Genomic DNA, 71,716 nt, shown 5'->3' with positions numbered 1-71,716 from the left:
AAATCGTAACGATGTCTCGGATTATGCACATTTCTTTTCAGTTGTTGATGAAGTGCCGTTGTTTGCTGTCGAAATTCAGAAGTGCACTCGAACTGACAGAGTATTGTCGAAAGTGCTGTGCAGACAATAAACATGCTTTGAGAGCGGGCTGTGCACTACTCTTTCTCTTAACCGCACCAAATTGGAGGTGAAAGCAATCAGCTGTGTATTATCAATATCTAATTCTTTAATTGAGTCCTTCAAAATCAATATAATCTTCGCCATCTTCTAGTTACAGCAGCTGCTGTTGTTGTTGTTGTTGTTGTCCTCTAGATAATGGCGCGTACCCACTGCGGGGGATTGGCCAAGACACAGGCGGCAACTGATAGGAGCACAAAATGTTAAACAAGAAAATAATGGTTGGGAAAAATAAAATAATTATGATAATAATAGCAATTAGGAAATAAATGAAAGGATCTCAGATGTGTAATTGAAATAGGCTAAACAAATGCTGTGAGATCGGTGACTGAAATAGAGAACGGGGCTAAATATTCCACGTTTCAGAAAGCTTTCGTTCCAGAGGAATATTGATCATGAGAAAGAGCAGAGCTTAAGACGGCAGCCGTTTAGTGTCTGTAAGGAAGTTTTGCATGGCGGAGAGCACATTCCAGTTGCTGTGCCCAAGGGAGGAAGCCCCAAGAGACAGAGCAACCCCGGGAGACAGACTTAGACCAAGCTGTCGTAACGGAAGCTCCAGCAGGCGGCTCCGTAAAGAGGAGAAACGGCGGCAGGTCAACGAGAAATGATCTATCGTTTCGGGTTCTCCGCAGAACGGGCACAATGGGGAGACCGCCAGAAAGGTAGAAGTTTAAGTGAGGCACGCGACAACGTAGACGCGTGAAGGAAACCTCAAGCTTGCGTGATCGCCATCCTTTACTGCACCACGGGTAAAGGAGATGCCGGAATTCGGGAGAGGAGGTCAGAGCTGATGCTGCGAATTTTCAAGAGCAGATACCTGCGAAACCTGACCGCCGTAATATATGCGCTGGGTGGAAGCACAGATACGACTGGGCCTTGAAGAGATGACTCCGCCAGGGTATCGGCAACCTCATTCAAATGGATTCCTCTGTGCCCAGGCACCCAGACCAACCGTAATGAACACACGTGGGGTGGAACCAAGCATTTGAGTAACCGAAGTGCATGAGATGTTGTAGACGCGGTGAGAGAGGAACACAACGATAATGAATCTGTCATAATTATGACAGATGACAAGGAGCTGTTTAATTTGCGCAACGCTAAGACTACTGCTAGAAATTCGGACAAATAAATAGGGGTGTAATCGGGAAGGCGGAGTGAGAATGACCAGTCAAGAGAGATGGAGAAAATGCCAACACCGGCCTTTTCTTCACACTGTGAGGCGTCTGTCGCTATGAGCACATGAGATTTAAAGCACAGCAGGTAATCCTGCAATAAACCGCTGAGCAAATGGAAAGGCATTAACTTTGCATGTTTTGGAAAGATGTCATCAAAGACAATCTGAATAGATGAAGAGTTGGCGCATACCGGACGGATGTCCGAAATGAGGACGTTTGAGGGGTCAAGGAGGGATTGCACAAAACATATCTGAGGGGTACGGAAACGAGACCAGGATTCGTTGAAAAATGGCCGAGGCTGACGAAGGAAGATCAAATTGGAGGCATGAAGCGAAGAATCGCACATTCTTACGAACGTTTTCACCGTTAAGAGCCGAAATCTAGAAGTCAATGATGGAATACGTGCTTCCAGGTACAAAACGGAATTCGCCACAAATTTTGGAAGGCCCAAACAAAGGCGCAACGCCTCCCGCTCCAAGAGAATCAAGGGGCGAAGTTTATACGCTGTCGCGACTATCTTCTTCTTCGTCTACAACTTATTCCGATAATTCATCTTCCTGCTGTTCCATGCTCGCTCCGGTTATACGGATAACCTTCTTCCTAATTACGTGGCCATCATATAGAGAACGGCATGGGTGGTTGATTGTTATCCAAGCGAGAATAGGCAGCGAACATATACAACCTACTCTCCTACCTGCACAGTCATGCGTGCAGCCTACACTACGCGTGGCCGCGCACACAGCGTGCGCCTAAAAAGACATCGGTGAGCTTTATTAATGTGCTGATGAGCTGTGCAATGCGAATGCAAAATTGAATCGGTGAGAAATCAGTCATGCAAACCCACGATGCGTTTCAGCATCAAAAAGTGAACACTCAAAATAACGACCCGTAGCAAAAACACGTAAAATAGCAATTAATAAAGGAAAATAGATTGAAAAGGCAAAGTGAGGCTTAAATATTTGACGGGAACTCAGAAACGATCCTCCGTGAAACGACCCTATCTTATGCTGGAATTTGGTTAAAGAAGGTCGGTCATTAAGCTATTACATTTAAAGGGCAACGCACCACCTTTTGAGAATTCTGCACTATTAAGGGATTCAAATCTATATAGGCTGCAGGTAAAGCAAACCAAGTGTTTTTGCGCTAGCACTTAGAATAGTAACGGAATCGACGATTAAATGTCGAGGCATCTCCTCACACCCCGGGAGAGTGCGGAGAAGCACGGTGTGACGTCACTGGAGTTAAGGCTACAAACTTTTGCAGCAGCCAACCACGCCCTGCCGTGTAGGTGGATGCTATCAAACAACGCACGGAGGCCTTTGCCGTTGGTGCCGTTGTTTTTTTTTTCCATGAAAGAAAAAGTTTATGGGTTAGAAATGTATTGGTACCTTCGATAACGTCATGATGCCCCCCCCACCTCTACTTAGTGTTGTGCGCGGTGGAGAAGCTTGATGGTCGTCTCGATTTCAATCGGCGACTAAGTCACCAATTCAAATGATAGCCCGTAAGGACTTCACATACTTTACCTGCAGGTATCACACATTCGACCCCTTTTAGCTCATCGATTTCTAAAGCCTATGCAGTTGCCCTTTAAGCACGCGGCAACCAAATGACAGGGTATAGCTTCGAGCTTCAAGTATCCCCCCGAATTCCTCATAGAACAGAGTATCTCCTTCATAGCTTAAAGAGGAAACAAGCGAGAGAACAGCTTCAGTAGGCGCCGCGTTGACTCAGTGGTTATGGCTATCGGCTGCTGACCCGAAGGAAGCTGGTTCGATCCAGGCAGCGGCGGTCGAATTTTAATGAAGGTGAAATTCTAGATACGTGAGTACTGTGTGATGTTAGCGGACGTTAAAGAAACCCAGGCGGTCGAAATTTCCGGAGCCCTTCAGTATGGCGTCCCACATAGCCCGATTCGGTTTGGGACGCTAAACCTCCCATAAACCATAAACCAAACAGCTTGAGAGCACCGAATACATGATTATATGCGATAAGAAAATTCATACGAACACCTAATTATGTGTTGTCAATGCGATAACATTAGCAGCTGTTGACGTCTTTACTAGAGGTGACACCACGCCCGGTCAGGTAACGTCACTTTTCTCCAGCCAATGGGCGAATTTTATGACCTACACGAAATTTGGCCTCATTGGGCCTCTAATGCTGTAGAAATAAATGAATTGTCGATGGTCGATACACATGGAAAAAAAATTAATAATCACAGCCTTTATCTGCAGGGTATTCTCTATGGCGTGTTGTCCTTCTATTCCGGTGCAATTCACGGCGCATAATCTTACATTCCATGAACGTTGCCTGACAGGCTCACCGAAGAAGCCATGCAGAAGTGCACTAAGCATTCCTTGGTATGCTTAACCAACGACCGAGCGCAGCCTTCCTCAGCAACTGTCAGGAGACGAAGAAGGCATCTACCACCGCCCTCACTGGTGACGAATGTGTAAATGAGATAGCCAAACAAGCTGCTTGCGTGTGATGAAACCAGACTAGCAAGCGCTTTAAATTTTTTCTTTCTTTCCAATCCGTCAGCATTTTCTTTGAACACGAAGTAGTGCAGCGCTGGAAGAAAAAAAAAAGAAACGAAGATGAACGGGATGCATGCGCCAGTACCACCACGCACCACGAGCCAAACGAGCACCAAGAAAGCACCTATTCTTTTCTCTGGGCCATCGTCTCCAGCCTTCAGGAAAAAATCGACTTCCGCGGCAAGAATACTGCAGCCATCATCAAAGATCGGTGGATCAGAACAACGAAGCTTGCTCGAAGAAGGGTCCCAAGGTCAAGTACACGTCCCTCAAGAAGGCAATGTCTCAGAGCCACTCAGCGTCTCAAGCGTCCGTCTCGGGGGCTGCGGACAGCTGCTCGCCCTGCTCCGGCATGATGAGGTCTTTTTTCTCGAAGGAAGATCCAGGCCGGGTCGCTCGCAGCGAGGTCTCTATCGGCTCTCCACCCGTCATCGAAGACCCGGTCATCAAGCAGATCTTCGGAGACACGAATCTGGACAACAAGAGCGACTACGACATGATCGAGCGCATGCTGAAGGGCGAGAAGTTGATCAGTCCCGAAGCGCTCACGGCTCTGTCGCCAATCGACGTGCAGGCGATAACAAAGGATGCGGACCGGATTCTCAAGAACGTGCAAACCAGGCGCCGCTCGGAGGTGGGTATCACCACTGCGACCGGCCGCCGTGGCAGGAGCGGCTCCATGAGCTCGCCGTCGCCGGGCGGCTCCCGAAGTCGCCGCGGGTCGACTGCGGCCAAAGATTCCAGCGACCTGTTGTCCTCCGCGTCCATTCCTGCTAGGAGCCGGAGCTCTTCGGTGTCCATGCCTGCTAGGAGCCGGAGCTCTTCGGTGTCCATGCCTGCTAGGAGCCGGAGCTCTTCGGTGTCGAACATCACGATGCCTAGCGTCGTCAAAAAGGGCGCTGGCAAGGGCAAGAAGGGTAAAGAGAAATCCCTCGAGAAGAAGCACCGCAAAGTCGAGAACAAATGTGTCGGAACAGAAACGGCGCCGCCGAAGCCGCCGCCTTCACCGTCCGTGCAGCTATTGCCCGCGTGCAGCCTTTGCGAGCACAACGCACACGCAGGTAACACAGGTTTCGCACCTTATGCTGCTTACGGAGACTTTAAGGTCAACTATTGCCACAGTGATGTGTCTAAGGCCAAGAAGACGTCGTCGGCGCCTTGGAACGGTCAAGACGCCGGGCCTACGGGCGACTCGCCCTCGTCAAAGTCCCTGCCCACCAAGAACGTGGTTAAGAGGAGCTACCGCAAAAAGAGCGGAAAGGAGGGTGAGAAGCGACGCACTTCGGTGTGCGTCGAAGAAACAGCCACGTCGGAAGCGGTCGAGTTGCTGGGAGGCAATTCGTCCCGGCAGGCCGACACCGGGTTACATCCGTCGACGCCGGCCGCCATTGCGCCTACGGGTCCGCGGGCGTCGGTGCGTCAGTACCGGTAAACGGAGACCAGGATTCCTGTGCCGGCACCTCCGGGCCAGCAGCCGTGGCCACAGTTCTCGCCGCCCTTCTCTCCACACCCGCTCTGTCCCGTACATTCTCCTCAGCCGTATTATGGACAAGCACCTTTCTGGTTGTGAGTATTTGACTTTAATCGCGCACCGTTGTTTTCAGAATCGCGAACTGAGCTGAACTTGTGGCGAAGCGAGTTAGATGCAAACTGTGTGCTCCATTATATCTGGAATACTGCCGTCATCTGACAAGAAGTTTGAAGAAAGGTTGGTTGGTTTATGGGGTTTAACGTCCCAAAGCGACTAAGGCTATGAGAGACGCCGTAGGGGAGGGCTCCGGAAATTTCGACTTCCTGGTGTTCCTTAACGTGCACTGACAACGCACAGTACACGGGCCTCTAGAATTTCTCCTCCAAAGAAATTCAACCGCCGCGGCCGGGATCGAACCCGCGTCTTTCGGGTCAGCAGCCGAGCACTATAACCACAGGAGTTACAAGACAAATGTTTTAGTTTATAGGGGCTTAACGTCCTAAAGCAGCTCAGGCTATGAGGGACGCCGTAGTGAAGGGTTTCAGAAATTTCGACTTCCTGGGGTTCTGTAACGTGCAATGACATCGCACAGTACATGGGCCTCTGGAATTTCGCCTCCATTGGAATTCTAACGCCTTGGCTGAGATCGCACCCGCTTCGTTGGGTTGAGCAGCCGAGCGCCATAACCACTGAGGCACCGAAATGTAGTGTGCAAAAGCGCGATTTTCAATACAAAGACCCTCTAACAAGGAACAGAGATATAAAACCAGTTAGGTTTTCAACAGTCTACGGAAAAAGACATAAGCAGTGCCTTCGGGATCGTGAACATGTAAAAAAAATGCTCTGCAATGAATTCAATTTCGCTTGCGAGACTGGGTTTACCTAAGGCTGTAACTAACCACTCGAAGAGTTAAAGCACTTGCTGTGAGGAAAAGGTTTGCTTTCCCTGGCTTGGAGGCAGCGTTACAAAAGGCGTGCCATTGGCAGGATACTCACTTGACCTGCAGACAAACTGCATAAATAAAAAAGTGATATTTGTTACGCGCCGAAGGCATGGCAGAGTCACTAGTACGAGCTCTAATTGTTATTTGGGCCCCAATTGGAGGTCGTTCTCAGTTGCATTAACTTCACCCACACTTGTTGGTTGTGCATCCATATTTTATTCCACACGCTTGGTTCAGACCTCTTGTGTGAACTCTTGCTGTCTTTATTGCTCATTATATGCGTTGCCAGCAAGTACAATGGCATATCGAATTCAAGATCAACAGTCAACGTTAACACCCGCAAGAAGTGATAGAAGTGGAGGAGTTTTGCGGTAATTCAAAGAGGAAGCAATTCATCTTACATATCAGCTGCTCATGTTCTTCTCTTTCTAAAGTTAACCGTGCTGTGTGTCTACGCAGACCATACGGTTCGCCACCGGCAGCGACCCAGGACCCATACGACGCACCACCTCAGGCTTGGTGGCAAGGCACAGCGATGCCGAGCCAGCAGCAGTTTCCGTCCACAGGGAACGAGGGGCCCGGGGAACCAGTGCCGATGCCGCCACCTGAATCCTCTACCGACGTCCGGCCATTCGACCCTTGGGACAGCGGGGCGCAGGTTTGAGTCGTTTGCCATTCTCAGTGGGTGAACTGCGCGGAATCACGTGTGGAACACGCACGCGCATTCAGACATAGCTATTTTTGCCATGTAAGAGTAAGCTGCCTTCTCTCTCTTCGCGGGCATTAAACACAAGACACTGTTGGTCTCTTGATAAAAAAGTAACTTATTTCGTGTTTGCACCGCTACATGTCGCCTCCTTCTTACCGCTTATTCTCTTTTGAAGTGTTGTCTGTGCTTAGACAGTGGCACCGACTTCAACAATCGGCAACGGTTCCTGCACGCCATCTCTCGCGCTGACGCAGCAGCAGGCGTACGGCGGACCAGTGTCGGGGCAGTCGTCTTCGTGGAAAGCACCGCAATGGCAGCAGCAACCAGAGGGGGGCCCGTTTCCGCCAGTAGGCTCGCAGCAAAGCTTTCCCTCTGCAGGCGTCGCACCGCCCGCCGACTATTACGGCTACTGTGAGTAACTATTTAACCCTTTGAAGGTGTTTGCCGTATATGTACGGCGGCGGTTTTCTGTCCCGCAAGTTCTTTGCCGTACCGGTACGGTTTAGATCTTCCGTTTGAAATTTTGCGCCAAAAGAACAATGCGTACTCACTGGGGGGTGCTGCCACCTCTTAGGACTTACAAGAAGTGTTTGAATTTTGTGCTGCCATCTTACGGAGATAAGCACAACTTATGTCTAGCTTTAGCACGGCGGCACAGACTGCGGCAACACCCCTTTTGTAGTTTTGGTTTCGCCGCGCGATCGCAACGGTGTCGCGCGAAATTTGAGTTTTCTTTTTGTCAGCACTATCTTGCAGGGGCTGCCGAAGTTGATTTCTATATTTATTGGCGCTGCTCTTAGCTTGCTTATCCCCGTTGCTCGCGAGGTATTCTCGCCCTCTGTGGCAACGCGCCTACGCGGTTTCGATTCCACCGCGGTATCGCAACGGATTCGCGCGAAACGTGTTTTCTCTTTGTGGGCACTGTTTTGCAGAGGCGGTGAAAGTTGGTTTCTATCTTTATTGGTGCTGCCCTTAGCTTGCTTATCACCGTTGCTATTCTATTCTATTGAACATTTTCCAGTTGTGAGTGATGCTGTCACCAAAGTACTGTTCCTTATTTTTTTTTTATACTATTTATTCTCGATTATATACATTTTGTAGATTCAAGATCCGCAATCAAGTAATTTGACCACCTGGGAAAGTTTTATTCAAAATAATTCGACCCTCAAAGGGTTAAAGCTAATGCAATTTAGTCTGAACCCTTACAAAAACTTTCTTATAGACAACACATAGAACGTCGCAGTGAGGTTGTACATGTATTGTTCAAATTTTTGTAAAGGAGTAGTCACGCGTACACGTTATGATATGCACAGGTTCATTCAAGACTGGCTGTTTAACACTGCTGATCACGAAATTTTGGGGACACCACTGTCACGTACCTGAAAGCACGATCGAGGTGTCCACTGATCCAGCGATCCAGTTATGCGCGTCCTCAACTTTTTCATCGTTAATGCCAATTTATCGCATGTACGACGGCGGCCTATGCTCCAGTGCCGCGTTTCTGAGAAGTGTAGTCAACGCCAACGCGTACTGCGCTAGTGCCGTGTTTCTGCAACAATGTTATCCACGCCAGCGCATGCAGCGCACATCTTTCTGCCACTACCGCCACATAGCGCAAATCGTGAATGCTAGCTTGGGACTAGTATTAGTAGATGAAGAAGACTATGGTCTATGCACAGCGCGAGATTGTGATGCAGTTTAACACAATGTGTGGTCGGCTGCACACTTGAGGCAGTGGCGCTGCGAGGCCATGCTTAATAATTTTTGGATATTTTAATGCTGTTGTGCAGTGGCCAGCGGAGCTGATCTGTTCGCGCTGGTATGGGTTGGAATCCCAGTTGCGGCAGTAATTATTTTATTTATTTATTTATTTATTTATTTATTTATGATTTGCCCAAGGTCACCCTCAAGGTCATTGCATTATACCGGTGAGCCGGCTTGACTTCGCGAAGTAGTGATTACGCACTAAAACTTTACGGCTTCATGCAAGCCGCGCACTTCCACGCTCGCTGAATTATGGTCATGTTCTTCTGTAAGACATGTTTGCACCCAATTAAATATTTTCCTTATCACCCGAGGCCGTTTCCACAACACGAACACAGCTACACTGTGTTTTATTAAATAACTGCAACGCATGAGAAGAAAAGAATTAACACTAGACCACACTTCGAAGGCACGCCGTAGGACTTCGGGACGTCCGTCTAGTTCTGAATAAGTGATTGTTGTCCATATGCTTGAAAAGGCCATACCGTTCTGTCCAGCAGGGATTTCAAATATAACCGCCATCACTGACTCAAAACCACACTCTAGGCTTGGAGTAAAAATTTCAAAAGTCGCGTCCGTAATCGTCCAGACAACGTGGTGCAACGGGCTATATTAATTCGTGCATGACGAAAGGCGCATTGAACTGAGATAAGATGGTTTGCGGAGGCGGCGATTATCGTTAGCGCAGTGAAACATGCCAGTGACGCGCGACAGCTGCTGAAGGGTCGCGAAGCATGGAATTGAAGCTAACAACCCTGAAGTGCCTCGGTCCTTAGGGAGAAGCTTCTAAACACTTGAGCTTCAGTTCAGCGACATTTGAGTTCGGTACCTAAGCTACAGTTCAGGAGATGCTCTGTCTTGCATGTTCTGGGCTGCGTAGTGATTCAGGCTAGCTGATAAGGCTACGCTAAGGGAAGCTAGAAAGTAGCAAAAGGATCATGTGCTAGAAGTTGCAGTGCACAGACGAGACTGCGTGATTTGTTGTGACACTGCTGCTGCCACTGTGCGCTCCAGCGACCTCAGCGCTGGGCGCTGAAAAACTGAAGAGGGGTCGAATGGCTCGTGTTGATCTTAAAGAGTTGCTTTTTACGGGCATGTAATACGTACACGGTAAACACCACGGTGATACTGAATCACTGAACGAAATTACTCGACAGATAAATTTCTACGGGCATGTAATACATACACGGTAAACATCATGGTCATACTGAATCACAGAACGAAATTACTCGACAGATAAATTCGGGATAGTGCAGCTCGATTGCGACGATTGAATGTGAATAGCTCGTAGCCTGAGCACATCTTTTGATGGCCCTCAAATGTGGTGACGGTATTCTGGGATGGCTTGTTCATTTAGGTTTAGGACCTCTGAGGGTTCTTACAAAGCAGCGCGATGTACCTTCCGCAGGTCCTTTACCGACCGGAAAATGGCCCATGACGCAAGGAGAGTGGTTGCCCTACGCTCCCGAAGGTCCCACTCTTCAAACCATGCGAGACCGCAAACAAGAGGTTAGTGGGAACATGCACGTACTGGCATGAGAAATAGATAGGAGGATATTTCATCCGCACATGACAAAAGCAGCAAAAGGAATGCGACACAACAAATTAGAAAAGCATATATGTCAACGCAGAACTTATAGCGCTTGTCCTTTTAAGCGTTCTCATAAACTGCTTGATTGCTTCTCTCTCTCTCTCTCCACCCTTCTTGTTAGTTGGCTATGTGTACTAACAAATTGATTTTCTTACGCAACAAGGTTGGGAAGCCGTTTCGGAGATAGATATTAAACAAAAACTACCAGAAAAATTGTGCGCTTCATTTCTACCTGGGTCGTAATTATCAACTAAACGCTAATGAAGTGTCCTCCTTCATATTCCTCAGATTTGGACTTGACTTTTTTCTTATGGTTTAGACATTTTTCGCACTTTTTTTGATCTCGCTACACAGCGACGCCGTTCCAGACGTGTGTGACTTGCGAGCACGACAATCGACAATCTGCATTAATGTAGGCTGTGCTGCGATTGTTCAACTTTCCCCCACAGAGCTGAGGGAAATAAGCGCCTGGGTAGCGTCGTAAATGAGACATTTAAGTTCTCTAAGTGCACAGGCACAGCGCACTCTATAAAGACAACGCTCTACGAAAAGAGACTCGCGCCTTATTTAGGTCGTTCGTTAACATAGTACGTTCAGAGCAGTCCAGATTGTAAATCACGGTTATGTATGTAGTATGTGGTTCAGGCACACCTTCGGACACTCGTGCTTTTAGGTTGTTGTGCACTGAAGGGTTAAGAACTTAGGTAAGGGTTAAGGACCTAGTATATTCGTTGCGTTGCGACTGTATGCTAATGAGCAGTGTCATTAGAAAGGAAGAGAAAAATAAAAAAGGAATAAAGATAAAAACAACGCTTTCGCATTTATCGCTAAGTTGTCATAACTGCCCTCCGTAATTTTGCGAAGATCATAAGAGCGATTATGTTGCGCTGGAGCTTCCGCGCCGACATCATCGCTATCATTCGACTGCGTCGCTGCGAGCGCCATGGGCTAAAACTACGTCATTCGTACTCCCCAGTTCTTTCCAGCTGCACGTTGCTTGCAGCTCGCCGTAAATGAGTGTGTGCTAGTGGCTCAGCGGCTGCTCATAGCTCCTTTTTAATACGTCATTATTAGGAGAGCCGTGAAGGCGATAAATGTTCGGCGGCACCAGTGAAAGCCTCCACTAACTAGGTGGTGTTGAGGGTGACTTGCCTCTTTCTACCTGCCACCTGTCAATCGTCCTCTCCCCTCCGTCTCTGCATTTGTAAGGGAGAGGAGGAATAAGACGGATGAACAATGACTCAACAAAAAGAAAATGACTAAGAAGAAAATGACTCATACAACCGCAGGCCTGCGTGCTTAGTGTACAGCCTCTCGAATAAATATTTCCAAAAAAGAGGCTAGAAGCACTCGTTCGTTCTCGCATTTCTCGCGCATAGCAACTTGGCTCTTGCATGCCCCACCGGTAGCTGTGTTTGAAACAGCCCACTTGCCAGTGGAGTGGCGCTTCGCTTAACCTCTTGTAGTGGTATGAGGACTCGCCGCGATCTAACAATGTGACACGTTTTGCATAGTTGAGTAGTCGGAATTGGAACAGCATCAGGAATGGAATAAATCGAGGAAAGGTCAAAGTACTCAGAATTGGAATAAAATCAGAACTGGATAAAACTGGCGAGTGAAAGAAGAATATCGCATTTCCGCCGTATCAGTCCGATTGATCGCCCATAATTATTCGTTGTCATCGTGGCGAGCCAGGAGTCAGTCAAAATTTAACGAGTCTGGAATTTCACACTGCACGGTAACAGGAAAATGTACGCAATTAGCGTCTTTTATTAATGCGGAAGATATTGTTTAGCAGCCTTTTATGTCGATCTGACATTAAGATCGGGGTTGTAAGCTACAGTTCGGGCTACTCTTATGATTATTTTGCCGGCAATTGCTTCAGCGTAGCGTCACTTAAATATTCATTAGGTGCAAGTTTGTGGCGCCGTTCAGTGATCTAGCAGATCTCTCAAGAAGCACACAAGCACTCAAACAACTCTCATCAACTGCTACTGTCGCCATTTGAAGTCCAGTTTAGTGTTCTGCGGGAGTTATAGAAGGCGGGAAACCTCCCCCCTAAACGTGTGCTTTATACGAGAGTTACATACCCATAAACTGGACAAAAGCATTTTTGAACAGGAAAGAGTTTTTGAGCTAAACTTTTTCATATAGTGCAAGATTTTACTATAACAATGAGTATATCCGCAGGTCTTCCGTCGGCAGGCTTGCATTTTTATGCTATTAACGGTTTTGCTACACTCAAAACCATTCCCCGTTGGTTGGTGAGGCAGTCTTAACTGCTCGATGCGAGCAATGGAAATATTATAAAAGAAATGTTTTGCTACATATCGGAAGAATTTACCAGTACCTTCAATACTGCAGAACCAGTACCTTACAGATTACAATATTAAACATTTTTAACCAAGAATGTTGGACATATAATGTCTGGCAGAGAGCTTTGTGGCACTTTTGCCTTCTTGACGTAAGCGTAGAGGACCCGCTTCTCCGCGTTGCGATCTGGTCAGTACATAAGATTATGATTAATATCCCCGCTAATACTACATAAAGAACACAACAGAGACAATGCCAGGCTTTTCTCATGCACCCACGATAGAATTAGAGCAGAAACCGTGCTAGCTAGAGTGGAGTAGTAGAGCTACTTCAGGCCTCTTCAGCATTTTGACCACAAAAGGCTGGTTGGGCAGAGACTAAAGGATTTGAAATGACCGATCGCCGTTTAGTGAAGATCCCGTGGTGTCTTGGACTTTTCTTGATGGTTCAGCAGACCACACTTCTTGGGTGAGGCTTTCCCTCACATCGTTTCCCCAGGAACCCTATATTCGAGTGTGCCACTGAAAACGTATAGGAAATTCTTCACTGCCGAGATGCTGCACCACGTTCAGACAACTAAGGCAGAACCTTTAAAGAGGAAACCACGTTCTAACATTCGAAACGCAGAGTTCGAATCTCTCAGGAGTAATACAGTTTTATTTGGGAAGAGTGTAGGTGAAAAGTAATTGACTTGGTTGTTGCATGAGGAAAATTGACTTCAGACGGAGCCGTTCTTTGCAAACATTGTTTTAATATACGCTGTTTAACCCAGTTCTAAAATTGAAAAACCTGTTTTCTTCAATTATGTTTGCTTTCCATTAGGAACTTCAGAATATGACCGCAGACCAATACCGAAAATCGCCGACGTCGATGAGGACCTACCCCTGGTTCCAGTTCCCCAGCATTCCGGACGATCTAAACACCTCAATGAAATGGGGGAAAACCATCTGTGAAGCGCCCAGCGCTGGTCCTACTTCGATACTAACGGCGCAAAAAGCCGGCGTGCGGACAGAAGGTAAAGGCCAAGCCTTCGCCTGGTCGTCTGGGAAGCTGAAGCTGCATACTAGGCGCCCTTCAAGAGGCCTCAACGAGCTTAGAGAGCCGCGTAGACGACCGTCGGATATCCCACGAATTGACCACCGACGAAAATCGTCGATTGCGTATGACGGCGAAAGGCCTCAGCTTGAGAAGGAGCGTAGACGGCCGTCGGAATGCCCCCGAGTCGATCATCGACGAAGGTCATCGACCATACACGACCTTGATAGGCCTCATGTGGATGCTTCCAGAGGTTATGCCGAGCTTGACAAGGAACGCAGACGACCGTCTGAATGTCCACGAATTGACCATCGACGGAGATCATCGACAGCCCACGACCGCGGAATGCCTCGGCTTGAGGAGGAGCGTAGACGGCTGTCAGAATGCCCACGAGTTGACCATCGACGGAGGTCATCGGCTGCACAGGACCGTCAAATGCCTCATGCGGATTCTTCCGGAGGGCGTAAGGAACTTGGTGAGCAGCGTAGACGATCGTCAGTCGCCCACGTAGGCGATCGTCGATCATCAGTAATCGACCGCCATCGAACTGACCAGCGCCGCAGGTCGTCTTCAGCACAGCACGAAAGGCTTCTGGCGGATCGTCGCAGATCGACAGATATTCGCCGCGCGTCTGCCACCGGCGATGATGTCCTCGGAAAAAAGAGCGGATATGAAGTGAACAAACTTCAAGTCCACTCACCTAAGAGGCGTCAATCACTCCCACAACCACATGCGTTGACCTCGTGCACTGCTAAGTGCCATGCGCTGACCTCGTGCAATGATAAGTGCCATCACTATCGTTCGGCGTCCGCCCACAGCGCCCACTGTAGGTTGCATCAGCACCCTTCAACGTGCTCGATATGCCGTGCTTGTAGTTCTGCCTTATCAATCCACAGGTGCCAGCATAGATGTCATTATGAGAGGCCATGCGAAAGCCCTGATGCCCACTACACGCACTGCGCAGCAGCGAGGCCCCCAGCCTGCCGATACTGCGAACCCTCAATGGTGGGCCATTACCACGGACACCAACCGGTGGTGCCCTACTGGGAGGGCAGATGTGCGTCATTGCCAGCCACTCCGGTTTGCTCCCATGAGCGAGCAGCGGCACCCATCGAGACACGCATCACGAATATCTGCTCCGTTACCCCTCCTGCTCCGGCGCTGCAGCCTGTACTGCCAACAGAAACCACGATGCCGACAATGCCGGTTTTACCTGGCTTCCAGCCTCAGACGGATAACAAAGAACTGAGTGAAGAAGACGTGTTCATACTGCTGCAAACGCCAAGTGGCGAGGAGAAGCTCTACAAGGCTCGGCCCTTGACGCCCGTCTTTCAGTTGGCAACAAACGAAGGGGTTGTTGAGCAGGAAGCAGCAAAACACCGGCTTAGTATCTCGGACATGGACGCCGGGAATTTTGAAGCTCGCACCTGGGAATCTGAGAGGCACGAAGCGCCGGAAATTCCACAGGTGGCGAGAAAACCAGACGAGCGTCGGAAGCCTGGCACGTGCTCGAGGAGAGCTTCGATATCTTCCATTTCATCGAACGCTGTTCCTAAACCAGGGCCTAGTGAAGGAGGCAAGCGGGATGCGGAGTTGCTGCAAGGGCGTCTTGACACGCAGCCTGCCTCATCACGAAGGAAGAGCTCTACCAACGTTTCGCAGGCTGAACGAACAAGCTTGATGCCGAAGGAGCAGGAGGATCCCACAAAGCTCGGCTCGAAGAGGACCTCCGTATCGCTGGCTGGTACCGAAGCAGGCGGAGATGTGGTCGGAAAGTTGGATAGAGAATCGCGAGACATAATGGTTGAGCCTGGGATGCAGTCGCTCGAGGCAACGAAGCGACCCTCGATAGCACCAGGACAAAGCGCTACGGGTATGACGGTGCCAGATCAGGAGGAACCAGAGGGTATGCCAAAGGAAGAAAATGCTGCGAGGCGGCCCTCCTCAGCGCTGGAGGCAACTGCGCTTGAGCAAGATGATAAACGAAAAGGAAGCCAGGGAGATGACCGAACTGACGTTTTCTCTGGAGGTGTATCTCCAGAAGGGCCGGCAATGCAGGTTGAGCCAGAGAATGATGAAGAGCACTCGAAGTATTCAAGCGCGGAACAACAACTTGGTGCTAAAGAATCCGCTAATGAAACCAACGAACCTGGAGAGGAAGATGCCGAAGGCGCTGAAGCCGTAGCGGAGGTTAGCGATAAAGGCGATGAAGATAAGGAACATGAGATAGTGGTAAACGCCGAAGTTCCAGCGGCTCAGACAGCACCCCCACCAGAGGCTGAATTTCGCAAGCAGACTCCAGCGACAGGCGGTCTTTGGTCCTTGTATCCCGAAAGCCGCTTGGCTATAATAATCGGTCTAGTGTGTCTTGTTTGGATTCTTGTGGTTTACCTCATTGGGGGTCCGAAGAACGACGAACAGTGCACTATGGAGACTGATATATGGATTCCTTTGACTTTCCCGACAACAACGTACAATCCACCATCGACGATGCCCACCGAAATCACATTGACTACTGTTAGCGAAGAATCGCCAGATGTTTATCTCTGCTCTACGGACATTTGCCTTCAGGAAGGAGAGCGTTTAAGGCGCCACATTAGCAGAGAGTGGCCTCCTTGCAATAATTTCTACCGCTATGTCTGCAGCATTTTGGAAGATGCCCCAGCACAGGACTTCGGGGACGGAGCAGCAATGTCGGTAGACACTGCTGTCGAGGAAACCCTGGCAGGCACCTTACGGGACTACATCTTGGACGAGCGCAATATGGGCATCGGCCTCGTGCGGGATTTGTACAGGGCTTGCTCCGATCGATCGGGGGACTCTTTTGCCATTCTACAGAAGGAAGTCTTCGCGACATTGCCAATAAATACCTGGCCTTACAACGGCTCTTATTTGCATGCAGGGGAGATATGGCGCGTGGCTGGATTGCTCATTCGCAAGTACGGAATCATATCTCTTCTGGACGTAACAGTAGGCCTTCAACGTGGCCATACCAACCGCACGGTAGAGCTCAGCTACCCGCGCCATTTGTATTTCAATGAGCGACCGAACTCCGCAGCTCTGGAAACACTGAAACTGGCCGTTTTGGAAGCAGCCCAGGAGTTCGGTTGGGTGAGCGAAGTTGAAAATCTTATTCTTCAAGTTGTTTCAGTTGTCAGAAGTCTCGCAGAAATAGGACACGAGAGAGACGTCTCGGATGTAATCGTGGGAAACTTTGGCGATTTTGTCGATACCTATGACCACTTAAGAATCTTTATCAACGCTGTTTTTGGGGATGACGTAGCGGCATACACACCGGTCGTTCTGAGGAGTTATGACCTGCTCGCGAACCAACTTCAGAAGGTCACGTCAGATGACGTTGTCGTCTCCTTTCTGAATTACTTGGGCTTCCTCGTCGTGGTAAATTTCTCGCCGCTTTTGGAGCGGCAGAGCTCTGCGAACCTTCGGCGCATCCTTTCAGTGCAACTGGGGGGCCGTGTACTTAGCCCAGACCTAGACTGGCTCCTATGTCTTCGAATGATCGAGAGCGTGCAGCCGGAGTGCTTGTCAAAAGCCTTAGCCATGCAGCAGTCTGCCGCGGGAACGTATGCGCTTAGTCGCATTTGGCTGGGGAGACTGGAGGATGAGTTCTACCGCAACCTGGGACGCCTAAAATGGATGACTCGCAACAGCATTGCCACGTTCGTCGATATTGTTGGCAGGTTTAAAGTGGCACGTTTTTTCGCCGGCTCATTGTTGCGTGATGACCTCTGCCCTGATAGACGGCCCACCGAGATGGAGGAACGCAGTTCAGTCAGCATGTTTGTCCGTGCGGCCAGCGACTACCAGCTCAGACGGCTTCATCAAATCAGGGAGACGACCAAGCCCCGAGAGCACGGTCACACCTTCGACACGATAAGCAGGTGAGGCGACGGAATCTTCTCACTAACACTACGCCGTTACGCTTGTGTGGTTATTTAAAGTGTCGAACTAGTGTTCTTTATATCGCAGGTACAAGGTTGCGCATCAAGCAGTATACGTACCTGTTGGGCTCCTAGATGTCTCCCATCCGTTTGAGAACACACTGCTCGTTTACCAAGCGTCACGCTCAGCTGTGCGCCTGTACCTTGGTCTGCTGCCGCTTGTCTACGAGAGCTGGAACAGCAATGAGGACACGGTAGTGACTCAGGTACTGAGTGAAGAACGCTCCCGCAGACGCCTGGCTAGGCTTTTGCAATGCCTCGAAAGGGATTGGCAAGAAATGCCCCTAGATCTGCGCCTCTTTACAAGCGGCGTGGTTCGAAACTCTTCCGAGCCAGTCTACCCGCTACTGGCACAGACCACGGCGGTGGCGATGGCCTACGCCGCCTTCAAGGTATGAGCACGCTTGTTGCTGTTTCACCCTGTTTCTGTGCGCTATTTAAAAGCGTGCATGCCTGTAAATGTGCACTCACATAGAGCACACATAGCAGCTATAGTCTGAGAACGAACGTGCGGTCAGGATTGCAGAAATTGAAAAAAGTAAAGACAATGAGATATAAAGGCACAAAAATGAGTAATATTAGAGCCAAATTTTCCCGGGTAATTTTTGTTTGCAAAAACAAGCAGGTAGCTCCCATGGGCGGCCGCATGGAGAAAAAATGCAAACTGTCTACTTTACTGTTAAAGTGGTGAGAATAGCGCTTTCGTTGCAAGCAGGTAACCATAAAGTTGGGACAGGTAATAAAACGCAAAAAATGCTGCAAAAAATGTGTGGCACCCATTCTATCCGACATTTTTATCCAGCATTGATCAGAATTTAGCCAGTTTTTCACCCGGACGAATGCATAAAAGTGTACCGATACGTTGACGACTTCTTCATCATGTTTGACAGAGCCCTTTGCACTACTGCTCTATTGTAGAATTTCGAATCGTACAGTTAAAGAAAGTCCCTTAAGTGGCCCAAAAGCTTGTTTTACTCAGGAAATACAAAAACATAATTTATTAACCAGCTCTAAAAGCCAACCAAAAGAAAGCACAATTAATTGGCAAAACTCTCAGGCAATGGAATGCGTAGGAACAAAAAAACATCAAAATGCTTAATCCTAAAAGCGCGTTCTGCTCACACAGTTAATCGCATCCAAACAAACTGAGCCTCTGTCCATCTGTCTTTTCTCCTTGTCTTTCGGGCGCCATGCGAGCACTTATACGACATGGCTGTAAAATGTGTCAAACGATTCTTAACGTGATAGATAGCATTAAGGTTCCCTTCCCGTCCTGCATAAAATCCGGCGTCCTCGTCGTCGGCGTTGAAAGCGAAAAACCCCTGGATAAGCAACCTGGATGGGCCACCTAGGTCGGATTGTGAGCAAACGCGGGTTCGATCCCCGCCGCGGCGGTCGTATCTCGATGACTAGGGTTCCGTGTACTGTGCGGTGTTAGTGCAGGTTATAGAACCCCAGGTGGTCGTAATTATCCGGAGCCCCTCGGTACGGCGTCCCTCATTGGCCGAGTCACTTTGGGATGTTAAACCTCATAAAACCAACCAAACTGACCAACGCGGCAGGTGGCAGTTAAACTAATGATTAGTCGCAAGTGATTGCTCGGGAAGACCGACCTTGGTCTCGCAATCCCCACAGATAACAGCACCTTCCATCGTAGGGCAGTCGCGCATCGCTTAACCGCTGCAACACCGCGTATGACGACTGCCTGGGATCCATGAATGCCTATAGTCCAAAATCACCAGTTCCGCATATATGGGCACTAACCCATTAACGCTAACGTGTCATACCCTTAAGGCACAGCTTAAGTGCGCTGCCGCATGTCTCCTTACAAAGGCACAACATTTCAAGTAATAAGTTCTACGCAACCGTGTGTGCAGGATCTGTTGAGCACGGAGCGCATCTGGAAGGTAGACTTCAGGCTGGAGTCGCTGCCGGACGTCACTTCGGAGCAGCTCTTCTTCCTTTACTACGCTCTGGACAACTGCGAGCGCAGTGACGACACCTACCAAGCGCGCCAGTTTCGAGTCTTTAATCGGCTGCCTCCCGAGTACCGCGTGAACTTCCCGCTGCGACACCTGCCACAGTTCGCCCAGGCATTCGGGTGCAGCGATTCTGGGGAGCAGCCCGAGCCCATGGCGGCGCCCAACGGGCGACGATGCGAAGCTGTGGTCTTGAACAAGACTCTGGCGCGTGGTCCTGGCCTGTGGCTTGCTCAGCGTAGGGACGATGCTAGCATTCTCACCGGTTTTTTTGGCGATCAAATGGACGTCGGTCCATCAGCGAAGGTTACCGATGATGGCGAAGGCATGTCTGCTCTCAAGACTGCATCGATTACCGGACGCAGCACCCGCCGTAAGGTCGCCGTCACTGGGCGACCTAGACGGGGCTAATCTGGACTGCTAGCTTCAATCGGCTATGGCTATAGCTTTATCGGCTATAGCTGTGGCTATAGCTTTGGCGGGTGGCGTGCCTCAAGATGACGTGTTTTTATAACTGCGATATTTGCACACGTGTTTCCCGCTTTATTGTATATACGCAGGGATCTCCTTGCGTTCCGACCTATATACTGTCGCAAGGTTTACCGCAACGTTTGGAGCAGTATTAAAAAAATGTAGGAGCGCATTAGCGACACAGCCTTGGCTTGTACTGAGATGATTACGCGTCCATTGCGCTACTTCGGAAGACTGATGCTCGTCTTAGCCTCCACACAAAACTCACTGAATTGGTATAGAGTGGTGATGACTGCATTTTTGCAGTAGATGACACGAGGGCAGTGTCTGGCAACACAGTGTAATGGACAGACATATGTGTTAACCGACCGCGACACTGTAAATACTAAGCTCATTTAACTTTGTGTAACGAACTTCATTAGTTGAATACAGCATAACGTGTGGAATGTTCAGCACCTAAAATTTCAAGACAATGGTGCAACTTGTCTTTTTTGAGCACCAGATAATTACGATGGTTTTGGGTCGACAGCGTGGTTCCAGACCAGTGGCAACTGTCTCACTAATGGGAGCATTGCTGCCGCCGTATTTCTTCGCGTGGTGTCATAGCGTTCTATGTACGAGCTAAAGGTACTCTGAAACTGTCTTGCAAGTTACAGGTGTTAAAGGTTACTGAACGTACATGAGGCTTGGGCCCGCTAGAGCGATGCTGGAATAATTGCAAACAACTTGCCGGAGAGCCTCTGGTAACCGAATTTTTTAAAACGTAAGACAATAAAATTTAAGCCGAACAGGGCTCTACACCTTATTGAGTGCAATTTTGCCGGCCTTTGGGCGCTGTTGTCGACTCTTTCAGTTTGCTGAGAAACTGCAGCTCTGCCTCGAACTTTTGTTTTGTTGGAGAAGCTCGGGAGTCTACGGCTTTGTTTACACAGCTACGTTTACTGACTATGCGCTTACAAAGTTTGCAGTACTTGCGCAGGTACACTACAAATACTATCATAGATTGGCACTTTTTACCGGGAGATTTTTAGTGTGATGCGAAAAAGACGTCACCCGTCATGTTGAAGCTTCGGAGTAACTCGGGCAAGCTAGGGTAAGCAGAGAGGATCGTCTCGCCAGCTCCAGCCAATCGGAGGAGGGCGTCACGGCAGCTGCAGCCGAGTGTAGAGAAGGTGTTCAGATGAGCTAGAAACGCAGGGACATGCATATTGCCACACTGCTGATACTCTGCGGCGCCACCTGGTAGCAGAACCTTGTCTCCCAGCGCGTGGCCGAGCGTCTTCTTTGTCGTGAATGAGCTTGGGGGTTCGGCGAGCCTTGTCCTAATAATCGGCTTTAAAAGAATAATAATCGGCCGTAAAAAGAATTACAGCCCGACGGACACTATCTGCTTGCAGTGCCTACAGCGCTTCGTGACGAATTTCTGCGTGCGTGCCACGACGACCTTCCTTCGGGCCACCTCGGATTTTCCCGCACGTTGGCGCGCATACGTCACAAGTACTACTGGCCCAGGCTTGCTGCGGTTGTCCACCGCTACGTACGAACCTGTTGTGAGTGCCAGCGCCGGAAGACGCCGCCGACTAAACCAGCCGGGCTGCTGCAGTCTATTGATCCCCCGCGCCTCCCATTTCAACAGGTCGGCATAGACTTACTCGGCCCATTTCCGGCGTCTTCCATAGGTAACCGGCATAATGCTGTTGCCACTGACTATCTTAGCCGCTACTGTGAGACCAAGGCCCTCATGGTACCGCAGCCGAAGTTGCACATTTCTTCATTCACAACATTGTGCTTCGTCACGGAGCCCCAACAGTCGTATTAACTGACAGGGGAACCGCGTTTACGTCGGCACTAACGAGCGAGGTACTTCGTCTCAGTGGCACCAGCCATCGGAAAACTACAGCCTACCATCCGCAAACGAACGGACTGACTGAGCGGCTTAACAAGACAATTGCCGATATGATTTCGATGTATGTCGACGATGACCATGGAAACTGGGACCGGATACTTCCTTACATCACGTTCACGTACAATACTGCGCTACACGAAACGACACGCTTCGCTCCCTTCCATTTGGTGCACGGTTGCGAAGCCTTGACCATGCAGGACGCCATGTTTCTCCCGGACCCTGCTCCTTCTTCTGTCGTGGCCGCTGACCAATTTCTTCGTGACGCCGAAGCCGCTCGCCATGTGGCTCGACAACGAATCCGGCGCCAACAACAACGCGACGCCAAGCGTTACAACCTTCGCCGCAGGGAGGTGATTTACACACCCGGTGACCAAGTCTGGGTGTGAAGCCCGATCCGTTTGCGAGGGCGCTCTGAGAAGCTTCTTCGCCGTTACTTTGGTCCCTACCAAGTGTTACGCCGCCTCAGCGCAGTGACCTACGAGGTGCTCCCTCAAGGAACTGTTCGGTCCTCTCGACAACGACAACCTCCGTCCGAAGTCGTCCACGTGGCGCGAATGAAACCGTATTACTCCCGTTAGCCCCTCCTCACGGAGACAATCGCGCGGTTAACTTTCCGCCTTACCTTTATTATTTTTTTTCCTCGCCCGTGCGGCATCGAGACGATGCCTCTTGGCAGACAGGGGGGCAATGCCACACTGCTGAAACTCTGCCGGCGCCACCTGGTAGCCGAACCTTGTCTCTCAGCGCGTGGCCGAGCGTCTTCTTTGTCGTGAATGAGCTTGGCGGTTCGGCGAGCCTCGTCCTAAAAAACGGCTGTGCTTCACGCTTCCTGCTGCGTTTGTCGGTGACAATATGCAGATGCCAGAAAGAAGTGGCGAAGGGTGACACTGCCGCAGGAACATGAAGTGCAGCAAACTAAATCGTGGATGAAGCCGGTGCTTCGACAGATTCCGAAACTAAACGACGAATCTGAACATCATGCAAGGCCAGCTGAACAGGAACCGAACTAAAAAAACAGAGGTGGTAAGTCGAAGCTAAGCTGCGAAGACTATAGTATAGCCTGTTAGTCTATGGCGCAGTCGATGCGCCGCGGTCGCTAGTGGCTTTCGACGCCGCGCTGTGTGGCCAATTCTCGGCCGTCTCCGACGGGAGCTGATCAGTCCGAGGAACTCTTTTTCTTGGGTGAGGAAGAGTTTCTCCTACAATGGTCATGCCCATTTATTTCTGTTAATAACGGTCGTCTTGTCTTGGTTTTTAGGCCAAACTGGCGCTAAGGTCTCCCTTTCAATGTTTCAATGTCTAATTATCGACTTTTCGCTCTTCTGTCAATCGGTATATATGCATTCCTATTTTACATTCCCCATTCCTGTAAGTTACTTAGAAATGTTTATGGTACCTCTTTAATTGGCTCGCCTTACATGCTTAATGTCATGTGTTTTTGTAAATGTGAATGTATCTTGTAACCTTGGCATGTGTAAATATGTAAATAATTTTTTTCTAAACACATGTTAAACGGGAGACGGGATGCGGAAACAGGTGACCCGCCGCGGTGGCTGAGTGGTTAAGGCGCTCGTCTCCTCACCCGGAGTACCAGGCTTCGGACCCGACTGCGGCGGCCGCGTTTCGACAGAGGCGAAACGCAAAAAGGCGCCCGTGTGCTGTGCGATGTCAGTGCCCGTTAAAGATCCCCGGGTGGTCGAATTTATTCCGGAGACCTCCACTACTTCACCTCTTTCTTCTTTCACTCCCTCCTTTACCCCTTCCCTTAAGGCGTGGTTCAGGTGTCCACCGAGGAATGTGAGACAGTTACTGCGTCACTTCCATTCCTAAAAAGAAATTTTCTTTTTTTGCGAGAAACGCGAAGAGCGTGGTTCAGGTGTCCACCGAGGTATGTGCGACAGTTACTGCGTCACTTCCATTCCTAAAAAGAAATTTTATTCTTTTTTTTTGCGAGAAACGCGAAGAAGAGCGAGAAAAAAGATGCGGATGATGAAGTCGCCAGATGAAGTGCATTCGAGAGGTGCTTAGAAGAAAGGGAAAACTTTATTTCTACTAATGCATTTCCTGCGGTTTGGGGGCATCTTCAGAGACGTCTTGGTTCTATTTCCAGGAGCCTTCTCTGTCGAAGTCGTCCGCCTCTAATAAATGGTCGGTTGCCCTCAATCCAGGGCTCCGCTGGCCACTGCCGCCCGTTGAGCTCGATGTACCAGACCTTGTTGGTCTGCACAGCGGTCGCTGGACAGCAGAGTCTGCCATTGCTCCGCACTCGTGTTTTGTATTTTGGGGACCACGTCTATGTTTTGGTAGGCCCATGTGATGTGATAGAGTAGGTTTTTCGTCGCACCAGGGACATTTGTCCGCGTATATCGTAGGGTGCATAATGTTTAGCATATGTAGGTTTGGGAAAGAGCCTGTTTGTAATTGTCTCCAAGTGACAGCTTCCTCTCTGCTGAGAAATTTGTGCGGTGGGGGATATCGCATTCTTTTGCCTGTATACATTAGTAGTATGGCCGAGTGTTCCCTGGGTGCTGGCGCGAGTTCTGCGGTCTTGTCGGATGCTCGGAAAGTAATGTATCCTCGAGCTATCCTGTCGGTCTCTTGATTCCCTGCCACCCCCGTGTGCTCCGGTACCCACACAATTTTGTGTGGGATCTTGTCGTTTTGTGCTTCCGGGTTTTCAGTTCTGTCGCTCGCTGCGAGGAGTATACGGAGCGCGTGACGACCAATCCTGCCATTCATGTAATTTCGGCAGGCTGTTTGAGAGTCCGTGAGTACTGTTAGCGACCGCCCGGTTCTATAGCCCTCCGCCACCGCTAGAGCAACGGCTACTTCCTCTGATTCTGCAGCTGTGCAGCCTCGGAGAGACGCGCTGGTCATTTCACGTAAAGATGAATCGACCACCGCCGCCACAGCGATTTTGGTGTCTCCTCATCTCCAAGACGCGTCTGCATACACGGTCGTGGCTTGAGGAGCGTATGTTTTCTCGATGAATTCGGCCCTTGCTTCTCTTCTGCCTCGATGGAGGTCGGGGTCCATATTTTTGCGCTACCTTGAGGGTCTTGCGAAGCTCGTCGGGGATCGTTGCCGTCCTCGACATTTCTCGCATCTGCTCGCGGTATCCGAGCCTCTGCAGGAGTGCTCTTCCAGTCGTTGTCTGCAGCAGTCTGAGTTTTTGCGACTCAAGCTGCGCCTCTCGTAGCTCCTCAAAGGTGTTGTGTAATCCCTGGTGCCATGAGTTTTTCTGTAGACGTGCTGCGCGGTAGTCGGAGCGCTGTCTTATACGCTTTGCGTAACAGGGCATCCGCTTTTTGCATTTCTTTTTTGTTGAGGCACTGGTAGGATAGGCTTTACGTGATTCGACTAACTACTAGGCTTCTGACTAGATTTAGTGTGTCCTCTTCACGCATGCCATGTCGCCTGTTGGTGATGCGGGTGATCGTGCGCGCGACTTGTAGCGTTGTTCCTTTTAGCAGGGTAAAAGTGTGAGTATTGCGCTGGTTGGATTGAACCCACATGCCCAAAATTCTTATTGTTGTCTTTTCCGGTATAGGCGTCCCTTCTAAGTAGACGTTGAGTTTTAGGTCATCGTTGGTTGGGACGGTCCGGTTTCGCTTGCCTCTCCAGACTCTCAGCAGTTCTGATTTCTCGGTAGAGCATGCGAGTCCTCTTGTGTAGAGCAATACCTCGCAGGTGCTTAGAAGTGACTTCAGAGACCACCAAATAGAGGGAACAGCGCCACGAATTGTAACGAGTAGCTTAGGTGGTGTTTCGCAAGAGCAAAGCTGAGGCAAGACTGCGAGAACATTTGGCTGGAACTGTAACTTTCAAGCTTATAAAAAAAAAGGTCAAGAAAGCTAAAAATGAGCGAACGTGCTAGCGCGGCTAAGCCTCATTCAGCTTAACCAGGTAAATCAGGACAAATTTTTTGTGCCCTTTCCTGTATGCACTCTTGATTTGTAGTAACAGATGATAGCCGCCGCGGTGGCTCAGTGGCTATGGTGCTCGGCTGCTGTCCCGAAAGACGCAGGTTCGATCCCGGCCGCGGCGGCTGGAATTTCTTTGGAGGAGAAATTCTAGAGGCCCGTGTACTGTGCGATGTCAGTGCACGTTAAAGAACCCCAGGTGGTCGAAATTTCCGGAGCCCTTCACTACGGCGTCTCTCATAGCCTCAGTCGCTTTGGGACGTTAAACCCCATAAACCAAACCAACCAGATGATAGCCATGCTTATTCTGTCAAGCGCTGTCACTGTTTCCTGGTAGTTTTTTTCTTACTGCGCGGCACTCCTGCTAGCCTGTCTTTTCCGAGGCTTGTGCTCCCTCCCGTGGTGCGCCCCTGAAGCTTGGCGAGTTTATGGCTGTTTTCATTTTCAGTCGCAATTGTTATTGCAATACTCTCAAAAACTCATTGCTTCAAGGACGGACTAATAATATTCCGTAACACTGCAGCCACCTGAACTAAATTTTGCTTGACGCCTTTGTGCCTGCAAGCTTTGAGGATGGTGATATTTTTATGGCGCAAGGGCAGCTATGGCCAAAAAGTGCCATGACATAAGGTATCTTCGTCGACAGAACGTGCTGCCGAAGTCTCCTTTTCCAAGAATTTCCGTATAGATAAGTCGAGCATCATGCCGGAGGAAAGCTTGTACCTATTGTATCACTGGTGGGTACCCCACAGCACTGGGAATCGAACTGCGCACCTCCCGCAGGCGAGGCGAATGCTCAAACCACTGTGCTACTGTTGTGGCATCCTACAAGCTTTTCTTTGTTTGTCGCGACATGCCTAATCGATGTGCGAGGACGCCAGCAGCAGTATGCTCAGAACATATTGGGAGCCGTCTGTTCGCTGGTCCCAATATGTTCGATTGACACCAATTGGCCCGCAACTTTACCTTGTTAAAGGTATGTTTGGTATTGTCTTTGCAGTGATAGTTGAGCTACCTTGTAACGAGTAATGTTCCATCATTGTCTTACCTCGAGTTGATGCCCACACGTGTTACTTGCCATGAAGGATGAACCTTAGTAAGCGCACCGAAGAAGCAGTTATTGAGTAGCCTCTGCGTGGCAAGAACTGTAATTTGTATTGACACTTCGTTTAGATCAAAATATGATACTTTTCGCTAACCACTGTACTGCACTGATAGACTTTGCCATACACGTGTTCGCCTGGTGTGCTAAAACAGCACACTGCACACTGTGCATATCATTTCCTATATCGCTATGAAATCGATCCATCTAATTATTCTATTCGTCATACCGTTCCTTTCATTTCTGAAATAAGCCGGCCAGAAGGATTTTTCTCACATAAAGCCATTACTTTGTAAACATCCGGCTCAAATAAAAAGTTAACCTTCTTCCGCCCCTTGGTTCAGCCTGCCATTTCATTAATCTTGGTGGGTAGGTGCAACGTAGTAGTCGGCAGTATTGTTAACGCTACTAGTTTTAACTCTGCTTATACCAGTGCACATGCGCTTGAACTGCGCACTGCGCAATAACCAAATACGAGTTTATGCGCGAAAACGCGCCCTAGAGCCGTTGGCAAAGTCCTCGTCTCCGGTTCAGCATTCGCTGTGGCATACACACTCCAACCGGCCAAACCTATCCGCTCGCAACCTTGTCTGAAGGAAGCAAGGAGAAATTGACAACCAAGGCTTATGACATTTCTTTTTATTGAAGGATAATAACTGGAGGGTCTACGGGTGGGGAAGGGCGTTTCAACAGTGCCATGATGGAACAAGTGTCAGATTCCGCATTTCACATTTTGCGATTTAGACGCACACTGTCTCCTTATTTAGGCAATGCTCATTTGTCCAGTCTCCAAGCGACCTCTCTTGCAGACCATGTGCACAGCTTGATGAATGTTTACAGCAATTGTTAAAGCGACAAATCGTAATGTTCAAAGCAAGCGTGGCTAAACGTTCTTGTCGATAAAAAAAAAGTACTTAGTCTACATTGGCTGTTGTGGCTACATAATTGTGTTTTAACTGCATATCTTCGCGCCCGGACACGAAGTGGGACGGGAGCTGCGCGGACACAAAACGAGTGCAGTGTAGGCTGGTTTAATTCGTGCTGCAAGGTCGAGGCGCTGGTTCCTAGAGCTTCATGCGCACTGCTGACAATTTTTGAGGGCCGCCTTTACTTTTAGCCCCTTTCTCACCTCTAAACCATTACATCGTATCTGACAGGCAATGAGAATTTTTGGAACGTGTCAAGAAAGATTGTTTGTTGGCTGCCATTTCGACAGCTCTGTTGTACATCCGCTGCTGATAAGACGTTGGCACTTGCTTAGACCGTATTCTTCGCGTTGATATCCTGCCCTGATCTGCCACGAAATCGTCATTTGCTTCATAAGCGGACTGGCAAGGCGTCAATAAAAGTGTAATGCGTAAGCAATACGAAATGTATAGCAACGGCAATTCCGTAATCGATGCATCGCTGAATTTCTTGACTGAAGCGACAAACTGAATGCGTCCGATGCAAGCAAAAAGGGAATAAAAACTGAATACTTGGGATGCGGTAGGCAGATTAAAAAAAAAAAAAAAAGCTCCTACTGTGCTGACTTGTCGCCGAGACGACGTGTTACCATAAGATATATCCTTTCATGACGAACAATATTTCCACTGTGTTGTCCTCATTACCTGGTGCTGCCGTGACATGCACACATCGCACTAGCTGAATTCTCACCGGCATGCTCCAATGCAACTTGGGTTTTACAGCGAAATAATTCGGGCTCCCTGAAACCCGTTTCGTATGACGCATTTGTACCTTAGCGTGAAACTAAACATGTGCTGTAAACCGTTCAACAAGTTTTAAATGTTACTAGAAAAGCGTACCATGCCGCACGTTCAACAAGCAAGGCTCTTCTGTGTTATGGTTGTTTGCGAACCTAAGTTTGCATCACGTCTTAATTTGGCGTATATGTTTCTTTTTCATTTTTTTTTTGAGACGTCATTGTCCTTAGCGCGTATAAGAATATTCTGCGTCGCGTGTTATCACTGCGCTGCTTTCCTTCTACCGGGCTTTGTATGAATCACAATGGCGTGTTTATGATAACACTGTTTCATTTGCTATGTTAAAGTGATAACTGGTTTAGGCACTTCACAGCCTGATGCTTCGTTGGCTGTCCGTGCGCATTCGTTTATAAGCCATTATCCGCTGATAAAGCAAACGCGATTCGTCGTATCGTCTCTTGCGAAACACAACTCTGATATTGTCATCAGTGTCTCTTCCTTCGACTCGGGTGCACTGCTCTAAGCTACGTTCGCAGAATGACAACGCTCGATAAACTCTGTATCACATGTTCACCTTGCTCTGTGCGTGCAGTGTCAAACTCCGCACAAGACTTTGGAAGTGAAAACACGACTCTCTTCAACAGAAACACTCACGCGCTTAAAGAAGTAGTGGCAACAGAGGCATGACGCACGTACACACCCGGCAAGCGCCCCAGGAGGGGTCAAAAATATAGAGTCCTTTTTTTTCTCTTTACATTAGGATGCTCGAAAATAGTTTGTACATCAGCACATATGCGTTACGTACATCTACAATAGTGTCTTGTTCTTCTTTGAAGCACGGGAATCAAATATCAATAATCATGCGACATTACAATGACTTCTTGGAACGCTCTGTTATAAGCAGGGTTTGTACACGCAACACTAGCATTGTGGTACGACACTACACACATGTGTTACAGCATATTTTTTTTTTCTGGTCTTCTGTGCAGTACATGTAGAAACAGAACAGATGCGGGTTCCCTACGCAAATTTGGCTAATCGAAGAAGGGCTGTAAAGTGCAAATACAAGAAAGGGAAGACGGCAAGGAGGAGAGCAGAAGGGGATATTTTTTTCACGGTGCCCGCGTCATAGCAACGAACGCTTGGTCGTCTTTTCGAAAGTTGAACACAGGTGGACTGCATACGCAGAAGACTCGCGCTGTGGCGAAAAGCACGTGTGCTTAAGGGCGTTCACACTACATCAGGCTGACGCGGCGGCTTTCGAGGACGCTTCGAGGTCCGTCTGACGTTTTGCACACGGCTCGCGATTGTTCAAATGCGGACGTCTGCGCGGGAGGGCTTAGAAAGAGGGAGAGGACGTGAAATTGGCGGCTCAAACGTGCTGCTCTGGCTCGCTTCTCCCGAATCGACGCCCTGTAAACGAACCTCTTCTTTCAAGAACTGCACGGATCGGTGCCTGACCTGAGTTGAGGTCCTATTTCCCAGCGGCAGCCGTCTTTGCTTTTTTCCTTCTGTTCTCTGAGCTCTCTCTCTCTCTTTCTCACCACTTTGCCTTTTCCCCGCGACGCTTTGGCATAGGCATGGACGAAAATATTGGGTAATAAAACGTGCAGGCCTAAGCATTGGATGGATAACCGGCACAAAAATAGAATATACCGTATAAACGCAGGTCAGGACTGTGTCCTGAGTACGAGCCGGACCTGAGCTGTTAATTGATTACACATGAGTAGGTGAAAGCAGAAGACTGTCGCATAGTTCTATGGCAACTACATAAGTATTTGCGATTAATAACATTACTCGGACGGGGAGCCCAGTGGTATGGCTAGTGTGACTATAGGCGATAGAAGAGACAGTGCTACAAGCGCAAAGAACAAAATCGCAGGAACAGCTTTCAGCTTTCCGGTGCTTGTGACATCAAGGCGAGAAACTATGCAGAACATTTTGACCCGTAAATAGAAATGGGAGCACCGCGTTTCACACACAGAAGGTGTTCAATTACCCGTGAGTGAATCAACTGCTATTCAGCAAGCCCGTGTCTCAATGCATCGCAGATATCGGCGATGTACGGGCAGCATGTGTAGAAGCAAGTTTTAACTGCGGCCGGACATAAGCAACTTCCGTAATAACGTTCATGACATTTTCAACCGGACGTCAACTTAGACGCTGATATCACCTTGTTCACACTGGCCACACAGGACAGTAGTGCCGGAGCACAAACACAGCGGAACATAGAATAATAAAGTCTTTCACTTCACGCAACGGACGAACAGTCATAAACAACAAGCAGGGATAAGAAATAAACATCGCCTGTCTATAGTGGTCGCGCACTAGAAACAAGCACTACAAGCATAAAGAGAGCAAGCGAAGCGGTGCGCCCTTCCATCATCAACCAGCGCGTCGTCATCCAGTCGTTTCCGTCGAACAGGGGAAGCATGTGGGACCAGGCTTGCACGAGTCAGGTGATCGTCTACGACTGGTGCGGAAGCCGCTTTGCGTCGGGATCGCTTTGCGTTCCCGGCTGGCGGCCGGCGTTTCAGTGCGAGAGCGCCTTCAAGATGGCGTGAACTTCCTCGGCGATGGCCATCAGCACGAATTCGAACTGGGCCTGCGTGGGAGGAGTTTAAAACAAATCAGAGCACGTAACGGGGCAGTCGCAAGTAGAAATGAGCACGAAATAGCTACAAAGACCGACGCAAATTGAGAGAGCAGGCTTTGAGCTGGCCTTTAAGTAGGTGCTAATCACCGCCATCGTCATCTATTGCAGCACTGGCCGCTGTGCCCGTGACAGAAGGAGCACTATGCGCCGGTGAATACGCTATCCTGATATGATATCAGATGTAAACGCCAAGAAGAGACACCAGTAGCAACACCACTAGGTACTGTCGGGAGCAGAGCTGGTATACTCCGCTCGGCGCGTGGTGGAGCAGCGAAAACCGCAAGGCAGCGCCATCTACAGGCGACATCTCAGATCGAGACAGATGATCAGGAACGCTTTCTAATCTGCAGGCATGTCGCTTGACTCGTTTGGTAGCGACGCGCTGCAGAACGCCGAAATTCCGAGCATCGCCGCTGCAGTAGCGATCCAGGGATCTTCTGCTTATTATTATTCTTGTTTTCATTCTGGTTTCGATATATGAGCGCCGGCGCGCGCAGCTCCATGACGCGATAAAATTCTCACGCGCGATTAACCTGCCAAGGAAGCAACTGATATCTTAAACAGCGTTCGCTACAGACCCCAATGACTTGTAGGATCACTGTCGCAAAGTCGCCTCACCGAATATATTAAAAGCTTTACCGGTGTCGTTTATGTTCGCTTTCCGACTTGATTGAAATAGCATTGATGGTGGCAGTGAACGGTACACGGCTTGTTGTCGAGCTTTATTACTTTATTTGCTCGTCTTTAGAAGTGAGAGGATAGTCGAATAAATCACCAGGTCACTAAACGAAAGACCGTGCGCTCGTGGTTGACATAGCGCGAAAATCATTCGTATGAAGTTTTTTGATTTAAGGCCTTTGTAGGTTGAGCCGGTTGAGCCGAGATTGTAATTATACAAGTCATTACGGCCCATCACGATTACTATAGTCCACATGTTGGCAGCCATTTTAATGTAACAATTACAGCATTGCAATATCACAGAAAAGGTGGTAATGTGCCAGCGTTACTCTCTATACTATGCCGAAAAGTATCTAGATGTATAAATGATCGATACGGAGCAGCTATGTTTACATTTCTAGCGTTCCGAAGATAAGAACACTCGATCGATCAACTGTAGAATAAATAAAAAAAAAAGATGCGCTGTGCTGATGAAGCGTTTCAAGACTGTACTGCAACTTTTCCAAGGTTCCAAGAAAAGTTTCTGCAGGACAGCTCCAGGTTCACTGCTAAATGCTCATACGCATTGCATCTTACGTGAAAGACACCTGAAGGGAGTTTACATTGGTCTTTACCATTCCGGTTCGTTGGTCACGCATATGTTCCAGGGTGGCTGCGATGTCAATTTCCTTTGCTCCTGCACAATATCGGTGCGACAATACATAAGCGGTTAGATAGCTGGCAAGGAAAGAGAGCTGCGTGCAAGCAGCCAAGCTTGGAATGGCAAAGGTTCCTTACCTTTAGACATTCTGTTCAGGACCATGTCAATCAGGCAGTAGGTCCCTGTTCTTCCGATTCCATCACTGCAATTAAACGAAAGATATGTGCGATTACATGAACATGGTCGTAAAAGAAGGCAGGCAAATATATCAAGTGGCGCACTGATTTTTCGGCTGAACTACGTCAATCGAAACAGACCCACACCGACCACGCTTGCCTCGAATCATTCTGTAGTGCTTGTGCGAACGACGGTTATAATGACCTTTCCCAGCCGAGCGAAATATTCCTGTTGCATGTCGGGATTTGCCCAGAGCAGGCATAAATTGTGAACAGTCATGATCCTGTGGCGGTACCTTACGTCTGACAAGGTTACTCAATTGGTTGTATATGTGTGACGCAAGGCCACACCTATAATTTAATGTTTTGATAACTTAATTTGACTACCATTTCATTGTAATTGTCTCGGTTAGATGCCATAAAGTTGTTAACTATTGCCAAAGGCGTGTTTATTTCCACGTCGCAAGATCGTCTACAGGTAAACAGAACGCTTTGAGAAAAATTGATGGATAGCAAGCAAGGCAATGTGTGTCATATTGCTGGATCTTAGGAGACGGTTCTTGAGATAGGTTCTTTTGCAACAAGAGTAAACCTGGAATATATTGCAGAGAACTGTCAGGAGAGAAGGCAAGTGTTTTCGCGACGTACGGCGCTTCATTTTGCTCAGCGTCAAGTTAGAAACTCTCGGCGGCAGCATGTAGATATGTCACCAAGTATGCCAGCACTTAATGACCGAAATATAGCATCGCGGCGTCAGTGGTTGGGCTCGTCGCGAAGCACTGGAAGTCACAAGTGAATTTATTAATGCGAGAGAATTATATGGCTCTCTCGCGTCAACAAAAATTGTCCGAAAATTTTGTCCGCCCGATTACGTCGATGTCTGAAGATAAAAATGTGTGAAGCGATAATTGTGATAGATAGTGTGTGACAAAATGTTGCCATGGGAAAAATTTGGTTGATGGGGTACTATTAGTTAATTAATTAAGCGCGAAAAAACGCGCAAAAGTGCACTTAGAGTTGGTCAAATGTTTAGGAGAATCCCTCAAGATGGCAGTCGCTCTCGCCCTACTGCGAGCTTGCCGTCCCGGTTAGCTCAATTGGTAGAGAGACTGCTCCGATGAAGTGGTGGTCCCGTGTTCCAACCCCAGATCAGGACGAATTTTTCTTTAACTACGAAGTTTCTGAGAAAGCTATTTAGCTTTCCTTTGTAGCCGTAGGGCTGCGCTAGGGTGGGTGTCAATGAGTAATTACTGCCGTATTAAAAATACACTTAGATGTCAAAATAGCCATTGACATCGATATATTACATGGACATCTCAAGAACCACGGACGTCGATATAATATGTGGACGTTTTGGACTTGCTTTGTTCCAGTGCAGGTCGCCGCAGGGATCTCATTTTTTTTTTATTTTTTTTTGCTATTTGCGGTTGAAGGTCGCAACATGTGTATTACCTCGTTGAAGGAGGCTAGTTGCAACAGTTTACTGTCCAGGGCAACTTTAGCGGGCTAGCCTGGGTTCTTGTTATGCTTAACTGAAAAGTGTTAGCATGATTTTTCGCACGTTCTCGTCAAATAGTGCCTGGAAATGAGAAGAAAGTCCAAAAGGGCGCATGCTTACCTGCAGTGCACGACAATAGGACAAGAGCGTCCACGATACGACTTGTTCCCCTTCCTGCAACGAAGCAGGAAAAAAATATTATTAGAAAATGGTGCACCATGACACTGTCTATATGGTCACAATGTTCTGGGCCGACTTCCATGAGTCGACGTCCAGTTTATCTAGACCAGCAAATTGCTCTAATTGTCACTGATGAGATGACTTCCTAGACTCCAACACGGCTGTGTGCGGTTAGTAAGTGTTCGTTCCGTGACCACGTCGTTTGTACAACAAAAAAAAAATTCAAAAATATATGCTCAACATCTTTCTTTTTGCGGTGAGAGCCGTTTGTGAGTGTTTATCCTGAGCTTTGTAACTGAAGCCTGTTGTAGTAGCCGAAATCCGAAAGACAAGGCAAGCCAACCGATGGAAAGAAGGAAGAGTGTAGGAGAGAGATGCCGAACTACGAGAGAAAAGAGAAAGAGGAATAGAAAGAAGAAGGCAGAGAAGGAAAGAAGAAGATGGGGGAAATATAGCCACATGACAGCTCTCACCAAATATTGAAACCGTAGTTTAACCAGTTTTTTTTTTCTCCGTTAGCAATTCTAGTGGGCATTCCCCGCATTTAGCCGTTGTGTTCTTGTCTGTTTCTTTGTTTGTCTGAAGCCTACTTTGCGGAATTATCACCATTTTGTGTTTTGTTGTCAGAGCGGTGGCAGGGATCTACGAAGGTAGAGAATGACCAGTTCCACGTATATGGGCATTGATTGGTTTATTGGGGTTTAACGTCCCGAAGCGACTCAGGCTAGGAGGGAGGCCGTAGTGAAGGGCTCCGGAAATTTCCACCACCTGGGGTTCTTTAACCTGCACTGACATCGCACAGCACACGGGCCTCTAGAATTTCGCCTTCATCAAAATTCGGCCGCTGCGGCTGGGATCTAACCCGCGTCTTTCGGATCAGCAGCCGAGCGCCGTAACCACTGAGTCACCGCGGCGGGGATTATATATATAGGCATTGACGCATTATCGATATCCGAACAGCCGCCTTCCGTGAACACTGGGTCTGAACAACGGAACGGCCGTGAAAACCGAAGTGCTGGTGGATCTAATTCGCGTTTGACCGAACTACGCAAGTCGACCACCATTTTTTTTTGTTCCGAAGCATACCAATGTGCGGTAACCATGATGTGTGCATGGAGCGTGCTTAAGAACAGTAGCTAGTGCACACGCTTCGCTTTCTGGGAAGAAGGCATACATACTTAAGCTATTCAAAAAATAAACGGAATATTTTCTTAAAAAATGCTTTCTTTAATGAAACGTTGAATGTTTTTCTCAGTTCATTACGTACATTTCACACTCTGCAGCAGTTACGCATGCTCCTTCCGTTTGCGTGTTATCAGACATGAGCTGAGAGGAGATAAAATTTTGTTCATTGGCTTGATCTGCCAGTCTGCTTCACCTAATCCTGGTCTACGCAGACAAGACCATATTTTCTCAGTTGCGTGGGAAACGCAGACGAAGATCGCTAAACCGGAATAGAAAACAGTTAAATTTCTGGCACAACGCGGAAAAAATAGTAACGATTATGAGGCGAAAAGGAGTACGGTGCTTTGAAAAATAAAATCTCCGCCATGCACTGCAATGGCAGAGCAGTAATAGGCCAGAACTAATACTTGTCACAGTGGACACACAGTAGCCGATCTCTCAGTGAAACCGAAGGAAGTCAACTTGTACCCAGTATGCAGTTGCATTGATTTCATGCGCATGCTACACCATGACAGCTCGTGTGTTTCACCACCACGTGTATGTCACCCCGCCCCCCCCCCCCCCCCCTCTTCCCTAAGCAATTTGCATGGCCGCACACTGAGTACTCTTTACCACCATGCGTGGCGCAGCACTCCACATGTATATTCATATCCTGCGTTTGTACATAATGTGTATTGCAGCCCTACCCCTATCGCTCCCCCCCTTTCTTTCCCCTTTCTTTCCCCATTTCTTTCCCTCTCCCTGTCCTTTCATTCCCGCCAGGCGCAGCTCATTTGCTTCAGGCTTCAATGGCAGATGCCGCGGCCAGCAACACCTTTTCCTTCCATTGTTATTTTTATTTTTATTTATTTATTTTATTTACAAAATACTGCGGACACTGAGTCCAAGCAGGGTGGGCGAACATTCAATCAAACGGCAAAAAAACGAAACAGTTAAAAAAAAAAGAACAACACAATACAGCAATAATTGGCTAAAACTCATGAGACAATGATTTAACTATCTGATTCCAATCTGTTATTGTGCGGGGAAAGAATGAAAACTTGTTAGTGTCTGTTCTAGCGAATATAGGGGTTAGAGAAGTGGGATGGTGTTGACGAGTTTGTCTGGTTGGTGCCAGCGTTAAGTATGATGAGGGATCCAAACCAAGTTTGTTATGTAATAAGAGAGAAATAAATTATAACCTAAGCTTTCTTCTCCGATGTTCAAGTAGTTCAATTTTATTAATAAGGGGAGTCAGTCCTTGCATATTTATTAAAAATAAACCTGACGGCTCTTCCCTGTATTCTTTCCAGATTTTTTACGTTAAATTTAGTATACCATAAATAAATAGACTAATAAATAGACTCTAACTAACTATGAAATACGCCGTAATGGATGAATTTGTATTAATTCTGACGACAAATTATTCCTCCACAAGGTGGACAACATCGCACAGCACAGCAGCAATTTTGCATTTCGTCCCCTTCGAAATGCGGCCGCTGGGCAAGATTCGACCCCGTGCCTTTATTATCAGCAGATGTAGGCCATAGGCACTGTTTCAATGCTGTAGGATTGTTACAACAAGCGAAAAAGCGCTGCTACGAGGGAGAGTACCGTGTTATTAAGACCACTTATGTCCGTCTATCAAGTAATGAAGGCTCGGCGTAAAGGCTTTCTTTTCGCTGCACTTCCATGACACCTGAAGTGGAAGCCACAGCTACTAGGCCGTGGCCTGTGGTTAAGCATATTTTTCACTGAGCCTTCGGAAACGGTGCTCTTTCCGCCGCTCAGTGCCCTTAATTATTTCAAAGTAGGGACACTTTCACAAAAACATGTGCACTCACTTGCACAGCGATGTAAATAAAAAAATCAGCTGAGAATACGCACGAAACAAGCAAAGTAAGTACAGAAGGCAACACTGAAGGCAAGCAGGGATCAACGTACGACTTTTTGTCAGTATTTTGACGAAGTTTGCTTCGAGTCATGCTTTGAAGCTTTTTCTTCACAAACTTGAAGTACTCAGAAAATTGTGTCAATATTTAGCAATGACAAGTGGAAGAGTGAAAGCTATTCATTAAAAACAGCGATATTCTATCGTTCGACGCGTGTGTAAAGCATAGTTTTAGTGTAAGACAGCCCTCACAGCTGTTAGGTCGGAAGTTACAGCATCACACTACACAACTTGCACACCAACACATGAAAACAGCCCATTACACACCAGAACCGTCTGGTTTTGAACAGAGTTTTGAAAAGCGCAATGCTCACTTGGAAAAACAGAGGGAACACAGGTATCAGTGTATTACACGGAACAGCTTTCCTGCGAAAAAAGGGGCCGTATTTTGTAACGTATTGTTCTGCTTTCTTTTTCTTTAGCTCTCTGGCATTGATCTTAGCCGCGGTGAGGTAGGCCCTGCCTGACGAACCACCAATGAGACTGCGCCCTAACACGTTATAAAATACGGATTCCTTTTTTTTGCGTCGTAGAAAGGGCGCCGGTTGGTGGTTTATGGCCAAACAAAAAGAATTAGAAAGTAAAACCCGAAAGGCAAGAAAATAGAGAACTCTGTACAGTCGTGGCCACAACTCCTTCCTCTCTCCAAAATTATTCCTTTGCTTCTAATGTCCGCACTCGCAAGCCAGTCGCAATTTAAACGCATGTTACGACCGTTTTGTAGCTTAGAGAAAAGCGCAAAAAAGTCTATCCGGCTAACCGTTCGCTTGTTCGGGCTCAAATTTCGCACAGAGGTGGCGTTAGGCGGTAAGTTTCTCTTTATATTAAGCTTACGTGGGATATTTTCCTGATTTGATAAGAATTAACCGGAAACTCCTACTGTCTACGGCGATGACGGACCACACAGCAAACTTTTACGGCAGTGGTACAGCTACTGCCATCTCGTGCCATCTTGCACCAACTGCGGGAGCGAGCGCTGTGCTGGATAATCGACAGACCATTCGTGCCTGCAGCAGGCGTGAGATGGCGCTATAGATAACATTCTGCAAAATCTCGTTGTTTGGTTCGTCGTCGCCACACATGATAAGGATTTAATGATTAATTCTCACCGAATTATAAAAAAATCTTTTAAATACCTTCTTATAAATCTTATAAATTTAAAATCTTATAAATACTTTGGCCTAACATTAAGCAGTGATATTTCATGGCGCAATCATATCACTAATGTCATATCATCAGTAAACCGATCTCTTCGATTTTTGAAACGTCCCCTACGTCATGTTCACGGTGGTCATGCTCAACCGCATGTGAAACTACTCGTCTAAAGTCGCTCATCCGGTCTAGGCTAGAATATGCATCTCCTATCTGACATCCGCATCAAACTTATCAAGCTAACGCCTTTGAAGCTTTGCAATATTGCGCTGTAAGATTCATTCACTCCGATTACTCTTTCAATACCTGCGTAACAGCATTAAAACTTCAGCTCGAACTTTTGAACCTAAGCACTAGTCGTCATATGCTAGCCTTTGTCTGTTCCATAAGATATTTCACAGTTCGCTTAATCATCCCCCATATCCAGCACCACCTTCCTCATATCCGACCGCACTACGTTTCCATTTCATGTTGTTCGACCACTCACTAGAACAGGTACGTTTGTTGGGTCATTTTTTCCCCGATCAGTTAACATCTGAAATGGCCTTCCCCGCGTGATTACTGCCATCACCTGCCCATCGAAATTTGCTACGAGTGCTCCTCCTCACATTCAACGATAATCCCATGTAACCCACCCCTTACACAACTAGTGACAGTTATACATTCACTCGCTTCATGTCTTGATAACAACGGCCAGATTGATGCAATATTTCTTGACTTCAGCAAAGCTTTCGATAGGGTTCCCCATGACAAACTGATATTAAAACTCAGACGCATTGGCCTCCCGGAAATTTTGATCACATGGATATCAAATTATTTAACCAATCGCTACCAATTTGTCGCAGTTAATGAGCAACAATCAGGTTGCCTTCCAGTCGGCTCTGGCGTGCCTCAAGGAAGTGTGCTGGGGCCATTATTATTTTTATTGTATATTAATGACATTACCACTGAACTTGATCCGAATGTGCAAATCAGGTTGTTTGCAGATGATTGTGTGCTCTTTCATGAAATAACTTCAATTGACGACCAAATCCATCTTAACTCCTCTCTTGCTAAGATTTTTGAATGGTGTGAAACGTGGGACATGCAACTTAACACTGATAAGACTGTCTTTCTTCGCTTCTCTCGCAAAAAAGCTCCTCTTTCTTTTAACTACAGGCTAGGTTCATCGCCTTTGCTGGAAGAGACTAAATATAAGTATTTGGGTGTCACACTTACTAACACTTTATCATGGAATTTACATATAGATAACATCTGCTCTTCTGCACTCCGCAAACTATACTTCTTAAGACATAAGCTTAAAACTTCTCCCCCTAGCGTAAAATTACTTGCTTACAATTCACTGATTAGACCGAAACTCGAATACGCATGTGTTGTCTGGGACCCGTTTACTAAACACAATATCACCCGCCTAGAAAAGGTACAGAGAAAAGCTGTAAGGTTTATTTACTCTAAATTTTCCCCGTATGACTCACCCTCTGAAATAATGCAGGTTAATGGTATTCAATGTCTTGCACAACGAAGAAAAAATTTACGTTTGGAATTTCTTTACTTGCTATGGAAACAAGAATTAGCTATTAACCCTGCCCCATATCTGTCGCTTTCAACGTCGAGGTATACACGCCACCATCATCCTAATTCTCTGACGCCGTATTTTGCACGAACAGATTTATTCAAGTTTTCATTTTTTCCTCGCACAGTAACGGACTGGAATGATTCTTTATTGCCTTTCGCCACACTTTGATGTTTACTAACTTTGTTATTATTGTTTTGTTTGTCATTTTACCCACCCTGCTTGGACCTGTATAAGGTTTGCAGTATTCAATAAAGAAAGAAATACCCCGAAAGGGGTCTTTAAGGTAATAAAGCGAAACGAAACGAAACTATCATCAGGCCTCTATAGTAACTGACATGAAAGACAACTTTTCACTGTCCAATAGGGGTTTTTTGGCGGGCTAGTTGGTCCATGAAGTGAAGGAAACAGTTCAAAAGACAAGGACGTGGAAAGAGAGAAAAAAGACAAGGACGTGACAGGTTAACACAGGCGCTGAATTAACAACTGAAGGTTATTGTCAGACAAGAAGGGTTTATAGGCCACACAAGACAGAAACAAAATTTCTCCAGTCGGGCTATACTATCAGCTGATAAAGAGCATGAAAGGTAACTTTAACATGTCAAATGGAGTATGACGAATATAAAACTGACATTCATAGCTAAAAAATAGAGAAAAACAAGAAACAATGTTACATGATGTTTACAGTAACGGTGACGGAAGGGAATGAAAGACTGAACTGTCAACATGGGCGAAAGGGGTCATCTAGGTAAGCAGGTTCCTTCTTGTGCAGTGCGATTCACGGGACAAACCCTTCTTGTCTGACAATAAACTTCAGCTGTCAGTTCCGCACCTGTGTTGTCGTGTCTAGCCCTTGTCTTTTGAACTGTTTCCTTCACTTGACTATCACTGTACACTCTTTCGCAAAGTAGAGGAATGTTTCGTCTCTGTTTATTTCAGAGACATTTTCGCCATTGTCAACACCTCAGGCAAAAGGTTCAAACATGGCTATCCTAAATTTCATCACGCGTTGATTACAGCCACAATTTAAGGCAGTTCTGTCATGTCGGACTAAACGTCTTTGATACTTTCATACCCAGCACTTCTGTCAGTCGCCAAATCTGTTATCTATTTTTTTTTGTTTGTTTGTTCTTCGAAAGTGCTCTGTTCTGTGTATCATTGCAATACCTCTGTAGGGTGCGTCAGCCTCGTCAAGCCTTTCACTGGCTTTTTGTCGACGCACCCAACATCGACATGATGTTAAATAAACATAATTCTGATTCTGATTACATTACTTTCGTAACAGCCGTGACTAATTCTTTTTTTTTGTGTAACAATATTTGAGGTAAGTTGCGACGGGTGGTGGTTCTGGAGGGTAGAGTTTGGTGGGTTGGCAGGCCCGTAGTTTGGGAGGGTGCGCTGTGGAGAGGTTGCTGGTGGGTGATGTCTTTGGAGGGTGAGGGCTTCTATCTCCGCGGCTACATACAGAAGCCGCCATTTTAGCATTGTGACACGTGCGCTGCTTGCGCAGTAATAAATTCTTGTTGCATTTGTCATTGGGCTGCTGTCGTTCACCCCTTGTCTCCAGACTTTAGCACGATTAATCGCAGCTTCTGCTGATATTGGGTACCGCGAACGGAAACGATAGCTTTTCGGCAGACCATGTTTGGTACTTCATGGACACTGCTGACTCTCGAAGCTGCAAGTTTCCCACTAGCTAGCACATCGATAACACAAGGCTTCTTCGTTTCTAAGAACGAAATAATTCTCTTGCACATAACATCTGTACCTCGAGTACCTTGTGCATATGACTGACTGGGAGGACAGTATACGCCATAAGGCAGTTCGCTCAATGGAAACAAAAAATTACCGACGATTACGTTACTTCCTAATGCGAAATTTGAGCGCAGCAAATAAGCTGTTTCACCTTTTCGATAGATTGAGGCAAAGAAATCGAGCAACACATGTATGCGCTATCACAGAATTTTTTTTTTATTTTTCACACGTATTCCTTTAACAAAGACTCCACTAACAGTTCTTGACAGTCATGAAGGAAGCTTTGTGGTCGGAGAAATAGACTGATATATGTTCGACTTGGTACACCCATGCTTGATTCTCAAAGACGAGATCTATACAAGTGCCTCGCGAGGTTGTCACAGCGGTGGGACGCGTTACGAGCGAGAGGAACGGGATGTTCTCCCGCATAAGTGTTAGGAAATTGCTGTTTGTCTTTATGTCAACATTAAAGTCCCCCACTACTAACATCGGTGTGGATCGATGGACGGTTAATGCGAGTTGCAGGAAGTGCACGACGTCTTTCGTGAGTGCGGTAGGGGCGAAGTAGGCAGCTACTACCAGCAAGCCGTTGGGCAACTTTGCGGCGCACAGTTCGCCAACTTCATGTGACGTGCCAACCATTTCGACTGGTATTGCAGAGAGACCTGTGCGCAAGTAGATAGCGACTCCCGCCGCTCTGTTGTGGTCTCTGCGAGCACCACAGCAGTATAGGAAATCTATGATTTCGAGAGGCTCTTTGGGATCCATCCAGGTTTCAGCAAAGCAAAGTACAGAGGAATGGCGCAGATTGTGATCGTGGTGTACGTCCTTGGCATGTGCGGCAAGGGAGCGTACGTTAAGAATGTGGTTGTGAATGATGAATCAAGTGCTGCCAGCGAATGACGCGTCCATTGGCTGTCTGCGTGTTACTGATGTGTGGTTAACATGTTAAGCTTCGCCTGTAAGAGTGGAACGCGACAGCGTCTTGCAACGCTGCCAGGGAGTCCACAGAACGCCATCGGCAATTCGGCTGTACGCCTTGCTGGACGGTAAATTTATTTTTTGAGGAAAGGAAATGTATCTCTCTCGCATATCTGGGTGGACACCTGCACCTCGCCGTAAGGGAAAGGGGGAAGATGGGAGTGAACGAAGACGCCGTATTAGCTAGACGCGCCTTTGTTCATTCCAAACCATTCAGCTGGCATCACGGAGGGGCTAGCGTGCTCGTATCGCACTCCGGAGACCCTGGTTCGATTCCCCAACTCGACCAATTTCGTTCTCGGTTTTATTGATTTATGCGGTCTAACTAGAAAGGTTAATTAGGCTATTTCATATTTATATTATTGTATTTCTGTCCATCGTGTTCTGTCATTAACCTGTCATTTGTTGGAACTGTCTAGGATGTTCGACAGAACGTATATGAAACGAGCAACGTCTTACTGAGTGGGGAAGTGCGTGGTGGTGGAGGGAACGCGGCTTCGTACTTATTTTTTTTTTTCAGCAGCGTCTCCTTCCGCGGACGCTGTTGTCGCTGCGGCGCGCGTCTTTTCTTTTCTTCTGACCTCTTCATTCTCCTCTATATTAATTAGGCTAATTGATTAATTAAGCAATTAACTAAACTCAGTCCAACTTAGTTGCAGCATCACTATACGATCCCTTTGATTGGTTGCATGGTTACTAGCCAAAGTACAATTGGCCCCATTTGAAATTCGCGCACTGTGACGTCACGAGCATTTCGACCAATTGAAAAGCCTGACATTGGGGGCGGAGCTGGTTACGAGGCCGACGACGACGCGAAACCCAGGAACGGACGCCAAAGAGCTGTGCTCTAAAACAAAAATAAACGTTGCACGAAAGGTGATTGACGAACAAGATGGTGACATCAAACTAGCCTGAAGAAATGTACCCTTGTCGGAGCCTAGTATTGTCTCCATTTAGCTTAAACGTGTACGACGCTAGTTAACGTGAAGCGAACAGTTGCTGGGAGAAACTTGTACAACAGAAGGCTCACCGGCTACTTTGAAGACAAAAAATTGGAGGACGCTTAAAGGTGCACTGAAGAGGAATCCGAACTTCTCTTTTTGTCGCGGGAACTCGATCTGCACGTTCCGAGCTTTCTTAGAAACTTCGATTTATTGCCCTGTGTGGCCGATTTCCGTAATTAAATCGAATTCACGTCCGGCTCCCGCCTTTTTTTTTTTAAATTCTCCCGCGTACGGTGGGCGGAGTCGACCAACGCGTGGAGTGCATTTCACCCAGTCCCGTGTCGGCTTGCCGCTCTGCCATCGGCCGAGTAATACGTAGTAGTCCGTAGAAGCAAATAGTCCGCGCGTATTTTTATTTGTGCGGGCTTATTTCGCGGCTACATTATCTGCGAATGAAACTATTTATTCACGGAAACCTAAAAAACAAAATAAAGCGAAAGCAAAGCCTCCACGGAGCTGGCTGAAAGGCACTTCACGCGTTGGTCGACTCCGCCCACCGCACGGGGAGAATTAAAGAAATAAAGGCGGGAGCCGGACGTTAATTCGATTTAATTAGAGAAATCGGCCACAGAGGGCAATAAGTCGCAGTTTCTAAGAATGCTAGGAACGTGTAGATTGAGTTCCCGCGGCAAAAATACAAGTTCAGAATCCTCTTCAGTGCACCTTTAAAAGGTGCGAGCGATAGTAGCGGGTTAATTCCCATATAAGCAGTTCATACTCTACTTTACATTCACAGATGCCTTGGAGTCCTCATACTTTCCTGGTGCAGTGGCGCAGTGCTGCAGTGGTGAAGCGGTGAAGCGGTGCGCCACTGCCCTGCCATGGCAGGTGCTCCCAGCGGTTGGCCTTGTGCATCCCAGGTGGCTCTTCCAGCCCACGCTATTCCAGCCCACGCTATAGTATTTTACAGGCACCACGCAAAAGGAAAGAAAGGCGAGGAGTTTATTCCAATTATAAATAACGCTTAAGGAGAGCTTGAACATCACAAATAATTGAAGAGGTTGAACACGCGTCACTCCACTGCCTCCAGAATGTCGCAGACTGGAATATGCGCAAAGTTTCATGGCGCGGGGTAATCTGTGAGGCATTCACTGGAAGAATTCAGCTTTACATTTAGCACACTGGTATATCGAATATCATCACATCGAGGTACTTACATTGACAACAAAATAGCGTCAAGGTTATTTTACATGTAGAGGCATCGGAGCAGTGCACGGACCATACGTACACGAAGCTATCAATAAGACGCCGACAATTCTGGGCGCTCTACGATTTCCCCGTAGCCAACAAGCCTAGGTGAGTTGCTGTCCGGGACGTTGACTACTGCCCCAGCGAGCCTAGCCTGATCGAAGGGTGCTGTGACGGGGCTGCGCCGCCCGTACCGGTGTCGCGAGCCATGCACCAGGCTTGTGTTCCAACGAACCACGTCGCAACGCGACTTCTCGGGCGCCGCCATAGGTTGCTCCTCCATATCCGCCGAAGATGGGCCGTCGGAGAAACTGCCGCATCGGAAAGCGCGCGCGAACTGAGGAAGGTGGCGCAGCGGCAAGTTGACGCGGTGCTCGGGAGGCAGGCGACGCCAGGCGCGGAACTGGCGCGTCTGGTACTGCTCGTCGCTGCGCTCGCAATTGTCCAGCGCGTAGTAAAGGAAGAAGAGCTGCTCGGAAGACACGGCGCTGAGAGGCTGCAGCCTGAAGTCCGACCGCCGGCTGTGGTCCGCATTCAACAGATCCTGCGCGCAGAGGGCAGTGGGCAATCAGGGCGGAACAGCAAACTCCAGACAGAACGAGCATTTGTTGAAATTCTACGGATTTCCCGCGTACAGAGAAATCGAGACGGTATTTTTCACGACGAGTTAAAAGAGACACAAGCCGAAATAACTACAACTTTTATTAAACTGGTTTTCTCTAACTGATCGAGAGATTGGTGCTGTTAAGCTGACTTCGCATATAGCTTCGTGAGGGCAATTAGGGTGCGTGAAGCACACGTGGGAGCGTGCGGCGCGTTCAGAATCAGTTCAGTGTTAAATAATACCTTTACAAGTATCGCTTATAAATGGAACAGCTAGCTGCTCTCTTCTGAAGGAATACTGCGTCGAACCGCAGCAAGACAGCCTATTGCGACGTGGAAGAAGTGAGGAGAGAGAGCCTCACTTTAGCCACTAAAGACGCGGGAAGGTGAATGAAGAAAGTATAAATGATTGGTTTATAGCTTATGGGGGCTTAACCTCCCAAAGCGACTCAGGCTATGAGGGACGCCGTAGTGGAGGGCTCCGGAAGTTTCGACCGCATGGGGCTCTTTAACGGGCACTGACATCGCACAGTACACGGGCCTCTAGAGTTCCGGCTTCATCGAAATTCGACCGCGGCGGCCGAGATCGAAACCGCGTCTTTCAGATCAGCAACCGAGCCATAACCACTGAGCCCCCGCAGAGGCAAAGTAAGGTAAAAATGAAGAAATAAAAACAAAAAGCCCAAGGTGGTCGTGGACAGAGGAAAAGAAAACACTGCAGATTTCCGATTTCGTAGTTGACATTTGGCGACTTTCTGTTATTCGATGGAAGCCGAGGCGACGGTCTGAAAACCTTATTTTGAGTCGGAGTGCGGGGCGAGTCTAGCCGGGGCGCTTGCTCTAAGTCAGTGGGGACAAATTGAAGTCAACCTTCTAACGCCAAAGAGACCTCTCTTGGCTAGTAAAGGGCGAAAAATGGAATGCAGATGTCGCCATCAACAGCCGATTTCGCAAATAAACTGTGTGCGTTGACCCCGAAACTTCGGCGTCGATTCCGGAGGCTATGCTACAGCGCCATTCACTTCAAAACGGCGGTAACCAGTCCTCAGTGTAGATGGACGTCGTGATTTTGAATCGAGGGGCGGGAAGATTTTTAAATTTATTTTTCTCAGCGGTGAATGGGTGTTCCGCTGCCGGGAAAACATTAAAATAGTCACAAAAAGCCAGAATCTTTTTTTTTTTTTTACTGCGAACAGTAATTGGATAGAGTCGTGCTCAGCGCCTCCCTCCCTCCCTCCCTCCCTCCCTCCCTCCCTCCCTCCCTCCCTCCCTCCCTCCCTCCCTCCCTCCCTCCCTCCCTCCCTCCCTCCCTCTCTGCCCTCCTCCCTCCCTCCCTACCTTTTTCATTCATGTCGTTCTTTCTTTTGAGAGGAATATTTCAAGGGTTCAAGGGGAAATCATTCTAACAAGAGAAGAGCAAAAAGAAATCCCCTGTAAAACGTACTAAGCTGAAATGGAGCGGCACACTGTAGCCCATTCCTTCTATTCCTTCTGCGGAAGTAGGCTAATAAGGATGAGAAAACTTGGGCTTTTTTTAGGGGGGCGGGGAGGGGGTGCAAGGAGGTGATATAAAAAAAAGCGAACCAGCTCTCATCACATTTTACCCATCTAATGCGTTTGCAACATTTTTTTCTTAAACGCGCGCGCTACGTGATTGGTAGAAATGCGAGCGCTGATCAATGATGAGTGACAGCGCTGCCAAGTCCCTCAAAATTAAATCACAAAAAAGGTGTTGACTATCATGAGGCACTCATGGGTGAAAGAGGTATTGCGAACATGATTCTTGAATTTTGAAACATAAAAATAAAGCCTACAATTCTAAGGTCTCTCGCTTCAGCAAAAAGAAAAGTTTTGACGCCACTTTAATTCCAATAGCCTTCGGTCAACGACACGCGGTAAGTGCCCGTACCCACCTTGAAGGCAGAGAAGGCGAGCGCCAGGGCAGCAGTCTGTGCCAACAGAGGATAGCGGACCTCAGAAGCGTCTCGCACCACGCCTGGCCAAGAAGGCTGCAGTGAGCTCGGAACAGCAGAGAAGTCCCTCGCTAAGCAGTCAAGCAGGCTGTCCAGGCGGCGACGTGAGCCAGCGTCCAACAGCCATTGGGATTCCGCGTCCTCGTTGCTGTCCCAGTGCTGGTAGGCTACGGGGAGAAGCCCTGTGTAGAGCCTCACCGCCGTGCGAGAAGCGTGGAAGGCGAGCAGCGAGCTGTCAGCTACCCACGAACTGTTCACTAGGCCCACCGGGACGTACACAGCCTGTTCTGCCTCGCTGTACCTGCATAAACAAGCATGACTATACAAGCAGTTGGGCACACAGCGTAGTACAGCCATTAGTATACAGCCCAGCCAAAGCCAACAAGGGTGGGGAGACGGCCAATTAGTTAGCCGTTTCAAAGTGGCAGAAGTTTTCTCCCATTTTCCTTGAATCAGCTTAGCGTTGTATAGCTTATAATATATGTAATGTGAATCTGTATGATGATGTATGATACTTGCTGCATTTTGGCATGCACACAAAGGCCACGGAATCTCTCAAGCCCATCTTGAGGCTTTTTTTTTTTTTTTTTTGGGGGGGGGGGGTTCACAACACCATTGATGTTGAAAAAAAAACTGGTTTAAGGTTGGAGTTCGAAATTTCTTAGCTGCTTTTTATGCATGCGTCGTTACCAAAGGGCTATGACGTGAATAACATGCAGATAATTTATGCTTGACGTTAATCGCACAGACACCTACATTCAACATGGCAGACAGAGAAGCAGTTTCGGACGCACAGGTGCGCACATAAGGAAACGGGGCACGCTACACTGTTCTAAACGCAATAGCATCTGTCCTGGAAGAAATCAGAAGACGTGTGTCCATGAGAAATCGCAGCAATGAACGCTACCTACCAGCATTCACATGCTATGCCTCCTAATTATAAATAGGTAACTAGCAAGTTGGGTTAGAAGGCTATAACATGTTCTGTTTACTTCTGTCTGCACATGCACAGTTCCAATGGCGGATTAGAAGCGGGACACTCACCTGCTATCCATATTGAAAGCATAACCTGGAGTGAGATGTCTTGTCTTCTTGCTAATTTGGCGCAGCCGTTCTCGGTGATACCTTCCTGCGGTTCGAGCAAACATTTGTAACGAGCCAACCTCGCTCATTTTGTCGGAAGGCTTGAGAGTGCAGAGGTCTTCTCCAAACGGCGACGACTCAAAGAAACGCACTATATGTAATCTTGGCAGCCTGTGACTGACCATCTTGAGACTTCTGTCAGTCAGCCAGGAGATAAAAGGCAGGTTGCGGTACAACTGGCCCTCCAAACGAGCCAGCCACAGGCGACTCGCGGCGGTTACTCTTGCGGCGGCTTGATGCATGGCCTGAGCCTTCATGAGGCACGCTGGTTGTACGCTCTCTACCACTCGGAGACACAGAAGCCAGCCCAATTTAGGAGGGAGCACTCGACCCACAAGCTCGACGCTAAGAATTCTTCGGAGGTTTTTCGCGCGATCGGGATCAAAGAGTGCCGCGAAGTAGACCAGAATGCGGAAGCCGAGATAATTTGCAAAAGCAGCAATGCTCGCTGATGATGTGAGCGCTTGCAGTTGATCGATGAACAGGCGCGGATTTCTTAGCACCACAGCTGTGCCCTCACTCACGCCGTCCTCAAAGATCGACCTGAGGAACAAGCTGACGTTTTCGTCGACGTCCTCGAACTTGGCGAAGAGCACTTGCCAAACAGTCTTGTTTCCCTTCAGGTTTGCCAGGCTTCTGACTACTGTGGTAATCTGAGAGGCCAAGTTATCCAAACTCGGAGCGACTTCAGCGCTTCCACACTCCCTGGCTGCCTCAAAAACGGGAGAGCGCAAGGTGTGGGTGACTTCCCTGAGCGAGTAGTCTTCTAACTGCAGGTACTTAGGGTAGCTCAGTTCCACTGTCGGCTTCGTTCCGTTACGATGCACACCTACTGTGACCTCGATAATCGACGCCATACCGTACCTGCGAATGAGCACGCCTGCCATGCGCCATATTTCACTCCAAAGAAAAGAGCTGCCTTTGTAAGGCCATCTTTTGATGGGCAGTGTCGCGAAGACTTCATTTTGCAGGAAGGCAGTGGTGTTTCCAGAAGGCCGTACGCAAGCCTTGTACAAGGCCCTGACCAGAGTGACCTCTCTGTGGCGCTCATCCAAGATGAACGTGCGCAAGCCAGCCGCTAGGGATTCCTCCATTAGCGTGTCAGAAGAACTGGGGGCTCCACCAGCTAGCGGCCGCACGGTAGGCATTTGCTCCTTCTGGCAAACATAACGGTAAAAGTTGCCGCATGGAGACCGCTCTCTAGTCATGTATCGTTTGAGGCGATGTCCTTCTTGAACGCACAAAGGTGTAGTGCAGAGGCTGATATCGACTGGAAGTTCGATAGTCACGGTTTTTGTGGTCCGCATACCTAGTTCAGTTACCGGGATGTACAGAACAGTTGGAAAAGGTTCGCGAAGCGCTTCAGCTTTCTGCGCTAATTTTCCTGTGTAAACTTTTCGAAACAGCAAGTAAACAGTAAACATCCACATGAGGCATAATAGGCTCACAATCATAGCAAAACGGATTTCTGGATAAAATAGTGCCGTTTCTTGGGTAGGAGGCAGACTGCGGGTCTCGGGATCTAATGTCGACGGTGGGGCCATCGTCATTCGAACATCCACGGCGTCATCATGGTCGCCCCGTGGGGAAGCCAAGCCTGGCCCCTTTGGCGACCTCAGCCCCAAGCTTTCTCTAGCGTTCCCCTGCTCCTTGAGGGCAGAGAAGTACTCGCAGGAAAGGGCACTCAACGGATCACCTCCCATGTTTGTTTCGCCACTCTGCAACGGAGTAGCGAACGGCGTGTGTGGTGTTAGTTCGCTACTTATTTGTTGCTTTTTTTGGAGAAAACCACTGTCAGGCGACGCTTCACTAAAGCATTCTCGAGCCTGCTGGGCTGCCTTCTCGGGAGGTGATGGCAAGCACTTCAAAGCACGTGCTGACTCGAACATACCAATGACATCCTTTGCTTCGGTCTTTCCATGCAGTGCTGGTGCTGTGGATATCCGCTTTAATGACTGCGTTTCCCGCCCAGACGTTTTAGTAAACTCTTGGTGAGCATCAGTGAGAGAAGTGGCAATTTCTGCAGCTGTGTGACGGGTTCCATCTCGTTCCGTTGCTTCAGAGAGGCGTTTTAAACGAAGTCGTTCCGTAGCTTGTACTGTTTTAGTGGAATCACTCCGCGGTTTGGTTGACCCTCCGGAACCGATTGTGACAGAAGCCACAGATGGCCTCGTAGACTTTCGCACGTTGTTCAGTTCTCGCTGGTCGATCCCATCATCTCGCGTCGTCTGCGAGGGTCGTTTTAAGGGATTTCTTTCTTGCCTAAGCGTCGAAGGCAACTGCTGTCCAAGCGTCGCCTCTTCAGGGACAGTATCCATTAGTCTCGCTGACATAAATGAGTCAGGGCAGACGTATGCCACAGGTGGTCGCACGGAGCACGTGTTCAGTTGATAGGACGCACCCTGTCCCATCGCACCAGAGAGGCGCTTGGACTGAAGTGATTCATTAGACATTGAATGCAACGGCTTTTCAGCTTTCACTGTTTCAGCCGGACCTTCTTGGAGCTTCGCTGACATTTTTGGACTGAGTCCGACGTAAGCCATGGATGGTTGCACTGACTGTGGCACGGGGCACGGCTCTGGCTGGTCAATTGCATTTCGTCCCATCGCGTCAGAGAGGCGTTTCAAGGCAAGTATTGTGGCACCGGCGGCATCTCCTTTTCCCCTTTCATGCCTTCAGTGAGACCATCCTGCGGCCTAGCTGACGTAACTGAGTCGAGTTCGCCATAAGACACAGACAGCCGCGCAGTCGGTCTCACGGAGCACGGCTCTAGCTCACCGTTCACGTCTTGTTTCGTTGCTTCAGAAACATGCCCTGTAGGAAGAGGCATGGATGAAATCTGTTCTTCAGTTAGTACTGATGTGACTGGAGCATCGTGCAGTGTAGCTGGCGCAGCTGTGCCAAGTGCGGCAGCGGCCAGGGACGATCGAGCCGAGCGCGCTTCGGCCTGGTGGATCTCCTGTAGTTCCGTTTGCTCGGAGAGACGTTTCAAGAAAACTCCTTGCGGCTTAGACGCCATGGGCTGCGCTTCATCTCCGATTACGTTAGCGGCATCGACATGCAACCTATTTAATGTATCTAGGTCAAGTGCTTCAGGCGCCACAGAAGGCCGAACAGAGGACAGATTAGCAGGTGGCTGCTGCGGCGTGAGCATCATGTTTGGTTCTCCAATCTCGCCTGCCTTCACAAAACTTCTTGGGACGGAAATTCGCGTTGAGCCGCCGTGTTCTGAGTGGACGGTCTCCTGGTGCTTTCCTTCACTGCCGAGTGCATTTTCTTGTTTCGGTAGGTTGAATGTCCGTCTGGACGACGCCTGTGAGTCTAAGGAGCACCTTCCAGAAGGCCGCCGCAACTCGTTTGGCTTCTTCGACACTAGAGCGCTTCGCATCTCGGATTTCCTAGTGCGAGCTGTAGTGGCCGCACCACTCCCAGACCCACTGCGCGGCTGCTTGCTGGCAGTCTCTTGCTTGGTGGGGCCTTTCTGAAGCCGGAGAACGGGGGAAACGCGCCGAGCCCGGTAGAGTTCTCCTTGGCCGTCTAGATTCGGAAGAAAGAGATACAAGTCAGCGTTCGACACTCGCCGCTCAAACACTTGCGGCTGGGGAGCGATCTCCCTCGGAGGTGACCTATTAGCAGTCGACATTGTCGTGGGCGATTGCAGTGCGGGTAGGATGGAAGAGTTATGTGTTTCTCGTACTTGCAAGTTAACCGGGATTTGTTCGTGAGAACAGGCCGCAATGGCTTGCGGTGACTTGCAACAGTTGTGTGCCGCCGGACTTGTGACGTTTACCTCGTCGAAATTTCTGGCCAAGGCAGTGCCATGAACTTGGCCTGAAGGCAGCATTGTAGAAGAACAAGAGACCTGAGGCGCGTTTGTATCCATGTTGATGCACCTGTGGTGACATGCATGGTGCGACACGCATGTTCGTTTGGACATGCATGGTGGGAGGGGCGGAGCATTTTGGCAATGGAAATGGGCTTCAGAACCTATTGTAGAGGTATGGTCGTGATGCTGCTGCTGTCGATGCGCGAAGCTCGAGTGGCAGTGATGGTGATGCTTCGAAGTGCACGGATTCTTAGCAATGGGATGTGATGACGAGACTTGTCCGTAAAGAGAATCGACTCCTGGCAACTTATCGGTTGCCACATTAATGGACAACCTATCTTCTCTGTCGATTACGGACTTGCGCCTACCCGCACGCGATGCGCGACGACTATGGTTGACTTGTTCGGGAGCGTCACCATGCATCGATCGTCTGCGCTGCGTTTTGTGCCGATGGCTGACAGACACTCGCCTGTGTTGCTCTTTGATGCCCATAGAGCTCCTGGAGGCTCGTCTGCCTTTGTCTCTGCATTTGTCGCAAGGTTCTGTGAAAGCTTCCCTGGCTTGTACGGAGTGCCTTCTAGATTTCTGTGGTAAAGGTACGACCTCGCTAGGTTCAGTAACTGTCCTTCCCCACTTCGGTATGCTGTTCGTATTGCTCGGAACGCTGGGAAGTTCCGTCCAAGGGTGTGAACTTCGAGATGTCGACGACTTTCGATACACGGAAGCGGTCAATGCACGGGTTGGTTGTGGGCAAAAAAAAAGAGTTTACCAGAGAAGCTTGCGCAGAGGCAATTAAAAAGTATTCGAAAAGACTAGCTTTGAAAAGCACTGGCTAAATAAATCTCCTTTTTCCCAAGTTCCGTTTCGCGTTGTTGAAGTATTTACTTTTAAAGCTGCAATATAAACAATTCTTCAATATCCCGCCTCTCAGATCATGCTAACTTAAGCGTTTTAGTGAAAACGACAGAGCAGCGATTATTTTCCAGATTTTTGGGCCTCACGTGCCCTGTACTGAACTTTGATGCCTCAGCCTCCCTTCGGCTGTTGAAACAGAAAGAGTATTATAGAAGAATTTTTTTATTTACAGAACACAAGTGAGTTCGACGCGGTGAAAAATCCATAGTAATGTTTTATGCATCATTACAAAAAAGAAAACACGCAACCAACAATTTGTTTATGCACTTTTAACAATCACACGGCATTTTTTTTATTTCTAAGCGTGTCTAAAGCGTTCTGCTGATTTTGGCTCGCTGTTTCAGCAGTTAGCAAAAATTATGCAGGTTCATTTTATTTCCGCTTTTCGTGCTTCACTAGAGGGTTCGTCTGCCCAGATGGCGTTTTAGAGGCGCACTTTCACGGCAGGGGCAGACGACCCCAGTTGGAGGAAGTTTCTGAAACATTTTGCAGAGGCCGCTTTTTGTGTTCAGAGGGCGACCGAGAGCTTTTTCCCGGCTGCTGATGCTGTCGCTTTTAGGTAGGATCTCACAAAGCGAAAGCGTAGAAAGACAGCTACGCCGCCACGCACCGCTGGCTCTTCTTTAAAAGATGCAGTTGCGTGGACTCACTTTGTGGGTTTTAGCGGTTTTTGTTTCGATTTTGCGTTTTTGGTTTCGGGTTATTTGTGGGATAAAAGAAATAGTTCTATAATGTGGTAACTGAAATTCGTTTCAAGTGAAAGCGGTTGGTGTAAAAACACCGCGGGAATTCATGCTTCTGCACGCATGCAGAGGCGACGCGTTGTCCTTAATAACTCGCTAGTTTAGGTGGGGCCCATTGGTTCCTATTCCGGTGACCAGGAAGAATTTCAGTAAGTGATCCCGAGCATCGGCCTCAATCCCCAAAGGAGCCCAAAGTTCGCCGCGATGTCGCGGAATTCACTTCGACGAACTGAACACAAGACACGTGCTCTGGGCTGCATGATTCAATGCTGGTCGATCCACTTCGGAGTGGAGTTGCTCCAGATCTACGATTGAAATCAAGGATCTGAATCCAAATCGCTTATAGAAACTAGAGTTCTAGTTCGCGGAGCAGGCCAACATGGTCCAGATCGCTGAATTGAATTTGCCAGGCTTTAATATCGATAGTTGCGTATACGTTCGCTTTATACGCTGGCGCCTCAGCAAGGTATCTGTGATGCTCTCCTGCCGATCGCGAGCGGCACGTACAGTGTGGTGTGCGGCCCTTCGTTTCCAACCCGAAAGTTAGGAGCTGCAGCTCAGGGTTTTTTTTTAATGCTAAAGCATTGTATGACTCATCGGCAACGAGACCCGGCGTCGGCTCTGACCAGCAGCAGTCTCTTATTAAAATGGTCTATAGACACTCTGTAGACTTCCTATAGACTCTATTGCGTTTCAAAAGACATATCTTCTTGGCTATTCATAGTCTACTGACACTGTATGGAAAAAGTCTACTAAAAGTGTGTGGCCATCAATCTACGATTGTCTATAGACTACCTAAAGCATACTGTTCTCTAAGGTTTGTCTATAGACTTTATAGACAGAAGTGTATATGGACAGTCTGCCACAGTCTATCTACATAGTGTCTAAAGAAATTTTTGCAAGGGGTGGTCACAAAGATTCCAGTTGACGTCACTGTGGAATTGAAGAAAAACAAAACGTCTTCAGAAGGTGCGGGGAATCGAATATACGACTTTCATATTGCGAGGCGAGCACGCAACCCTTAGGCCACGAAAGAGCGTTCCTTTAAGGCGAGCAAAGGTGGACCTAGTACATGCGTTTCCTTACGGCTATATGGTAATGAGTAGGCGGGCCGTTATAAAAGAATAGAAGAAATTAAATGTAAACAAAGTAAAAATAAAATGGAAATAAAAATAAAGACAATGCTTTCACATTCAATGTACGCAAGTGGTCTTGGGTGCCCCCAGTGACTTTTCATCAATTCATTTGTTTTGGCTTGTACGATATAACGCGCATAACACCTTGCACATGCAATATTTTCCACTTCCGCGTGCAGATATTTACCGCGTACTGAAAATCGAACCGATGAGGGAAAAACAAGTTGATTGATGCCACCAGGGCTACATAGCGGCGGGCAGAAACGCAGCGAAGTCTGAACACGCCGAGATTAGATGAAGAGAAGATTCTAGAAATGTTAGCAGTAATTTTCGGGTATTGAAGTGCTATGGAACAGCAAAAGTGCGGCTTGAATCGAATGGACCGGCGATAGTAAGGGAATTATCGCAATCTTGAATATTCCCCCGCCAATAATATCCTTGGTTTGGTTTGGTTTATGGGGTTTAACGTCCCAAAGCGACTAAGGCTATGAGAGACGCCGTAGTGGAGGGCTCCGGAGATTTCGACCACCTGGGATTCTTTAACGTGCACTGACATCGCACAGTACACGGGCCTCTAGAATTTCTCCTCCAAAGAAATTCTAGCCGCCGCGGCAGGGATCGAACCCGCGTCTTTTGGGTCAGCAGCCGAGCACCATAACCGCTGAGCCACCGCGGCGGTAATAATATCCTTCAATACACTTTGCTAAACCTACTCGTTGCTACCACAACAACGCCTGATATGCTCCCCAGCCGGAAGAGGAAAGCACACCGGGGATCACTGTTATACGTAGCCTTTCCCAATCAGCTCTCTTGTCAGCATAAGGGAGAAAAACGACTTCATGAGCACCGCTTTTATAAATAGTATAACAGAGTACTGAGCTCGCAGCACCGATAGAGTGTCTGAACCTCAGTTCTAGCATTAAGCCTCAGTCTTCAGTCCTGCTGGCACTTTTCCCGTCGACGGCCAGCTAGGTGGTGAACATATTTTAATGAAATTATTTAGGAGGTTGCAGCGGCGGTTGGAGCTCTCAGTCCGGAACCCCATTGGCGTAGGCTGCTGTCCGAGTTCTTTCGATGAATTGCGTTTGACTCGTTGCGTCCGAGCTGGTCAGAGCTGCCCCATCCCTCCTGCGTTGGCTGGTTATTACGAGTGACCTCCTGATTTCGTTGGCAGGCCCACACCATACGGCACAGGTCTGCCTTCTGCCCAAAAATTTGCATTGTGGGTCAAATGGCTCCGGGTCTATTGCGTGCAGTATTCGTGGGTTGTTGTAAGCGTTGGTCTGTAGCTTTCGGAGGTGTAGTTCCTCCCATTTGTCTAGTGTCTTTGCCGGCGGAGGGTAGACCTGACGGGATAATCTTAAGTGCTGAAGTATGTCGGTGTAAGCTAGTAGTGGGGTAGGAGGTTCCACGGCATCCGTACTGGGTGCCCGGGGGAGAAATGCTCGGGCTGAGGCATGTGCGCTCTCGTTCCCTGGGATGCCCTCGTGACCTGGTACCCATATTAAGTGTTTGTATGTGGGTTAGTAGCCACGTGTGTAGCTATCTTGCAGGATTTTAGCTGCTAGAAGTGCGACCCTGCCCCTGAGGTAATTGCGATACGCTGTCTGCGAATCTGTAAGAATGTATTCCTAGCCAGTGTGTGTTGGAGCTACAGGGGTACCAGGCGAAGCAGAAATCATATTAGAAGCTGTGTAATGAGAAGTGCGCGATGTTGCATCACCGTATTAGTGGTTTCTGAAGAAAGTTCTCGCTTCTCGTTGGACACCTCAACTTCGCCGTTGGATGAGGGAGGAAGGTGTGAGTGATAGAATACAGAGAAGAAGAGGTACCGCAGTGAGAGCTCTGGAATAATTTCGACCACTTTCGCATTCTCACACGGAAGCAGTCTTAAGTGTTTCTGCCGAATTTTTTTTTGCGTTTTGCCTCTATTGTAACGCGGCCGCCGCGGCCGGGTTCGCACCCGGGCACTACGGCTGAGTAGCTGAGCGCCCTAACCACTGAGCCACCGCGGCGGATAGCGCAGCGGACTCGCGCTTAGACTTATGGTAAAGGGGAGGAGGTTTCGTCTTTTACGTTTCGCCTCCATCGAAACGCGGCGGTAGCGGTCGGGTCCGAGCACGGGTATTCCGGCTAAGTAACGATGTCAGTGCGCATTAAAGATCCCCAGGCGGTCGAAACTATTTCAGAGCCGCCTCCTCAACGGCCCCTCCTTGTCTCTTTTTTTCTTACCCCACCCACGTTTTCTCCCTGACCGCGAGGTTGAGGTGTCCACCTAGAGGTGAAGCAGTTACTGCCGCATTTAGTTTCTTCAAAAAACCACTGATTCCGCGGCGGAAAAGGAGGAGGAGGAGGCTATGAAGACAGGAACGACGTATGCATTCCTGCAGTAGTCTCGCCTAGAAGCTTTAAACGCGGTCATACCGTTAAATCTGGTTGATACTTATGCAACAAATTTACTTTGATAAAGCACGCAATCAAAACGCATTGGAATAGCTCTGATCAGGTCATTCATTCGCAAGGAGGACGTGGAGTTCATTTTTTTTTTGCATAGCATGTGTGCTACCGGATGAGATAATAAGAAAACAATAAGCAGGAAAGATGGAATGCCTTTATGACGCATCGGGGATAAAAGTGTCCGACCGCTCCACTATAACGTCTTAGTATTCAACAGCTCCACTTGGCATCTCTAAATGGAGCTGCATGTTGACATTAAAAACGCCCCCCGCAAAATCTCAAGCGTTAATAATGCTAGCATCAAAGCACATACGCGACGCCACTAACTTGCGGCATGAAGTCCTGTGAGGGTTGTTGGAAAGCAAGGTTCGTGTCTCCTTGCTGACTAAAAGGCTCTGGGTAGAGCTCTTCCTGCGCGGTCCAGCAAGCACCCAGACGTGGGTCCGCTAGAGCAGGCGGAGCGATCTGCCGCGGAGACCGCCACAGGTTGCCAGGTGTGCCTACGCCGCCCCAAGCTTGAGCCCCTGGGTCAACGGAGTAGGGCGTCGAACGTTGCCACCCAGAGTACCACAAGCCTTCCGGGACACGCCCTCCTGCAAGCACGTCCATGTTAACGGAGAGTGCCTCATGCCGCCTTCGACTGCAAACCGGCGCTGGCGGCTTTCATTTCGTCGATATCCGCGAGGACGATTACGGGTTTGTACCATGCACGGCTGAATTAGTTAGGTGCGGTTGTCAAACTTCATACGAGACAAAAGTTACCGCAGTAGTTAAGCTCTGTGCGCAGTTTAACATCACATGAGCGAGTGATTGAGGGGCAAAATGTTTTGAAGGCTTCATGATAAAGATGCACAATATTGAACTTATCGACACAAAATAACTCGCACTATGCAGTGAAAAACTGGAAATCCGACAAAAACTTCATGCTGGAGCTCATATGAGTTAGATTGTCGACTACTGTTTACGTCTATGTTATATACTTGCACTCCAAAGTGCCGCCGCACATCTATTCGTTAAACCTTTGAAAGGTATGTGCCTCTATATAATTTATTAGCAATATCACGAGGGCTTCTACAAGAAGGTCTTTCAGCGTCCCATTCAGAACCACAGTGGCGAAGCGGACGAGAGTACGCGCATGTGCACAAATAACTTGACAGTTGCAGCATCGTCTGCTCGGCTGTTCTGCTGACGCCGCACAACCACCACTGCGAGCAGACGAGCAGCGGGGGTTGTATGAAAGCTGTACTGCAAAGTGCCGCCGCAATGAAATTGATTTCTTCCCTGGACTGCACTCGACAGCGTATCCCTTACGCCTCGTAAGTAGTTGCAGCCTTCGTTTTCCTTTCTGCTACTATTCCTGCTGTTTGTTTTTCATTTCCTTGGCTCCTTATTTGTTCGAAACTGTATGGTGCCACTTTCGACCATATTTCGATTCCAAGTGAATTTTGATACCTATTGCTCACACGCTACACAGTGTCAGTGAACGTGCTTCACCTCATCCTCTGGTTTAGTCCCATTCTAACTTAGAAGACTGGTCACATGCGCTGTAATAAGATTCATCCCCAAAAGAAGGTGCACGAACCGTAGTGTCCAGGAAGGAAGCCAACCCCTAAAGGAAGGTCCGAAACTCCTTCGTACTGCTGCTCCGGTGTCCAGGGAGCGCTGTGGTCGCTCGAAGCGTAGCATGGAGATTCCGGTGGAGTCGTCTCCAGAGAAGGCGAGCCGAGCGCTCTGCACGAGCAGTGGAGCTGACTCATTTACGTGCCTACGAGGCCGCAGGCATGCCTGAGACGTAAAATGCAGCCCCCCCCCCCCCCCCCCTTCCCCCTTGCGCACCTTAGCCTTCATAGTACGGTGCCATTACTGAAGCTAAAACGGTAGGTCAAAATATATCACGCCTGAAAAATCATCTGCATTTCACCTGCCGGAAACCTCAGGAGCTATGGCCGTCATGAATGTATCGACAACAGGCAAACGGGGATCGCCCCGCGCCAATGTTTTTGAATGCCGTAATAGTGATAGCTTCACATTAAGCTTTGTGGAGTGCAATATGTTACGCTGCCCTGCATTTGTGTTTCTTGAGCTCTCATGGTCACAAGAAAACGACGGTTTTTTCCTCAGGCTCGTGATGAACCGGTACGCAGAGATATTGGTGTTGCATCTCTTTGACCACATTCCGAGTGGTCGGATATGCACTGTCAGAAAATATAGTCTGTCTTGTAAAGAGCGTATATGTCCTATTTCGGCGTTAAGCTGCATTCCAGCGCCATCTGCTCGGCCTCGATGGAACCTTTTACTGAGTGTAATTTCCGGGAAATCACGCTCTGTTATTTAGGCGGCAGCGTCGCCTTTTATTTCTATGGAAAAGTGAGTTTCCTTTCTGTCACCTCTCGTACTGCTGCATCCTCTTCAAAAGAAAAGGAGTATTTCTCCATGCATTATCTGTTTCTGACCACAGCACACAGTGTTTGCCGACACTGTGCAGTTTGGCCGGTTGGTGCCGATCTGAGCACACGATAAGAAAACAGCGCGGTGGCACAGGACGTAACAACGAACGCCAGAGTGGCGCGCACTGTTTGCATTATTTAAACCATAAGTATTCCCAACTTTCAGTGTAGGCTAGATAAACTAAAACTGCGTAACGATGCTTATCGATTATAACGTCTTATCCAGCTAAGTCGCAACTTAGGCATCGAAAAAGACGGAAATATTCACCCGTTCAGAAGCACTCCTCGGTCATGGTGCTGCGGCGAGTGCACCGGGCAAAGAGGGTGCGGATACCAGGGTCCCAAAAACTGTGTCCACGGCCCTTGCACCGGAGGGTCTGACGCCTGGCTCACTGCCTCCGAATAAACGTATTCGGGAGCAGACAGCTGCGAGCGTACAGCCGATGTCGGACCGCCAGCCTCCTGGAAACCAACCACATTTGAGTGGCTCCAAGAAGTCGCAAGGCATTCCCGAATCCAGGTTCACTGGAAATCAATGAAGCAATGTTTCTTATCCCCCAAAGTGGGCATGTGCCATTCTGTCGTAGGCTACAACAACAACAACTTGCCCACATGGGAGGATTGACGAAGGTGTAGTGGCATAAACAAGAAAATTTCTATACGCGATTATGGCAAAATATGAGAGCCAAGCGTCAGTTTTGAAAATTGTATCGAGCGTGATGTACGCCACCCTTCTTCTACCTCATGCTGACCCGTGGGGCGCATGCATGATCCATATCCTTGGCCAGAACATCACTTGGGATGCCTAAAACTGGAATATTGAAAGCCAAAGAAAAATCTGTGATTCGGAAACCAGTTGGATGGCGTTCTTTCCGATAGAAATTGTGCGTTGCTGCAATGATTTCTAATACAGTAGTTCTTTCAGTGGTGGTTGCAGCTTGCGCCAACAAGTGCAAATGAAACTTACTTTTGTCTTTGTTATTCGCCGATAAAGAAAGAAAATAGGAAGCGCATAGGACGTGCTATACGTGGCAGAGATATATACGTTTTTGGACGATTAATTTTTTATTCACTTCTTCAAAACGGCGTCTTAAGCTACAAGGAGAATTAAAGCACTGTGTTTGCTGGCTGCACCTTCAGTATTGCGTGACGACGTTCTCCATTCTTCACCCACGAGCTTTCCACCGGACAATTGTGTTTTTCTCGAACATTGGCACGAATTCGCCAGAAGTATTACTGGGCCAAGCTGGCTGCAGCTGTCAACTGCAATGTGTGAGCCTGACTCGGCTGCCAGCGCCAGAAGACGCATTCTATCGAACGACGTCCTGTTTTGCCGGACCTGCACGGACTTGCTGCGCCCGCTTCCGACATCGTCTCTGGCTGATAGTTGGACTGTGGTCGCAACCGACTACCTAACACGGTAGTGTGAAACAAAATTGTTCCCAGAGGTACTGCTGTCGAAATAGTGAAATGTTTTATCAGTAGCATCGCGTTTCGTCACGGTACGGCAGCGGTTGTTTCAACCGACAGAAGAGCTGTGTTTGCCTCAGCGCTCATTCAGGAAGACCGAAAAATTAGAGGCATGAAACATCGACAAACCACTGCCCCTCATACCGTCGAACGAAAGGAACTACAGAGCGACCCAACAAAACTATTGCGGATGTGATTTTAATCTACTCTGACAACGCCCCCAAAAAGCGTATGAGTTCCAGGGTATGAGTTGGGCATAACGGACACTTGTTGTCCAAGTAACTAAGGACACATACAGCCTGCCAAATCTTAAGCTGGCGGGCCTGACGGTTCGGTTTCCGTACTCCTGCAGCTTATGGCGGATCAAACTTGCGAGAATATCAAATGTAAGGACAGGCTCACAAAGCCCGTGCTAAATATTGAGTTTTCCGCAAGTTTTCTTCGACGTAAAGCGCAGGAGCGCAGAAAAAGCGGCCATCGCACCTGCTGCTAAAGATTCGGCCGACTGTACCTACACTGGGGAGCGGCCAAGAAGTAAGGGGCACTTGATGCTGATGATGATGATGTCCTCGTGCTTATTGGCCCACACCCACGTTGGGGGTTTGGCCAGGGCCTCTTCTTCAGGCACACAGTCGATAATCTTTTCAGCGTTAATGAAGCAGAGAAGCATGGATGATAGGAGCGGTCGTCAATGAAACGGATCAATAACGGGGGCCAACAGGCTGAAAAGTATTTTCGATCTTTTTTTAGTATTTATCTGAACATGACACGCACTATTTGGAATTTATGCTTCTTTTAAATGCGAATTGCTACAACAACTTCTTGTGTATGCACCAAATTTGGCTCGTAAAATCTGCACCTTAGGGCACTTCCCATCGTTTCAACCGCGAATCTTCAAGCCATTCTTTTGTTGACGCCTATCCCGGGCACACTCATGTTACCTTCGTTGTCCTTCAGCCATAATGCGCCAGGGATGCTGATCATGCCGTTATCGACACCGAGATGGATACTGCGAGATTCTTACAAGATGTTTATTTCATCATGCTTATCATAGAGTGTGCATGAGTCATTACCTTGTGTATACAGAGTTTTCTACGATTAATCTCAGAACTGGCGACTTCATTTCGAGCAAACATTGAGTAAAGGGGAACGCGCTTTGGGTTTACTGCGTCGCGTCAGCCGCAGAAAGTCTGGCATGCGACGAGACAATCTTGATATAAGCTTTATATTCACCCCATCTTTGAGTTTGGATAGGTCCTTTTTCGAGGATGTGCTGCCTACCAGGTTCTTCCTCTTCTACTTCTCGAAATGCAGGCCTTGCTCGTGTGCCTTACTTCGCAGCGAATAATCTTTTTTACTATGAGGTTCGTGTTCAGTCATCTCGACAACAAATACCCCTACCAGATAAAGTCACTTCCAGTGCCTACCTCGGATAGCATCTTCTAGGAGAACTTAGAGCGACACCCGTCGCACAATATTATTGCTACTGAAGCGCATAATGCAAAAAAAAAAAAAAAAATGCCGGACTCCAGAGCAGGCATTCATTCTTCGTAGCTTGACTGGGTTTTGTCACTTCGCTTGCCTGATTGCTTTCCTATATTTTCATCGCGGAATTGCTGGCACTGGTTCTAGCCATCAGCAAGTTGTGTCCTTAGCAAAGTAACGTCATTATTGTGACTGATTCTATTACATGTTGCACGGTCCCGACAGCTCGTATCCGGTCAGACTTGCGTCTTCTCTTTTTTTGGTCATGTGCCTTGTCATGCTCGTTAGGTCAGGCGTGTGCGGGTTCTTGGCCACAGCGGAATTCCCATGAATAAGACGACGTACTCTCTAGTGTCGGCTTCCTGGAAGGTTTGGTTTGGTTTGGTTTATGGGGTTTAACGTCCCAAAGCGACTAAGGCTATGAGGGACGCCGTAGTGGAGAGCTCCGGAAATTTCAACCGCCTGGGGTTCTTTAACGTGCACTGACATCGCACAGTACACGGGCCTCTAGAATTTATCCTCCAAAGAAATTCAACCGCCGGGGCCGGGATCGAACCCGCGTCTCTCGAGGTATGTTCTGCACTTATCTTCTTGATTATCATTAAAGGTGGGCGCCCGTTTGAAGCAGTTTCTATTGCTGGAACAATCCAAATAACTACCACTGTCTCGTCTGAGAACCTCCGGCATTTAAAGTAGACGCGGAATTCGGGTCATCAATGTGAGGTGACTGTCCCCAGTATTTGACGCATAATTCCACCCCTAAATTTCTACTTTGATAAATCTGGGTGTTCTCGCGCGTCCATGTGTTCTTTCTCTAACGAACCTGGAACGTTGTATAACTTCCTCATTTCGTGTCGTCGATTCGCGTTGCTTTGCAAAATCTTCATTGAGCTTCTTCTGATATACTTAAAGTTGCCTCTGACAGTACTGCAATTTCTCACGTTTGGAGGTACGCATTTGGGCTACAGCCACATTATCGTTCACTCCATTGTTCACAAGTTCACTTCTGCCTCCGCAAGGATTCTTTCAAGGGGTGCCGAACCCGATGTGGTTCCTACTGTACTCCACCCATAATTTTACTCCATATTCTAATTTAAATCTACTTTTTATAGAGAAAATTTTGCACCTTTTTTATTACTTTGTTTTATATCTTTGCCTAAACTGTGTACGATAATATCAGTCTAAAATCGCGTCCTTGTGTGGCTAATCTCTCTTCTCGGTGTGTGCCCGTCTCTAAGGGCGCAACAAAAAAGAAAGAAAAATAAAACTTCCAACCAATGGTACTTGAATAGGCGCACTCGGAGGGGCAGGGGTTTTGTTATCAGGATTTCTGCACCTAAGCGGTGGTACTAAAAGAATTTCAGAGTTGTTTCTTTTTACTGGTTTCGAAGGACTTCTGATGCCAATTATATATTGTCAATCATATATTGTGATTCATATATATAAAATATATCTGTCATTAATATATGGCACAAACATAACATGCAAAGATGGCAGCAAAATGAGGCCCTGTTAAAACAGGAGTCCGTATGGAAAACACGGAAAGTGATAATTTACGAAAGAGTAGAAATTACAGTAGTGGAGTCCAATAAAGTTATTTATAAATCTAAAGTGAGGGGTAATATACAACAAGAAAGCAGGTAAATACACCGACGAGAGACAATGATAACAAAGGTGTGCTTATCGAGATATCGCCCGTCTTAGTAACCTCACAGCACACTCTCTGTGTGCTCATCATGGGCAAAAGAAAAGGTAACATAAACAGAAAAAAGTGAGTCACGTGCTAGAAAATAATTTAGGAACCTAAAATATGTGAGTACGCGTGCTATGAATGAAAAATAACCGAAACCACACGGAACAATAGGGACGACTGCCGCTACTACTTCTAAAAAAGAAAAAGCACGTACATAAAGCATTCGTAGTCCTCACTCAGTCTTGTCAATTTTTTTTCTAGTCCCGTACTGCAGTGCCATACAATATAAAACAAGTTCAGGCACTTTTTGGTGTGACAAGATAGGCTGGCATAATTTTAAAGACGCTTTTTCTTTGTTTTTGTTTTTATCGCTTTCCCTGCGCAGGCGGTCGTTCGCCCTGCGGGACACCTAAGTAGCGTGTGTCGGATTTCCAGGTGTGGTAGTGACAGACTATTGCGTTTCCTTTTCTTTCCATTTTCTTTTCTTAACCACTGCCCACATGTTAAGGAGTGCTGAAAAACCTGCTCATTGCAGCTTGCTGCTGCCGATTAGACACGTGGCAGCATCGTCAGTCATATATGTGCATTAACCGGAATAACAATCGAAAGAACAAGAAAAACTCCCAATAGTTTACAACTGGGACAGATTTCTCACCATATACATAGAAAAAGTTACAATGGAACAGCTATCGCCACTATTGTATGATGTAAACTCCATAGCAAAATATAAGCAAACTCCAAACTAACCCTAAGGAAGCCGAAGGCACTTACTCCCTCCCTCACAATTTAATGAGATTAGAGGAGAAGGATAATGGCTGGGGCGGCCCTTTCCCCGTCTGTGATATGCCGATAGGGCTCTCTGGAAGACGCAGTGCCCAGCACATGTCCAAAATGTCCCCCTGAGATGGATCTTCATAACATTTTGTGGACGTGCCCAGGAACGCAGGACTGAAGAAGACGACGATTAGCGGAAACTGAACTTATGGCAGTAATAGAGGACCACCTTTCCTTGTGGCTTAATGACAACACTAAGAGCAGAAGCCTGCTGAGGTTTCTGGAAGGGAACAGCCTCCGCGACCAACTTTAGCTTATCGACAGCCTCTTTTTGTCACATTTAAAGTTTTCGAATTAAAAAAGAAAAAAAGTGGCAGCAGAAAACGTCTTTGTTCGACTCTCCGCATTCGTTGCACGCTCATGAGCTCGCACTTCTGCTGTCGCCGGCTTTGCGAATAGCCAATCCAAGCGTCAAAACTTCAGCAAACAATATCGGTGTGTGACCTGGGAGCGAACGGAATAACTCGAAAATAGCGTCGGCGAATAAATCTTGATCGCTACCTTCTCGCTCCTCTCAGAGGCATCTGCTGAATCTGCAGTGTGATGGGGGAAATTTTGTAGGCGTTCAGCGAGTAGACCGTCTAGTATATTAGTGGGTAAGTGCCTCACATCGGGTGGGAAAATGCCGTCAAAATAGAGATCCACATGGGCATTTGCGTAACGAACTCGTTGCGAAGAGCTGTGATTTGCGTCCATGTTTCATAAAAGCATCTGTGTAAACAGTATAACTGATGCAGCCGAAACCTTGCCCGATAGTTAGTGAAAAAGAAGCCTAGGTGTGAAATAAATCGGCTGGGGTCACATTAGGCGCAGGCTCAAATGGCCGGAAGAAGGATTGGACAGTAAGGAGCTGGAAGCGGTAGTTTAGGTCGGGTATATGGACATCCAGGTAAAGCACAGCGTATGAAATTGATTCATGCCGTTCTAGGCACGGACGTAGGGCACGCATTTCTAGAAGGAATAAGGGTTGAAGCTTATAATTTTGGCAACGAGAATATAGGGTAGAACCGAATTCGAATATGGGCCGCACATAGGTCTTATTAATTAATAGGAGCGTGTCTCGACGCATACCGACCATTTTATTACTGATTCGTGTCAGCAGGCCAAGGCTACGTTCACCTTTTGCAAAGTTATTCCTGATATGAGGCCGCCAGTCCAAGTTAGGGTTGTATGTTGTTGTATGTGACGCCTAGATATCTGACAGATTCCACCTGCGGAATCGGTAATCAGCGATGCGTTAACGAGATGTAGAACGGAGTGTATGTTCGAAACATGAGCGCGCTACTGATGTGCATCGTTTAGTACTAGGTTGATCTTGTCTAAACAGACCTCTAAAGTGTTCAGGTAGCCCTGCAATAACTGATAGAAGGCGTGCATATCTTTTGCCGAAGAGAAAGGGCTATGTCATCTACGTCAAAAAAAAACAAAAAAACTTGGTGAATGGGTAGGTCTACAGCCAGAATATTATAAAGCAGTGGCTAGAGAACTGACGCTTGCGGCGCGCCTCAGGCCGCAAAGCATGAGTCTGAACAGAAGGCGCCATCAAGTATTGCCTTTAAACATTGTCGAATCCACACTCCAGGTTTGTTCACAAATATAGTACGCTCTACGCTGTCGTAAGACTTTGCACCGTCTAGCGCCCCCAAGGCTGATACTTCCTTTTTCGCATCGGAAGACGGCTACTACTTCCTAAATCCACATGCGCAGACCAAATCGAGAAGCCGTGAAGGCGGCAACTCTGTGCTAGGTTGAATGCATGAACCTCGGAAACATGCTTTCAGAGCGGGCTGTGCACTACTCTTTCGATTAACAGCACCAAATTGGAGGTGAAATCAATCAGCTGTGTGTTATCAACATCTGAAGTATCATGTGATCGCATTGGGCGCGATTGGTATGTAGTGTCGCGTGATGCTGTGACGTGTGTGAATGGCAACGCCAAGAGGGGGAGCGTTGCACTTGTTAAGAAGTCAGCGTGCAGATCGCTCGTGCGTGTCTCTTAATCTGTACGGCCCAGCATGCCGAATAAACATGTTGCTTAGTCGCTCTGTCTCTGCTTCGCTCGCCGTGGCTACAACATAATTGGCGACGAGGATGATATCCCGCTGGACTACGTGGAACGCATCGCGGCGTTCGTGGAAGCACCGGCGCTCGTGGAGAGCGTTCGGGCGAGGCACAGGGATGGCAACGCTTGGAAGTTTCGACCAGTTCGTCGAGGACGGAGACGAGGACTTTGGGTCCTACGTGGAAAGGTTCGAGCACTTCCTGAAGGCCTCCCAGGTTAGCGACTACCTCAAGGTCTCGATGTTTATTACGGCAATAGGCAAGAAGGCTTACAAGACTCTGAAGACTTTGCTAGAGCCTAAAACGCCAGAGGACAAGACATGCGGAACTCGTAGAAGTGCTACGAAGTCATTTCGCACCGAAGCCCATGGTCATCGCAGAACGATTCAAGTTTAATCGGCGGTACCAGCATCAAGGAGAGTCTATAGCAGCATATGCAATGGAGTTGAGGCGATTGGCAGCTTCATGCGAATTCGGAGAATTCCTCGATGAGGCTCTGCGAGACCGCTTTGTAGTGGGCCTCTGCGACAGCGCGACGCAAGCAGAGTTGCTGAAGAGAAGCAAGTTGATGTTTTCGGATGCCTGCGACGTTGCGAAAAGCATCGAGCTAGCGCGGAAGGAAAGTCGGGAATTTCTACCGACAGGGACGCAAGGTACATCGACGCCGTACGTCATAAGCCAGGCGGTGGGAAACGCCAGCAGCAGCGTTCATCCGGTGCAGGACTAGCAAGGGACAGAGTGTCTGAATCGCCGGACTGTTTCCGATGTGGCTCAGCGCACGAAGCATCGAACTGCAAATTTCGCAAGTATCGTTGTCGCGCATGCAAGCGTTACGGACACTTGCCGAAAATGTGCAAGTTCAAGTCTAGAGACGCGGCTAATTCAGTAGCTGTGGAGGACGCGGATTGTGACGAAGTGTTGTTGTACAATGTCTATTCTTGTGCAGAACGCCCAGGGCATTATGAAATCTGCCTTAAGATAGCCAAGAAGAATGCTAACATGCAAATAGACACAGGTGCGTCTGTTTCCATGGTTGCAGAAACGCTATACAGGAAATTCTGGCCCAGTCTACCTAAAGAGCCTTGCCACATAAAGCTGAGGACGTATGGTGGGTCGCCGCTAACAGTCACAGGGAAGTTGACGGTTCCAGTCGAACATAATGGTCAGTGCAAGCAACTCCCGCTCATTGTTGTTAAAACCCACAACAATAGCGACATTGCGTTGCTAGGGCGTGACTGGCTGTAGGCTCTTAAGCTAGATTGGTCAAGTGTGCATGGCGTATGTTTAGACAAAGTTGCGGCGCTACTTGAGAAGTACGCAAAGGTGTTCGAGCCTACTCTGGGGCTGATAAAAGGTAGTCCAGTCAGGTTGGTTTTGAAGGAGGGGAGCAACCCCGTATTTTGAAAGGCGCGACAGGTGCCATTTTCTTTGAGGGAAACCGTGTCACTTGAATTGCAGTCTCTTGTGAACAGGGGAGTGTTAGTCCCTGTACAGAAAAGCGACTGGGCGACGCCCCTAGTTGTTGTGCCTAAGGCGAACAACAAAGTCAGAGTGTGTGGGGACTTTAATAATAATAATAATAATAATAATAATAATAATAATAATAATAATAATAATAATAATATTAATAATAATAATAATAATAATAATAATAATAATAATAATAATACAATTTGATGGAGGAGGGGAGAAAAAAAGCGGCTATCTGCTTGACGGAGTTCTCCTCTCCTGTTCAGACGGCAGTGACAGAAAATGAGGAACTAAATTGAACATCAAGTCATCAAGTCATTAAGAACATAAAACGAAGAACTAAATTGAACATCAAGTCATAGATGAACAAAAACATCAATATAAGCAATGTCTGTAACCGAACAGAATACACAGAAATCAAAAGGGGGTATCAGCAACGAAAAAGGGGTATCAGCACAGTAGACGACCAGTCATCAAATAACAAAAAGGGTGGAGAGCAATTCATAAAACAGGAGTTGATGTATTAGCACTTAACCAAATGAACAATCATGCTACGCAGAGAGGAGATGGTGATTTCACGGAGGTTTACGCCTGGTTCAATCAACTGGTTTTGTAAATACGGTAGTTGGTAATTAAGTCTTTGACGACCGTAGCTAGGTCTTGTGAATGGTAAAACCCATTGTGGTTTGTGGCCATGCGGATATGGTGAATCGGACTGATGCAAAGGAGCCATAGATGAAATGGTGTCAACATGGCGCTTTTGCTCAACTGTATACACGCGCAGCAGTCTGTAAGCATAGAGGTTTAATATGGTGATAATGTTGAGGTTAGTTACCAAATCTTGAGTTGTGTGTCTAACGGGCAAGTCATAAACTATACGAAGGACGTTTTTCTGAAGTACTAATATCTTGTGTAAGTTAGTATGTGTTGTTGTTGCCCACACTAATGTGCAGTAGTTGAGGTGTGAACAGAACAGGGAATTATATAAGAGAAGTTTGACTGTCTGTGGTAAAATATGTTTGTGGCGTGATAGAAAACCTATAACCTTAGATGTCTTCAACATGACATGACTGACATGGTCATCCCACAGCATATTTTCGTGAAAATAAACACCAAGTGATTTGAATGATTTTACTATTTCAATTTATTGTGATTTATAAGAGAGAGCTAGTTCTGCACTACAAGTTTTATTCTTCGGACGGAAAATTACAGCTTTGGATTTTGACACATTTATTGAAAGAAAATTTGAGTCTGACCATTCCTCTAGATTCTTTAATATGCGATTAGCATGCATGTTTAGATCGTCACAGGTATCATCAGGTATAAGGATAGTAGTGTCATCGGCATAAATGATAAAGCGGGCGGAAGTGTCAATAGTTACAATGTCATTAATGTAGAGATTGAACAGCAGAGGGCCAAGGATACTGCCCTGAGGGACACCGGTATTAACTGAGCGTTGTGATGATTTGAAGTTTCTAATCTGAACATATTGTTTTCGAGATGATAAATAAGATTTCAAGAGATGCAAAGCTTGTCCTCGTATCCCGTATAGTTCAAGCTTTTCCAAAAGAATACTGTGACTAATCCTGTCGAACGCCTTCGAGAAATCCACAAATATGCCTAATACTAACATTTTGTTTTCAAAATGTTCTAATATATATTCCTTTTCGTGAAGAAGGGCAAGCTCTGTTGATTTATTCTGTCTGAATCCATACTGTGAACTAGTAATTATGTTATGAGATTGCAGAAATTTTTCCATTCGTATTAGTACAATTTTTCTAAACCTTTAGAAAATACTGGAAGAATACTAATTGGTCTGTAATTACCAAAGTCATTCTTATTACCCTTTTTATACAGGACAGTCACCTTTGCTATTTGCATATCTGAGGGGAAGGTTGCGGTTTCTAGACATAGGTTATATATATAAGCAAGAGGAGTAGAGATATATTCAATGATATATTTCACTGGGCGAATCTGGATGTTGTTGACGTCACAAGAAGTGGAGTTTGATAATTCATGGAATGTATGTATAATTTCGCTTTCATCAACAGGTTCAAGGTTACATTGAATCCGTGCCTGCGAACTGACCATTATCCGCT

The 71,716-nt window shown here is 47.8% G+C and overlaps 2 protein-coding genes across 2 annotated transcripts; one reads left to right on the top strand and one right to left on the bottom strand.

Moving 5' to 3' along the window:
- The first annotated feature begins 17,136 nt into the window (after positions 1-17,136).
- On the top strand, positions 17,137-20,182 carry LOC149343304 (uncharacterized). Its single transcript, XM_089542358.1, has 3 exons — positions 17,137-17,621; positions 17,710-18,073; positions 19,559-20,182. The coding sequence occupies exons 1-3, from the start codon at positions 17,236-17,238 to the stop codon at positions 20,069-20,071; spliced, it is 1,263 nt and encodes a 420-aa protein (XP_089398484.1). The 5' UTR covers positions 17,137-17,235; the 3' UTR covers positions 20,072-20,182.
- A 25,228-nt stretch (positions 20,183-45,410) lies between these two features.
- LOC149343303 (uncharacterized) lies at positions 45,411-49,109 on the bottom strand. The gene is made up of 3 exons (XM_089546931.1): positions 48,982-49,109; positions 47,878-48,238; positions 45,411-45,905 (listed from the first exon to the last, which is right to left on the bottom strand). The coding sequence occupies exons 1-3, from the start codon at positions 49,107-49,109 to the stop codon at positions 45,411-45,413; spliced, it is 984 nt and encodes a 327-aa protein (XP_089403057.1).
- Between the last annotated feature and the right edge of the window lie 22,607 nt (positions 49,110-71,716).

Source organism: Amblyomma mixtum, chromosome 5 (genome assembly GCF_055824585.1).
Source record: "Amblyomma mixtum isolate Tamu chromosome 5, ASM5582458v1, whole genome shotgun sequence".
Classification (NCBI taxonomy): domain Eukaryota; kingdom Metazoa; phylum Arthropoda; class Arachnida; order Ixodida; family Ixodidae; genus Amblyomma; species Amblyomma mixtum.
This window is presented reverse-complemented; position numbering and strand designations above follow the sequence as displayed.

Coding starts and splice junctions, on each gene's coding strand:
- LOC149343304 (XM_089542358.1), top strand. CDS start 17,236: ATGATCGAGAGCGTGCAGCCGGAGTGCTTGTCAAAAGCCTTAGCCATG. Junction 17,622..17,709: donor ACCTTCGACACGATAAGCAG/GTGAGGCGACGG, acceptor TTTATATCGCAG/GTACAAGGTTGCGCATCAAG. Junction 18,074..19,558: donor TGGCCTACGCCGCCTTCAAG/GTATGAGCACGC, acceptor CCGTGTGTGCAG/GATCTGTTGAGCACGGAGCG.
- LOC149343303 (XM_089546931.1), bottom strand. CDS start 49,109: ATGAGCGAGGTTGGCTCGTTACAAATGTTTGCTCGAACCGCAGGAAGG. Junction 48,239..48,981: donor GCTTTCAATATGGATAGCAG/GTGAGTGTCCCG, acceptor TTGTTTATGCAG/GTACAGCGAGGCAGAACAGG. Junction 45,906..47,877: donor TCGCCTTCTCTGCCTTCAAG/GTGGGTACGGGC, acceptor CTCTGCGCGCAG/GATCTGTTGAATGCGGACCA.